This window comes from Dromiciops gliroides, chromosome 4, assembly GCF_019393635.1.
Source record: "Dromiciops gliroides isolate mDroGli1 chromosome 4, mDroGli1.pri, whole genome shotgun sequence".
Classification (NCBI taxonomy): domain Eukaryota; kingdom Metazoa; phylum Chordata; class Mammalia; order Microbiotheria; family Microbiotheriidae; genus Dromiciops; species Dromiciops gliroides.
Window position 1 is genome coordinate 456,787,237 of NC_057864.1, and position 72,089 is coordinate 456,859,325.

Here is a 72,089-nt window from a genome sequence, read left to right on the forward strand (position 1 = left end):
TATCAATAGCCTGGCATTCAAAACCCCTCAACACTTGAAATCCCTTCACTTTTAGAATCTTATCTCAAATTCCTCCTCTTTGGCAAATAATTGCTCCCCAAGCTCCTCCCTCCCACCCTCTCCCACCTCTGTAGCTTTACTCAGGGTGCTTTTCTCTATCTCAAATCCCCCTTTCCCTTGATCTCTCATTTATTTTTAAATATATATATATATATATATATGTGTGTGTGTGTGTGTGTGTAATACATCGCTTACAATTACATTAACATTTTAAACATTCATTTAAAATATTTACATTGTAAATTCTCTCCTTCTCTCACAACCCTCTCCTATCTTTTGAGAAGTCAAACAACATGATATTGCCTATACATGTGCAGTCATATGAAAAAACATTTCCATATGAGCCATGTTGCAGAAGGAAACACACACAAAAAACAAGAAAAATAAAGAAAATGAAAAAAGTCTGTTTCATTTTACACTCACAGTTCATCAGTTCTTTTCTTGAAGATGGATAGCATTTTTCATCATGAGTCCTTTGGAATAGTTTTGGATCATTGTTTTGATCACAGCAGCTAAGTTGTTCAAAGCTGACTGTCATTACAATATTGCTCTTACTGGTGCAGTGTGCTCCAGGTTCTGCTTACTTCATTATACAACAGTTCATATGAGATTTTTCAGTTTTTTTCTGAAACCATCTCACTCATCATTTTTATAGCACAGTAATACTACATCATAATAGTATACCATGGGGCAGCTAGGTGGCTAACTGGTTAAAGCACTGGCCCTGGATTCAGGAGGACCTGAGTTCAAATCTGGCCTCAGACACTTGACATTTACTAGTTGTATGACCCTGGGCAAGTCACTTAACCTTCATTGCCCTGCAAAAAAATAAAACAAACCAAAACAAAATAATAGTATACCACGACTTCCTCAGCCATTCCCTACATGATGGATATTCTCGCAATTTCCAGTTCTTTGTCACCACAAAAAGAGCTGCTTTAAGTGTTTTTGTACATATAGGTTTGTTTCCTTTTTAAAAGTCTCTTTGGGGTACAAGGATATTGCTGGGTCTAAGAGTATGCACAGTTTTTAGCCCTTTGAGCATAGTTACAAATTGTTTTCTTTTTTCTTTTTTTGATTCTAAAATTTATTTATTTAAAGTTTTGAGTTTCAAATTCTATCCCTCTCTCATTCCCTTCTTCTATACCTTCTCCTATCCCCAAGGTTGCAAGCAATGAGTACAGGTTATACATGCGCAATTATGTAAAACCTTAGCATATTAGTCATTTTACATAAAAAGTCTCAAGTAAAAAAAAGAGAAAGAACAAAATAGCATGCTTCAGTCTGTGTTTAATCAATATCAGTTCTTTCTCTGGAGGTGGATAATATGCTTTGTAAGGAATTGGTTGTGGTTTGGGGTTTCTGTGACCCCATCTTTGACTGGGATTGGAGGTCCTGGGCTTGCCTGTGCATGCTTGCTCATACCAGACACCCACATGCCTGCATGGGCCTGGCCAAATTATATAATGACAGGAAGCCTGGTGAGGGATGATCTTTGGTGTCCGGCAGCTGGGGAGCTAGCATTTGTAGAGTCACTTCTTATTTCTGTCAATCAGGGCTGCCAGCCAATTAGCTTGGGGCTGTGTGTGGTCAGCCCTTTGTCCTGTGAGAGAGGGGGCTTCTGGGAGAGAGAAGGGTGGAGAGAACACTGTGGTGTGAGTGGGAGAGGGAGAGAGATGTTGGAATGCTGAGCAGCTGATCCTCTTCAGAACAGCTGATTTCCAGGTGGTGGTGAGTTGTGGATTGTATATTTTTCCTTCCCCTATTCCCTTTTTCTTTCTCCCTAGTTCTATTAACCTTCCTTGCATTTTAAATTTGTTTCCATTAATATACCCTGTTTTGTTTTTTTTTAAAGAGGCTGTTAATCTCCTTTCTTACTCCAATATTACTGTGAGGCACCCAATTAACACTCCCTATATTAAATTTGGCCCTTAAAGCTCCATCATTAGTCCCTTGGGATTGTCTTGGATCATTGTATTGCTGAGAGTAGTTAAGTCATTCACAATTGCTCATAGAACAATAATGCTGTCGCTGTATACAATGTTCTCCTGATTCTGCTTAATTCACTATACATAAGTTCGTATGAGTCTTTCCATGTTTTTCTGAAATCATCCTGCTTGTCATTTCTTATAGCACAATAATATTCCATTATAATCATATACCACAGCTTGTTCAGTCTTTGCTCAACTGATGAACATTCCTTTGATTTCCAATCCTTAGCCACCACAAAGAGTTGCTATAAATATTTTTGTACAAATTTTCCCCTTTTCTCTTTTTTTACAATTACTATTGTTAACTGTTTCCCTCCATTCTATTCTCTTCCCCCATGATATTTATTATCTATCTTCTTTCACACTATCCCTCCTCAAAAGGGATTTGTTTCTGACTGCCCCCCTCCCCCAATCTGCCCTCCCTTCTTTTACTCCTCCTTATTTTCCCCCTTCCCCTCCTATTTTCCTACAGGGTTAGATAGATTACTCCACCCAATTGAATGTGTATGTTATTACCTCCTTGAGCCAATTCTGATGAGATTAAGGTCTTTGAGCCTATTCTGATGAGTGAAAGGTTCATTTACTGCCAAATTTAGATAGATTACTCCACCCAATTGGGTTTGTATGTTAATCCCTCCTTGAGCCAACTCTGATGAGATTAAGGTCCTTTAGCCTATTCTGAGGAGTGTAAGGTTCATTTGCCACCCTGCTCCTACCCCATCTCTTCCCCCACTCCATATGCCCTTTCCTGTTTCTTTCATGTGGGATTTCACCCCATTCAACTTTTCCCCTTCCCCCTTCCTCAGTGCATTCTTCCCACCCCTCAATTTTACCCTAAATATATCATCATGGGGTAGCTAGGTGACACAGTGGACAAAGAACCCACTCTGGGGGTGGAGCCAAGATGATGGAGAGAAGCCAGCAAGCTTCCTGAGCTCTCCTTCAGTTCCCTCAAAAAAAAAACCATTAAATCAAGCCTCTAAAAGGATTCTGAAACTACAGAACCTACATAAAGACAGAGAAACATAATCTTCCAACCTGAGATAATTTAGAAGACTTTAGGAAAGGTTGATCTCACTCAGGCAAAAAGGGAGTGCAGCACACCTCAGTGCAGTGCAGTGTGGAAGTGGTAGGAGCAAGTCAGCAGGAAGCTCTAGGCCACAGCCAAGCAACTGAGGCCCCTATATCCTGACTCAGCAAGCTGGTGGAACAGCAGGCCATTGCTGAGATCTACCAGCACCAGCTGAGAGGGCAGGCTGCCAGCTAGAAGACCACCCACAGGACAGGCGTGATCAGACATGGCCATCCCAGCATGCAGGAAGCAAGTGCAGGGAGCAAGTCTAGGGTGGTGATAAATCCATAATCCATAGAGGCCTCAGCATAGAAAGCTAGTGACATAGCCCCTATCCCCCAGAACAAGAAGTTTGAAACAGTGACCCTCAGGCCTCAGGAGCAGAACTCAACTTTTAAAAGAATAAGCTGTGGGGCAGCTAGATGGCGCAGTGGTTAAAGCGCTGGCCCTGGATTCAGGAGTACCTGAGTTCAAATCCAGCCTCAGACACTTAACACTTACTAGCTGTGTGGCCCTGGGCAAGTCACTTAACCTCCATTGCCCTGCAAAAAAAAAAAAAAAAAGAATAAGCTGCAAAATGAGTAAGAAACAATGAAAAAGCTCTTACCCTTGAGAGCTTCTGTGTTGACAGGAAAGAGACAAACACAAACTCAGATGAGGACAATACTATCAAACTGCCTACATGTGAAGCCTCAAGAGGGAACATGAATTGGTCTCAAGACCACAAAGCCTTCTTGGAAGAGCTTAAAAAGGATTTAGAAAATCAATCGAGAGATGTGGAAGAAAAAATGGGGAGAGAAATAAAAGCAGCACAAGAAAAGTATGATAAAAGAATCAGCAGCTTGGAAAAGGAATCACAAAAAATCAGCAGCTTGGTAAAGGAAGCAGAAAGAAATCAGCAGCTTGGAAAAGGAAGTAAAAAGATTGACTGAAGAAAACAATTCTTTAAAAAAAATCATTTGGCCAAATGGAAAAGGAGGTGCATAATCTGACTGAAGAAAACAATGCCTTAAAATTTGAATTGGACAGTTGGAAGCTAATGCCTCCATAAGACACCAGGAATCAGTCAAACAGAATAAAAAATAGAAGAAAATGTGAAATACCTCATTGGAAAGACAACTGACCTGCAAAAAAGATCCAGAAGAGACAATTTGAGAAGAATTGGACTGCCTGAAAGCCATGATCAGAAAAAAAAGTCTAGACACCATTTTCCAGGAAATTATCAAGGAGAATTACCATTATATTATAGAATCAAAGGATAAAATCATCATTGAAAAAACCCACCAATCACCTTCTGAAACAGACCCCAAAATGAAAATTCCAAGGAATATTGTAGCCAAATTCCAGAATTATCAGGTGAAGGAGAAAATACTCCAAGCAGCCAGAAAGAAGCAGTTTAAATATTATGGAGCCACAGTCAGGATTGCACAGGACCTGGCAGCTTCAACATTAAAGGATCACAAGGCTTGGAATATGATATTCCAGAAGGCAAAGGAGCTTGGATTGCAGCCAAGAATCTATTACCCACAGGGCAGCTAGGTGGTGCAGTGGATAGAGCACCAACCCTGGGTTCAGGAGAACCTGATTTCAAATCTGGCCTCAGAGACTTAACACTTACTAGCTGTGTGACCCCAGGCAAGTCACTTAACCCCAATTGCCTAACCAAAAAAAACCAAAAAACAAAAAACTATTACCCAGCAAAACTGATCATTCTCTTTCAGGGGAAAGGATGGACATTCAATGAAATAGAGGACTTTCAAGGTTTCCTGATGAAAAGACCAGAACTGAATAGAAAATTTGATCTTAACATACAAGACTCAAGAGAAGTTTAAAAAGGTAAACAGGGGAAAAAAGCTATTCAATATAGTTAAACTGTTTACATCCCTCTTGAGAACTGTGTATCTATTTGGGTAGACAGAAGGATTATACAGAGAGGGTATAAATATAATTTATCATTGATGTGATGATATAAAGAAAATCAAGGGGTTTAAAAAAGGAGTTTATGGGGAGAAGAGGAAAGGGGAGATGGAATGGGGTTAATTACATCATATGAAGAGGTGCAAAAAACCTATTACAATAGAGGAAAAGAAAGGAGGGATGAACATTGTTTCAACCTTACTCTCGTTAAATTCAATTCAAAGAGGGAATAACATATATGTTTATTTGGATCTACAAATTATTTTCAAGAATTGTAAGACTAGTTCGCAACTCCATCAACAGTACATCAGTGCCACAATTTTTTTTTCATCCCATTCAGCATTTGTCATTTTCCTTTTCTGTCATATTTTTCTTGGAAGCTTTGGATGTAGGAGCCCTGACATTGCTATCCTCTTCTGAGGGTGCAACTCAATCTTCCTCATCATTAAAGAAATTTTCTCTGAACCTCACATTTCTCTGTCTGCTCATCTTGCCTTTCTTTTGCTTGACTTTTAGCTTCTTAAAGTGGGGCACTATTTCCAGGCTGCAATGTCCCAAGCTTCAGGGGGTCCCAGGTAGTACAATTTAAGGAGGGACAGGTTCTTCACTCACCTTGCCTGTTCCCTGGTCTGTAGTTAACCCCAGGCCAACTTGCTAATTAACCAGACAGCAAAGCTTTGTGTGCTGTGGTTGTTAGCTCCAATGAGCCTGCGACCCTCCCACACCTGGGCCACTGCTACTCAAGCCTACTTCCTGGTTCCCAGCAGCAGTGAAAAACACAAATTCCACCTCGGCACCAGCAGAGACCCCTGTAATTTCCCCCTGCCAGCTGCTCAGCCCTCTCACCAGACTGTGAGCTTAGTTCCAGATGACACTGATGCTGTAGCTGATTCAGAGGCTCTGGGGGTCTCTTTCCCTGACTCAGCCTGCCTGAGACTGGATCTGCATCAGCATGACCATGGGGTTGGGCACCACTCCTGCCTCAGCAAAGCAGCCCCCTCTTACTGCCCTTCTAAGCTGTCTATGGCTGGAAAATGATCTCAGCACATTCTTTTGTGGGTTTTGCTGCTCCAGGAATTGTCCTATGGTATTATTTGGAGGGTTTTCAGAATGACCATGTTGTGAGTTCAAGAGCTTGCTGCCTTTCCTCCACCATCTTGGCTCCACCCTGGAAATCTACAAATTATTTTCAAGAATTGTAAGACTAGTTCGCAACTCCATCAACAGTACATCAGTGCCACAATTTTTTTTTCATCCCATTCAGCATTTGTCATTTTCCTTTTCTGTCATATTAGCCAATCTCATAGGTGTGAAGTGGTAGTGCAGAGTTGTTTTAATTTGCATTTCTCTAATCAATACTGATTTAGAGCATTTTAAAAGAATGTGACTCTTGTTAGCTTTTATTTCTTCTTCCAAAAAGGGCAGATCCGTATCCTTTGACAAGTTATCAACTAAGGAATGGCTCTTATTTTTCTTACAAATTTGACTCTGTTGCCTATATATTTGAGAAATGATATCTTTATTAGAGAAATGTTATATTTTCTCCCCAGTTTCCTGATTTTGTTCTAATTTTGACTACATTAATTTTCTGTAAACCCTTTTAAGTTTCATGTAAGCAAACTATACATTTTACTTCTTGTGATCCTCTCTATCTCGTTAGTTTGGTAATAAACTTTTCCCTTGTTTGTAGATGTGACAAGTAACATTTTTCCATGCTCCCCTAATTGATTTATGGTATCACTTTTTATGTCTAAATATTTTATCCATTTTGACCTTATTTTGGTATTCACTATGAGATGTTGGTCTATGCTGAGTATCTGTCTAACTGCTTTTTAATTTTCCCAGCAATTTCTATCAAAAGACGAGTTCTTACCCTCAAAGCTTGGATATTTGACTTTATGAAATACTAGATTACTAGGGTCATTTATTATCATGTATTGTTTGTCTAATCCATTCCACTCATCCACCACTCTGTTTCATAGCCAGTACCATATTGTTTTCATAATCACCACTTTGTAATATAGTTTGAAATCTGGTAGTCTTAGGCCTTTTTCCATAACTTTTTTTTCATTGATTCCCTTAATATTTTTGACCTTTTGTTCTTCCAAATGAATTTTGTTATGATTTTTTCTAGCTCTATTCAACAATTCTTTGGTAGAATGATTGGTATGGAACTGAATAAATAAATTAATTTAGGCAGAATTGTCATTTTTATTACATTGGCTCAGCCTGTCCATGAGCAATTAATATTTTTCCAATTGTTTAGTTCTGTCTTTATTTGTGTGAAAAATATTTTATAATTTTGTTCATGGATTTGCCTTGGCTAATAGACTAATAATCTCTTTCTGATGGATTTTGTTGGTAATGTATAAAATTGCTGATGGATTATGCACATTTGTTTTATTTGCTGCGACTATGCTAAGGTTGTTTCAACCAGTTTTTAATTAATTTTTCTAGTGTTCTTTTCTTTCCTTTTTCCCCAATTACATGTAAAGATATATATTTTTTTTAATTTCAAATTTTTCTCCCACTCTTCCTTCCCTCCCCATTGCTGAGGCCAGCAAGAAATCTCGTATAGGTTATACATTACAATCATGTTTAACGTATTTCTACATTAGTCATGTTGTAAGAGAAGAATCAGAACAAAAGGGAAAAATGCAAGAAAGAATAAACAAGGATAATAACAATAAAGAAAAAAAGTGAAAATAGCATGCTTTGATCCGCATTGAAACTCTATCGTCCTTTTTCTGAATGTGGAGAGTATTTTCCACCATAAGTCTTTTGGCATTGTCTTAGATCATTGTATTTTTTCTTTTTTAGATCATTGTATTTTTGAGAAGAGTTGAGTCTATCACAGTTGATCATCCCACAATCTTGTTGATACTGTGTACTCTTGGTTCTACTCATTTCACTCAGCATCAATTCATGTAAGTCTTTCCAGACTTTTCTGAAATCCATCTGCTTATCATTTCTTACAGCAGGAGAGTATTCCATTACATTCATATACCACAACTTGTTCAGCCATTCCCCAATTGATGGACATCCCCTGAATTTCCAATTCTTTGCTAACACACAAAAAAAAACCCAAATATAAATATTTTTGTACATGAATGATCTCTTTGGGATATAGACTTAGTAGTGGCTTTGCTGGGTCAAAGGACAAGCACAGTTTTAAAGACTTTTGGGCATAGTTCCAAATTGCTCTCCAGAATGGTTGGATCAGTTCACGGTTCCACCAACAGTGCATTAGTGTTCCAGTTTTCCCTCTTCTTCATCAATATTTACATTTTCCTTTTTTGTCATATTAGCCAATTGGATAGGCGTGAGATGGTACCTCAGGGTAGTTATAATCTGCATTTCTCTAATCAATAGTGATTGAAAACTTTTTTTTTTTAATATGGCTATAGCTTTAATTTTGTCATCCGAAAACTGCCTGTGCATATCCTTTGACCATTTCTCAATTGGGGAATGACTTGTATTCTTATATATTTTATTCAGTTCTCTATATATTTTAGATATGAGGCCTTTGTCAGAAACACTGTCCGTAAAAATTGTTTCCCAGCTTTCTGCTTTCCTTCTAATTTTGTTTGCATCAGTTTTGTTTGTGTAAAACTTTTCTAATTTAATGTATTCAAAATGATCCACTCTGCATTTCATAATGTTCTCTTTCTCATATTTGGTCATAAATCCTTCCTTTCTCCATACATCTGACAAGTAAACTACTCCTTCATTTTCTAATTTGCCTGTGGTATTATGTAGGGTTCTTTAACCATACTATCATATCATCTGCTAAGAGCAATAGTTTTGTTTCCTCATTGATAGTATTTCTAATAAAATATTGAAGAATGGTGGTGATAATGGACATCCTTGCTTCACCCCTGCATTTATTGCTATAATCATGATTGTTTTTCCTAGGGCATTGAGGGTTAAGTGACTTGCCCAGGATCACACAGCTAGGAAGGCCAGATTTGAACTCAGGTCCTCCTGAATTCAGGACAGGTGTTTATCCACTGTACCACCTAGCTGCCCCCTATAATCATGATTTTTATTTATTTATTTTTATTGATATGGTCAATTACAGTTTTCCTAACACTGAATCAGCCCTGCATTCCTAGTATAAAACCTACCTGGTCATAGTGTAGGATGTTTGTGATATATTGCTGTAATCTCCTTGCTAGTATTTAATTATTTTTGGCATCAATATCTATTAGGGAAATTGGTATATGGTTTTCTCTGTTTTTGTTCTCCCTAGTTTAGGTATCAAAACCATATTTGTGGGGGCAGCTAGGTGGCACAGTGGATAAAGCACCGGCCCTGGATTCAGGAGTACCTGAGTTCAAATCCGGCCCCAGACACTTGACACTTACTAGCTGTGTGACCCTGGGCAAGTCACTTAACCCCCATTGCCCTGCAAACAAACAAACAAACAAAAAACCAAAAACAAAAACCATATTTGTGTCACAAGAGAAATCTAACAAGATTCCTTCTTTACCTATTTATTAAATAGTTTATATAGTATTGAGATTAATTGTTCCTTAAATGTTTGGAAGAATTCACTTGTAAATATATTTATTCTTGGGGGCTTTCCCTTAGGGAGCTCAATTATGGAGTTCAATTTGTTTTTCTAAGATAGGGTTATTTATTCTGTTTCCTCTTTTGTTGATCTGGGCAATTTTTATGTTTGTAAACATTTAGACATTTCACTTAGATTGTCTGTTTTACTGACATACAATTGGGCAAAATAACTCCTAATAATTCCATTAATTTCATCTTCATTGTTGGTGTATTCACCCTTTTCATTTTTGATACAGATAATTTGGTTTCCTCCTTTCATTTAATAAAATTAACCAATGGTTTATCTATTTTATTTGTTGTTTCATAAAACTGACTTCTAGTTTTATTTATTAGTTCAATGGATTTTTTACCTTCAATTTTATTAACTTCTTTGATTTTCAGTATTTCCATTTTGGTGTTTAATTAGAGATTTTAAAATTTGTTCTTTTTCTAGTTGTTTTAAGTTGCATGCCAAATTCATTGATCTGTTCTTTCTTTTATTGATGTACACATCTAGAAACATACACTTCCCCCTATGTACTGCTTTGGCTGCATTCCACAGATTTTGGTAAGTTGTCTCATTGTTGTCATTCTTTTTTTTTTTTTTTTTTTTTTTTTTTTTTTTAGTGAGGCAATTGGGGTTAAGTGACTTGCCCAGGGTCACACAGCTAGTAAGTATTAAGTGTCTGAGGTTGGATTTGAACTCAGGTCCTCCTGATTGCAGGGCCGGTGCTCTATCCACTGCACCACCTAGCTGCCCTGTTGTCATTCTTTTTAATGAAATCATTGATTGATTCTATGATTTGTTCTTTGACCCACTCATTCTTTAGGATGAGATTATTTAATTTCTAATTAATTTTTAAATTATCTTTCCATGGCCCTATATTAAATGTAACTTTTATTGCATAATGATCTGAAAAAAGTACATTTAATACTTCTGCTTTCCTGCGTTTGTTTGTGAGGTTTTTATGCTCTAATACATGATCAATTTTTGTGAAGGTGAAATGTAGAGGTGAGAAAAAGTTATACTCCTCTTTGTTCCTATTCAATCTTCTACAGTGGTCTGTCATCTCTAACTTTTCTAAAAATTTATTCTTCTTAATAACTTTCTTTTGATTAGATTTATCTTGTTCTGAGAACACTTGTATAATTTTAATATTTCCATCTGTAATTCATTTAATTTTTCCTTTAAGAATTTGGATGCTGTACCATTTGATGCATATATGTTTAGTATTGCTATTACTTCATTGTCTATGGTGCCTTTTAGTAAGATATAATTCTACTGCTTATCTCTTTTAATTAGATCTATTTTTGCTTTTGCTTTGTCTGAGATCATGATTGCTACCCCTGCCCTTTTTTTTCCTATCTCAGCTGAAGTATAAGAGATTCTGCTCCAACCCCCTATTTTAACTCTGTATGTATCTCTCTGTTTAAAGTGTGTTTCCTGTAAGCAACATATTGTTGGATTCTGATTTCTAATCAATTCTGCTATCTCTTTCCATTTTTTTTGGTGGGGCAATGAGGGTTAAGTGACTTGCCCAGGGTCACAGAGCTAGTAAGTGTCAAGTGTCTGAGGTTGGATTTGAACTCAGATCCTCCTGACTCCAGGACCAGTGCTCTATCCACTGTCCCACCTAGCTGCCCCTCCTTCTATTTTTAGCATTCATTTCTTATTGCCTACAGGGAAGTAGTTTCTTTTCTTTTCTTTTTTCTTTTTTTTACAAGTGTTATCTCATTTTATTTTTAATTTTTTTTCAAGAGGCGCTTTGTTTTTTTATTTTATTTTTTTCCAATTACTTGTAAAGGTAGTTTTCAACATTCATTTTTATAAGATTTAGAGTAGGGAAGTAGTTTCTTTATCAGTGTGGTCAATTCCAGATCTAAATCATTCATTTCATCCTATCACTGAAAGGACCTCCCTTCCAAAGAAACTTTTCCCTTCCCAGACTCCTTTTAGTCATTCTCATCTAGATTTCTTGTCAATTTCCACAGACTCATGCTGTCTGTCTTTCCTGATGGCCCCTGATATAGGACCACAGTATTATAAATTTAGTAATAGAAGTATATTTAGAGATTATTGAACCCAAGTCTTGTCTTTTTTCTTTTTTTCTTTTTGGCTCAAGTGTACAATTTTAATATTACAGGAAACTCCCTATGAGGAAACTCCCCCACAGATATAGATTGACACCTGCTCTTGCATTCAGTCTGAGAATTGCCCAGGGCACTAAGAGGTTAAGTAGATTGATCAGTTGGTATGTGTTAGAGTCAGGGCTTGGACCCAAATTTTGCCTCTGAGACCAGTTCTCACCCTCAAACTAAAGGCTAAAATCTAAAGAAACTGAGGTCCAGAGAAGTCAGGTGAACAGTCCAACATTACTCAAAGAATAAGTAGGCAGTGTTGCGATTCAAATGTCCAGGTCATATGACCCCTGGCCATTCCACAGTGACTATACAGAGAGTCAAAGCACCCTGCTTCCCCTCCAAAACTCAGCATTTGGTGCTTTAGCTCCTCTTCCCTCCAGAGAGTTTTATATGTAAACTGTTTCAGATCAGGGAACCTGGGCATGTTTTTAATTCTTCTAGTGCCCATGCCAGAACTCTGCACATGGTGAGTCACTTTAGGGCAGCTGTGCTGGTACTTAATCTTTTTAATGGGAGGAAAGACGCTGGAGGAAATAGATGAGCAGAATTCCTAATATTATGGAACAACAAAGGAGACTTAAAACCTTCAGTCCTGGGGGCAAAGGGTCACTGATGAGAAGGAGCCTACAATACTGCCCTCCTCACTCTGCCACAAACATATGCACATATGTGTGGATGGTGACACATGGGTGGAAATGTACACACATGCATACATACCCTATGGCCATCTTCCCACCTCTGTGTCCCTTCTTCTCTATCTCCACTTCAAAAAAGCTTTAGCCCCTTTTAGAGATCAATTCAAGGATCATTTCCTGTTGGAAACCTTTCCTGATCTCTCTAGTTGCTGTCTAGATTGATTTGTATACATGTTGTCTCCTCCAATAGAACCTCAAGCTCTTTGGGAAGAGTCTGTCTCATTTTGATTGTTGTGTCTTCAGCAACCAGTACAGTGTCTGGCACACACTAGATGCTTAATAGATGCTTGTGGGTTCATTCTCTTCAGTGTTTCAAATATTGGAGTGTCTTGTATCTTTGGGATGGATTGTCAGTCAAATACAGAGAGCTAGAAGAGGCCACTAGAATACTGAAGATGCCCAGCTGTTAATACCTTCTCATCACCTCCAAATAGCCTTGCATTCATTGGATATATGTTTTGTAGACATTCATATGTAACTATTCTTCCTCTTCCAATGAGGTGAAATCTCTCCGAATGCAGGAATTGTTTCATCTTTGTGTACATTCAACTTCTAGTGAAGTGTGTGACTCAGAGGAAATTCTCAATATATGCTTGCTAATTAATTGGTGATCCAATAAGATGAAGAAAAAGGAGAATGAAAAGAGGAAGGGGAGAAAGATGGAGGAGAGGAGAAAGCAGCTTTCTTGGGTAGTCACTGCTTCCCACTGCTCCCCAACCCCGACGTGTTGTTTCCCACCACACCCACTTGTCAATAGTTAGAATCTAAGTGCACCACACATCTCTATAAGATCTTTATCTGGACCCTGCAGAGGGTGAGTTTTCCCCAGAACCTTACTCTCTTCGCAGGGAAAAGGAGTTTTCCATGTGGTCATTGCATCACAAATAACTTCCTTTCCTCTTGCAAGTCCCCCCACCTCTGCAGGGATGGGCAGGGAAAACCCCATGTGCTGGATTTAAATACCCCAGTCCTGGGGAGATGGGAAGCCAGCAGAACTTGAAGGTGCATCATCTTTAGAAGCCACAGCTCACTTCAAGATGCATCACATCTCCGTGGTCCTGCTATGTCTGCTGATTGTAACACTGGGGCCCCAAGATGGATTCAGCAGGAGTTGTAAGTATGAGGCTGATTACTTAGTTTCTCCCTGCTCCTATGCCACTGCTTAGAGAAGCAGAATGGACCCCTGTGTCTAGGACACTTCCCCAGAGAGCCTTGAGTTAATTCTCTCTGAAAAGAGGAAAGCCAGAGAGAAAGGGCACTTCTCAACTTGGGTTGGGGGTAGGTTGTGGGTAAGGGTCTATGACAAAGATAAGGTAGAATGAATCACTTCCTAGAGAATGGGGACCTTTTTGGCTCATTCTTCCTCTAGGCTGATAGACTTATAATTAAACCTGAAAAGAATGGTCTTAAATGTTATTGAGTCCAATTGTTTCATTTTACCCCAGAGGTTCCAGAGGGATTTGATGAACTGCTCCAGTTTGCAGTTTTGAAGTGATAGAAGGTCCCTTGCAGGGTTAGAACCTACATCTCCTCATTGCCTTTCCATGGCTACCTGCACAACAGTATGGCATCATCCCATTAGTGTAGGTGAGTGGGAAGGTTTCAGTCCAATACGTTGGGCAGGCAAACCCCTGAAGAGTCTGGCAGTTCTAAGCCCCTTGTCTCATCCAGAGAACACAGTTGATTTTCCTTAGGTACTTTCTCTTTTTCATTTCAACTTCTCTAAGAAGCTGATGATTTATGCCTCTGTAGTCCTGCTCAAACAATCCTCAAGCAGGGCACAATTTGGGAGATGCCCATATCACCCCAATGTAACCAGTGAGGTGAGCTGTTTCCTTGGCAAGAGATAAGGTACAGACTGTCTTCTGGTGTTTTCTTACAGTGGTTGACTCAAAGCCCACTTGCTGCTTTGACTTCATGAGGAGGAGCCTTCCACACCATCTCATCAAAACCCATAGTGTCACTAGCCCTTCCTGCCCCTACAAGGCTGTGCTGTAAGTTTCTTGTTCCAGATGTGGTTCCACAGTGATGGGGGCTCTGTAGATCTGTCTATGAGAAATGAAACTATCAATAAATAAGGGACAGCCAGGAGAATCTTAGGGAGGAAAACAACAACAACAACAACCATTTTAGCTGTTCAGGCACTAAGGGGTGCTCTTGGTTTAGAATCAATCCCTCTGACCTGGGGCTCAGTGGGATTAGAGCTCCAGATTAGGTACTGGAGGGAGGGGACTGGGTCCTCAGTTCCCTGCTCTGGAACATTTTTCATATAGGATTCTCTGAAGGGCAGAGGAGCCAGGAAAATAGGTAATGAGTTTTGTGGGAGAGAGGGAAATGCTTTGATCTTCTGAATAGCCTCTGTGAAGTAGCCAGAAGTCAGATGATGTGAAACAGGAAGTGTGATTCAGTGGTATTAGCTCAGGAGTCAGAGGAGCCCAGGGTTCCCCCACTGCATATTCTAGGGTGGGGGAGGGGCAGGCTACCACATTGGCTACTATTCTATTAAACACATGTGAGAGGCTACATCATTAACCTGGACTGAGTTGGGGAGGAATGGGAGGAAAAGAGGAAAAGATACAGATATAGGGGTGCTGAAGAGGTGAGGTTCCTATTTTATTGTCCAAGGATTAACTGTCTCCCATATATTCAACACTTTGGGGGATTTCATCTCAGGGCCCTGTTAGGAATAAAGCCTCTTTCTATTTGACTTTTCTTCTGATAATGGTCTTGGGAATTTCTCTTTGTCTCCATTCACAGGTTTACCCTGAAGAAGGGCAAAATATACTGTGCACATTATGAAGACAAATGGGTTCAGAAATACTTGAATAAAAGGAATACTGAAAATGATACTAGATCAATTTAAAGCCAAACTTGAGGTCCACTTCTAACCAGAAGATGATCCTGATTCCACCAGTTTTGATTGTGTGCCTCCTTCCTTTGTATATATTGCATATTTAATTGTCTTTGTCTCTGCTGTGAACCTAGTTAAAGTGTAAGCTCCTTGAGGAACTCCCCTTCCCCATTTTTGTCTTGTACCCCCAGCACCAATCACACTGTCTGGCACATAGCAGGGAATTGATGTGTGTTTGTTGACTTGAAGTCGAAATGGATTTCTAACAGAGGATGAAGATTATCTGGACAGTCAGAGACCTGTTTATCCTCTACTCCCTTACTGACAGCTTTGCCAATGGAGCTTGAACTAGGTCTCAATAAGCTATTTATCATATTTTATTTATTGACGGGTCTAAAACCTCTAATTTCTATAACCCGTCTTTTACTTGGACTCTACTTGGAAATGGAGGAGTAGTCTCAGTTGACCTCACAATGAGTGTCATGAGGCTACATAGGCTTGTTTGACTCGGAATAAACATAACTTATCTAACTTAGAGTGAAAACATGCTCTAACTCCAGCTCCTCTGTCTTTTGTGATTTGCATTGGTTCCTGGGCACGGTAATTATTAGAGCCTTAGGTAGAAAATCCCCATCTTCAGACAGGTACCCAATTCAGAAGGAGGGTCATCTGGGGTACACATAACCTGTGGGTACACTCCTCTTTATACTATGAGTATCAAATACTAGGGGGGCAGTTAGGTGGCGCAGTGGATAGAGCACTGGTCCTGGAGTCAGGAGGACCTGAGTTCAAAACCGTCCTCAGACACTTAACACTTACTAGCTGTGTGACCCTGGGCAAGTCACTTAACCCCAATTGCCTCACAAAAAATAAATAAATAATGAGCTAAAAAAAAATCAAATACTAGGGACAACATCATTATTCATTCTTCTAGCTTGACTTCATCCCTTCCAAATCAGCCTTGCAAACTCCTGTGGCAATCACAGACAGCACAATATCAGAGAATTCAAATTTTATGGGCCCTTAGTAAGTTTGGGGCAAATCATTTCCCTTCTCTGGGTCTTAGATTCTTCCCTTTTCAAAGGAGGGTTTGAGCTCAATTATCTCCCAGGTCCCTTTCAGTTCTAATATACAATGGGTAGATAAGTCTTCACTGTGTGATACTGACTGTCCAACATAATAGCTAGGTCCAATTCTGTTCTGCTCCACCAATCCTCCACAGAATCAGGGAAGGACCCCTGTAGGATTAGAATAATTTCAGGTCCTTCTTTACACCTTCCTTTCCCCTTAGGAGTAATCAAAATATCAAGAGCCCATACCCAAGATACTATACAGCATTTTCTTTGAGTGAAAAAAGGGGGGTATCTATTATCAGCTTTTCAGTGGACTCATGTCAAGTTGAATTATTTTGATGTAGTACCAAGGCCATGTCTCATGTCAGGGCTTCTAGACTCAAAGAACTTTATGGGTCAGGATATACTTAAAACCCTAACTCATAAGCCCCTCCTAATTTCTTTATTTTTACCAGAAAGTTAGAGGACACACTAATTCAAAACAAAGGACATTTAATCAAATAGCACAGCAAATATATATATTTTAAAAAGCTTCTCCTACTTCCCTATGGGAGGAAAACCACTTCTACAGGTAACCATATTATGAGTGTGGGAAAAGTACACATGCTGAGGTTACCTGTAACTTGGGAACATGCATAAACTACATGTTACTCAGAATTGCATAGAGATAGCACACTCTTGGGGAGAAATGTAGATAGGATTCCCATAGGGTTAGTATAACTCATGCTGCTGATGTTACAGAGCTGCTAATGTTTGCTGGTAATGTCACTGACTTGTTCTGTTTCTCTCTGTTGGGTACTGAATGCCTGAATGCTGACTCCCTAATCTCACTTGCATTGTCCCCTTCCTTGGTCTTCTGTTCTTTGACTGTGCTCTCTGCTACCATCTGATGGACTTTGGTTATCTGGTCTCTTTGGGTCTATCTGTTGCTCTTTGCCACCATCTACTGGACTGCAGTGGTTAGGAAAACCTCCCTGTGGCAGAAATAGCTACAAGTCCTAGCCAAGCAGCCAACTCATCTGAATACTCCAAGCTAAGATAAAATCTTTTCTTTCAATTGTCTTTCTCCTCATTGTTGGTTCTTAGTCTCCAGCCCCAGATAATTGTGTGAGTTGGGACTGGCGAATCCTTTCTAACTGCTGTCAAGTTCCTGATTGTGAATGGAAAATGCATTTCATGGACTTCTCTCTCCCAACTACCCTGCCACAAAATTCATAGGAGCTATTTAGTGAGCAGGGGTGCTGAAGTTCCCCTTGTAACTAAGATGTTCTTTGAATGACATGCCAATGAGCCCTAGGGAAAGCAGTCAGAGCTGTTGGCCTCTATAACTGGGCTAGGCTACGTTTCTTCATTTATTATGTGTGTGATCGTCTACTTGCACAGATTTTGAGGTTATACCTATAAAATTTTCCACAAGAATGTTTTCTCTCACCTCTTTCAAGTAACTAAGTAATGCACAAAGGCAATGTGGAACAGCGGAAAGAGCAGAATTCAGATCCAGATGACCTAGTATTGAATTCTAGTTCTGCCACTTAGTACCTGTATGACTTAGAAGAAATCACTTATTCTTCCTGGATATGTTTCCTCACTTGGGAGAGGGTTGGAATAGATGGCTTCTGAAGCCCCTTCCAGCCCCAAATCAATGAGTCTATAATCCTTAATGATACACAAGTGGAACATTTACAAACTCATCATTTACTAAGAAGGCTTCCTGATTGGCTGAGAGTGAGCCCAGGGTAAGAGGAATGAACCAATTCAGAGAGTAGAGGCAAATCCCCAGAGGAGCCATGTGGTTTTCCATTACAGAAGGTCCCATTAACAACTGGGCCCAAGAAGCAGTTAGAGGGGCAGCCTAGATGGAGACAGGATAGACAGAGCCAGGCCTTGGAAACTAGTCAAAGATTAGGTTACAAAACTTTGGTTCTGAATAGTTAAAAAATACTCTTAGCATACTATTTTTGAGAGCATACAGTTTCTTTTCCCTTGTAATGATTTAAATGAATAGATAATCTCATAGGCATGTGTGTCCCCTTCAGTGATGAAGATAACAACATATACATGCCTTCTTATTCTGCACAATTCTCTCTTTTTTTTTTTAGTGAGGCAATTGGGGTTAAGTGACTTGCCCAGGGTCACACAGCTAGTAAGTGTTAAGTATCTGAGGCTGGATTTGAACTCAGGTACTCCTGAAGCCAGGACCAGTGCTCTAGCCACTGCGCCACCTAGCTGCCCCTCTGCACAATACTTATTTGTGCTTTTCTCTAAGTTCATCACAGGATATCCACCCAATGTAGTGGGGTTCATCACTCTCTTGACACCACAAGGATACCAGCAGAACACACAGTCTGCTCATTGGTCCATCCACTAGAATTTAAGACTTTTGAAGACAGACTGTTTTTGCTTGTATCCCCAGTGCTTAACACAGTCTATAGCAGGGCTTCCACTTTTTCCATTTATGATCCCTTTTCTCCCAAGAAAGTTTTATGTGACTATCCAGGTATATAGGTTGCCAATTTTTTGTGACCTCCCACATTCAGTTATGTGACCCCATATGAGGTCATGACCCACAATTTAAGAAGCTGGGGTCTATTGTCAAATACTTGCTGCTAGGTGTACTGACTCCTTGTTATTGCTATATTAACAGCCCATTTTCTTTTTCCAATCATACATTTCTTGATGCATTTATTCACTATTTGTTATAAATCCTAATAATTGCAACCTTGTGGTATACATTGTATAGGGAAAAGTTTGGAAGGGAAAGACATAAGTTGGTGACACTATAGTAGCAAGAGAGAGTGACAATCATTCAATCAATCAATGAACAAGCATTTATTAAGTTCTTAGGAGTAAGAACTGAGCTTAGCATTGGGAATACAAAGAAAAAGTGACATAGTCCCTGCCCACAAAGAAAATTACATTCTGATGTAGGGGAGACAAGAATTATACTATACTATACTATACTATACTATACTATACTATACTATACTATACTATACTATACTATACTATACTATACTATACTATACTGTTATATTATGTTATGTTATGTTGTGTTGTGTTGTTATATATTATATGTCATGTCATGTCACAGCATATCATATCACATGATATCATCATATACACTGTAAGGATGCTATCTGTATGGGGCTAAAATTCTAGCTAGACTGTCTAAAAATCTAATGAGTGGTTGCCATAAATTATAAGCTTTAGCAAGAGTTTAGACTTTTAAGTATTTATTAAGGAGCATAAGAATTTGGTGAGGAGAGAGAAAGAGGCCAAGATTCCTTCATCTATCTATCTCAGGGAGCCAGCATCTCAGTTCCACTCAAACCAAGGTCCCAGTGAAAGAGAGCTCGATCTCCCCTTCTTCCTCCCAGAAGCCTCTCGTGAAACAGGAAACAGGGCTTTGCACACAGACACAGCTCCAAGCTAATTGGCTGATAGCTTTGATCTACAGTACCCATGCACAAACATCACTTCCTGATGCCAAAGCCACGGGGCTATATCCTCAGGCCAGAGCTCACAAAATGTTCCTCTCAACAGGGGGCATTATTCCAACTCTCACAACACTTATTATATATTATGTTATGTTACATTGCATTATATTAATTATGTTATATAATGTCATATCAAATCATCATTATAATATCATTATATCATTTCTTATTATATTGCATATATATAATGGTATGATTATGCAGAAAACACATTCAAAATTTAATATAGGGCTATTTAGGTAGGAAATGTTCTAGCCATTGGGTAGTGGCATGGGCAAGAACCAAAAAAAGCTTAATGAAGAATATGGTAATTGAGTTGGTTCTTCAAGGAAACCAGGGATTCTAAGAGGTAGAAAGAGGAGGGAATACATTCTAGGCATGGAGAGGAGAAATTGAGTAACGTTTGTGAGGAAGAGCAAGGATGTTGGATCACAGAGTTGTGTCTAAGAGAGGAGTAATATGTAAGAAGGCTGGAAAAGTTGATTGGGGTCCATTTATGAAAGGATTTTATGTTTGATCTGTTAATATGAATGTATAGGTCACCTGGAGTTGATGGAGGTGCCTTATCATTCAAGGGAGTTTTATGAAACCCTGGATTAATAGGATTAATAGGAACAAAATGCCCTTCAGTTAAATTCCAAACTGAACCCAGATGGTTAGCAGATTAGTCTCTACCTGGTGAATTCTTTTCCTCAGAATAGTAAGTTCCTATCTTATGGGAAAATTTGGATGTCCTCATCCTTGCCAAACCCTTTTTTGGAATCCTGTAATCTTATCATGGTGCTTTTTTATTTCCTCCATACTTGTTATAACTGAAATTGTTAAACTATTTTTGCTTCTGGGTTAAATTTATCATACAATTGAAGCTGATTACACTATGTAATCAACAGACAAAAAAACCCTTATATACCCTCAGATAGAGGGAGTCCCCTAGCTCCTTTAGAAAGGAGTCTTCAACATGATCATGCTTTTATTTCTTCTTGGGACAAAATAGATTGGTTTTATGTTTTCTTCTGTCTGTCTCTGATCTGGTTTATCCTGTAGGAGACATTGTGTTCTCTGATCTGGTTTTGTTCTGTGGGAGATATGTCTCTGTTCATTATTATTAATTTTTGTAGGAGTTATTATAAAATTTATTTCTCTGATCTGTTTATTATTTTTATAGGAGACAGGCAGATAAAAACTACATTTAATTTTCAACAGATCCTAGAGGGAACAGGGGGTCACTGGAGTTTATTGAGTACAAGATGGTGGCATGATAAGAGATGCATAAGAATAATCACTTTGGCAGCTGTGTAGAAAGTGGATTGAAATAGAGAAAGACTTGAGGCAGGAAACTAATTAATAGACTACTGCAGAGACCCAAGGGAGAAATGATGAGGGATTGAAATAAAGTGGTGGGTGTATAAGTGGAGAGAAGGGGGCATCTTCGAGAAATGCTTTGACGATTGAAATCATAAGATTTGGCAACTTCTTTGTCATGTGGAGTGAGTGAAAGTGGGGAGCTGAGAATGATGCTAAAGTTTTGAGCATGGATGACTGAAAGGATGGCGGTGCCTTTGGTAATAATAAGGGAGTTTGCAAGAGAGTTGAGTTTTGGGGGAAAAATAAGGAATTCTCTTTAGGAAATTTTGAGTTTGAGATGTTTCCAGACACCAGTATGAAATTTCCAATGGGCAGCTGCTGATACAGAACTGAAACTCAGGAGAAAGAACAAGACTAGACAAGAGATCTGGAAGTCATCTGCATAGAGATAGTTTTCACCTGCTTAATACCAACCATTATCACCACTGTAATCCCTGCTCTGGCTTTCCCTTCAAAGAGCTATCCGGTTTTGGCACAGTTTATTTGTGTGTAGCTAAACTTAATCTTTTTGATCTCCCTATTATAGCTCTAACTCCTCTATTGTGCTTCTAATTATGTGCTTTGTAGATACAAACAGGCTCGTTAACTGATTATATTCCTCAATGCCAAAATACTCTGGTTCTAATCTTGGTCTACCTCTAATAATTAAATCTCTATTAGCAAATTGTCTGGGAATAAAAGCTTCTTCCCCACCCCTTTCCTGCTTTAAATACTATAAACCCCCAAAAGTAGTCCTTGCTACTAAGGGAACTGGCAGAAGTCTGGATGTGCTCAGTATTGGGTTAGCAGGAGTTGAGGAGAAGGAGGAGGAGGAACAGGGAGAGGAGGAAGTGGTAGCAGGAGCCCTGGGATACTACTATATTGTTATGTTTAGCTGTTCCATGTCCATTAGTCTTTTTTTCAATCTTAATAGTATTTTATTTTTCCAGTTACATGTAAAGATAGTTTTCAACATTCATTTTTATAAGATTTTGAGTTCCATTTTTTTCTCCCTCCCTCCCTTCCCTCCCCACTCTGCAAGACAGTGACCAATTTAATATAGGTTATACATGTACAATAACATTAAACATATTTCCTTATAAGTTATGTTGTGAAAGAAGAATCAGAACAAAATGGAAAAACCTCAAGAAAGAGACCCCCCCCAAATGAAAATAATATGGTTCACTCTGCATTCAGATTCCACAGTTCTTTTTCTGGACATGGATAGCATTTCCATAATGAGTCCCTTGGAATTGTCTTGAATCATTGCATTGCTGAGAAGAGCTAAGTCTATCAGAGCTGATCATCACACAAAGTTGCTGTTACTGTGTACAATGTTCTCCTGGTTCTGCTTACTGCACCAATCTACTAAAGTCTTTCCAGGTTTTTCTGAAATCTAATTGCTCATCCTTTCTTTCTAATAGCACAATGGTATTCCATTGCATTTATATACCACAATTTGTTCAGCCATTCCCCAATTGATGGGCATCCACTCAATTTCCAATTCTTTGCCACCACAAAAAGAGCTGCTATAATTATTTTTGTACATGTTGGTTCTTTTCCCTTTTTAATGATCTCTTTGGGATACAGACCTAGTAGTGGTATTGATGGGTCAAAGGGTATGCAGTTTTATAGCCCTTTGCTCTCCAGAATGCTTGGATCAGTTCATAACTCTACCAACAATGTACTAGTATTCCACTTTTCCCACATCTCTAACATTTATCATTTTCCTTTTATTGTCATATTAGCCAATCTGATAGATATGAGGTGGTACCTCAGAATTGTTTTAATTTGCATTTCTCTAATCAATAGTGATTTAGAACATTTTCTCATATGGCAATAGATAGCTTTGATTTCTTCACCTGAAAACTGCCTGTTCGTGTCTTTTGACCATTTCTCAATTGGGGAATACATGTCCATTAGTCTTATCTAAAAACCAGTCTAAGAATCTTAAATTTTATTAAAAGAAGCATCACTTTCAGGAGTAAAGAGGCGAGTCCTGCTGAAGAAACTTTGGGCTGTTTAGAACATTTCTGGAGTACTGGGCTCATTTCTAGTAATGATGGTTTAGTAATGTTGCTGATATGTTAAAGAGGGTCTGGAGAAGGACAATAAGAAAAATGAGTAGATGACACAAAGAGCTAGTGAAGAAACTGGGGGCAGCTCAGTGGAGTAATGGATAGAGCACTTGGCCTAGAGTCCAGTCTCAGGTAGCTTCCTAAATTTGTGATCCTGGGCAAGATGCTTGACCTCTGTCAGTCTCAGTTTCCTTAACTATAGAATGAGCATAATAACAGCACTTACATCCCAGGATTATTTTGAGGGTCCTATGAAATATTTTTAAGTATTTAGCACAGTGCCTGGCACATAGTAGATGCTTAATAAATGTTTATTCTCTGTTTAGCTCAAGGAGCACAGGATAGCTGTCTTTGGGCACTTCCAGGTATATCTGTTTGGTCTCTGGGGCAGAACCTTGAGCAGTGGGTGGAAGTTACAGGGAGGCAGTTTAGGCTTGATATCAAGGGAAAATATCAACTGCAGCATGATAAAAACTATGCAAATATGGCATTAAAAGGAAATTTGGGAGGCTTTTGACCTGATTAATGAGGTAAAACTTAGTGCAAAGAGAATTAAAAGGAGTTTATTAAAATAAGCAAGGTAGCAACAAGTTGACAAGCTGATCACTAGAGATCAACAAGGGATTCAAGATGTAACCAGCTTTTATGAGTAACTTTTGTAATGAGATTAAAACAATTCAGAGAGGTCCACATCAGCAAAAGAGGCAGCTAGATGGTGCAGTGGATAGAGCACTGACCCTGGAGTCAGGAGGACTTGAGTTCAAATTTAAAAAAAAATTATTTTTATTTTTTGGTTATTATTTTTTGTATTGAATAGAATTTTATTTTCCAAAATATATGTAAAAACAAATTTTAACATCAATTTTTTAAAACTTTGTGTTCCAACTTCTCTTCCTTCCTCTATTCTTACTCCCCACCCACAAGAACTCAAGCAATTCAAAATAAGTTATACATGAATAGTCATGGAAAACATTCCCACATTAGCTAGGTTGTGAGAGAAAACAGTAAAAAAAAACCCCACAAAACTTCAGATTAAGGAATTGTCAAAGAGGAAAAAAAAATTTTAAAAATGTGTTTCCATCTGTTTTCAGATACTATCAGTTCTTTCTCTGTAGATGGGTTGCAATTTTCATAAGTCCTTCAGGGTTATATTGGATCATTGCCTTACTGAAAATAACCTACTTTGCTGGGCTATTATGAAGAAAATTCTCTGTCAAGTTTAAGGTACTATATACAGGTTATGATGAACAGGATACTATCAGAAAAACCTGGAAACACCTATATGAAGTGAAGCAGAGTGAAATGTACTGTATGTAAAATAACAGCAATAGTGTAAGATGATCTGCTGGGAAGCATATGGTTATTTTCAGCATGTGGCTATTTTGAGTTCAAATTCAACCTCAGTCACTTAATAGCTGTGTAATACTGAACAAGTCACTTAACCCCAATTGCCTTAAAAAACCATCTGGGGCCATCTCCAGTTGTCCTGATATATATACATATACATATACATATACATATACATATACATATACATATACATATACACATACACATACACATACACATACACATACACATACACATACACATACACATACACATACATATACATATACATATACATATACATATACATATACATATACACATACACATACACATACACATACATATACATATATGTATATACACATATATACATATATATCTCTTGCCACTGCACCCAACTATCTCTGGTGGCCTTGCATAGCCCTCACTTAAATCAAGATCACTGCAAGTCATCCCTGATGTCATGGTCCTCTTTGAGAATGAGGGACAAACAACAACATCAGAAAAAGGTGTGGACCATTACATCTCAGCTTCTCCTTGAGGTACCAAGTATATGACAGGTGGCTACATGATTGAAAGTTGGTAATTCAAAAACTGTAGACTGGGTGATGCCTCTCCCCACAATGATTGACAAATAGGTCTGGAAACAGTGAGTCAAGAGTCAGTGTAACTTTCAATGATGGAACTAGTTGCCTTAGGAGGTAGTGAATTATCTTTCACTTTATTTTTTTTCTCCAGGTTAGGCCCTTTTAATGTGTTATAAGACAGGGTGCTGAAAGAAGTGCCATTAGAAAACATTTGCCTTTTTTATTTATAGTCAAAATCTGGTGTAAAAATAAAATAAAAAAACTATTGCAGATATTTGTGGGGGGAAATGATTTTTTATATATGGAGTATAGTGTAATATATTTAAGACAACTCATAGACAAAAAGGTTAGCCCCCATATCTGTCACCCATCTCTGCAAAAAGCATATATGGTACATCCATCCAGTCAAAACCAGTACAATCTCTCCCTCAAGGTTTTTCCCAGAAGACCTTTGACCTTCATGTTTGTCTTGGAATGCCCTCAGAAGACACTGCCAATGATTAGATGATAGGATAAAACTCCTGGAGTATATTCAAGTAGCAGAAGAAAAGAAAAATGGAGGAGAAGGGGGCAGCTATGTGGTGCAGTGGATAAAGCACCGGCCCTGGATTCAGGAGGACCTGGATTCAAATCCTGTCTCAGACACTTGATACTTACTAGCTGTGTGACCCTGGGCAAGTCACTTAACCCTCATTGCCCTGCAAAATTTTTAATAAAAAATGGAGGAGAAGCTATTCAAACTTCATTTTCTTTTCTTGTTAGCTTGTTGTTTCCTCCTCCTCAGCCTCCTCAGAAACCACCCAACCTCCAAAATTTCCTCAGCCTCTGACAGCAAAGGCCCCTTGGGTTCTTATACTACTTCCTCTGCCACCATCATGACCACTACTATAGCCTCCAAAGATATTGGACTTGACCCAGTTCAGACTTACTTTGTTTCCATCAATCTTACTATCTTCTCCGGCCTCTTTCACAGCTTTAAGTATTTTCTGAGTTGAATTCTACAAAACCAAACTCTTTATATCAAAGTTTCTTAAACTATACGTAGTGACCCCATTTGAGGTCATGTAACTGAATGTGGGGGTCACAAATAATTTGGCAACAGTAAAAGGTTATTAAAACCTGTTTTATATAACTATGTACCTGGAGTTGCATAAAAATTTCTTGGGGAAAAGGAGTTGTGATCAGAAAAAATTTAAGAAGCCCTGCACTACCATTTGGAACTATAGCCAAAGGACTATAAAACCATGCATGCTCTCCAACCTAGCAATAACACTACCAGGTTGGTACCCTAAAAGAGATTTTTAAAAAGTTGAATTCAAAATTGGGGTGATACCCATAAATTGGGGAATGGCTGAACAAATTGTGGGATGAGATTAGGATGGAACCCTATTGCGCTTTAAGAAATGATGAGCGAGATGCTATCAGAAGGACTTATGAAAAATGCACTCCATCTACAAAGAAAGAACTGATGGTATCTGAATACAGATTGAAGTAAAAAAATTTGTTAGTTCTAATATGGAAACGTTTTGCATGATTGCGCATGTATAACTTATATTGAATTGCTTGAGTTTTTAAGGAGGGGTGGGAAGGGAGAGAGGAAGAGAATTGGGAACACAAAGTTTTAAAAAATCAATGTGAAAATTTATTTTTACATGCGGCTTGGGGAAAATTCTAAATAAAAAAATTTAATTTAATGTAAAAAAGCCCTGCTCTAGACCACCCTATGTCCCTGTTTGTGACCACCCTGGCACCAACAGAGCCATGAAAAGAATCTTTCAGTGTTTCTTCTGTCATGTCTTCAGACAGACCTTTAATGAGCAAAGGACCAGCTCCTTGTTGCCACATCATTTATATTCTATCCCCTTAGCTCCTGCTCAAAAGCTCTGCCTTCAATTTCTTTTTTTAATGTTTAAATTTTTTTTTAAATTCTGCCTTCAATTTCTATATTGTTATAAGAATTCAAAGTTTCTTTTGCATCTTCCACAGAAGCAAAATAATGAATAGATACCTTCTAGCTCAGCCTTGGTCCCTGTGGGACAAACTGACCAATGTTTCCTTCTCAAATACTTGCTGCAAACTTTTTGCAGTGGCACTGAAGGTCTGCTGGCTTGCTGTTATTCCCACTCCAGAAATTATTCTTCATGCCTCCTCACTTCTCTTCACCTTGACTTTTCTCCTCTGTGTAGTCCAGAACTTGGATTTGACCATCAATCCCAGTTCATTATTTCTCTTTCAGGGCCTTGTCTATATCTGCTTTTGTCTTAAATTGAACATGGGTAATTCATTTGGATGTCCATCCTTGGTGTAGACGAGTCTAACCTCCAAAGCATCTTTAAACCCTTCCTTGAGTTCCCCCTGAATTACTTTATAAGGCACATTATTGATGAAGAGCACCCTTAAATCTCAATATTTTTTTTTGTGTTTACTCTTGCCTCTTCCAGTTTCACCACTGAGTGCTGGAGTCTTTCCTGTGTCTTCAGTTCAGCCAGACTTCTTGGTGGCATCAATACAGATGTCCTCATCTCTAAGGTCCTTTTTTCAAAGACCTTTACATCACTTTTTAGCTCAGATGTGCTTTTGTTGAAGTTCAGGTTACCAGTGAAAAGATTTCAATTTGTCAATGCTTCAGCTGCCAATTTCTGTTTCTTAGATTTGGGGTCTGTTTGCCCATTTCCTTTCTCCTTTTCTCTGGTGCTTCTTTGATGGGCACCTGCTCTTCTACCTCTTCCTTTTCTTCATTTTCATATCCCTTCTCATGATCTGATTCCTTGGCTTTTGCAGCCAAGGGAAGCTTTTGTAGAAGTATCCTTCCCTTTGATAGGAATCTATAGATTCTTCTTCAAAGTCCTCATTTTCTTTATCATCATCACTTTCACCTTCTTCCTCATCCTCAGAGTCATATTTTGCTGAAGCTGCTCCCATTTTGGTGGCTCTGGGTGGTTCTTCTTCATCCTCCTCATCTTCACTGTGTTCTTCATATTTATTGTCCTCTTTCTTAGCTTTCTTTCATTTTGGCAATTGTAATGATTGGAATGACGCTACCTGCTGGAGACTTACTGTAGAAAAGCTGCGCCATGAGGCGAAAGTCTCTGAGGGCAAGACCATGGGTCTTTTCTTTGGCATCAGGAAGTGACGTTTGCAGGTGGGAGGAAGAAGGGGGAGCCAGGTGCTCTGTCTCTCTTTTCCTGGGGACGCTGGTGGAGAAGGGAACTAGAAATGTGCTCTCCCTTTAATAGATAGGAATCTAGGCCTTTTCTTCTCTCTTTACCAAATTCTTATTCTCCTTAATAAATGCTTAAAAGTCTAACTTTTGCTAAAGCTTATGATTTATTGGTGACCACTCATTAGATATTTTAGATAGACTAGCTAGAATTTTAGCCCTTAACACAATCCTTGGCATTCTTCCTGCCTGGCCACCCTTTTCTTGGGGAAGCTGCTTCTTTAGCTGGAGTGGCTCCCTTCTTGCCCAATGTGATGGCAGCTTTGGCTGAGTTATCCACTTTCTTGGCAAGGACCATGGCTACTTTCTTACAATAAGTCATAAAGGCTTTCTTGTTGGACAAAGGCTTTTCCATCTGATGATATTTTCTTTGCTGGTGAAGCCACAGCCTCCTTACTCTTCCTCTTAGGGACCACAACCTCTTTTCCATTGCTTTCTTCTTCATATTCTTACATGTCCTCATCCTCACTGTCTTCTTTCTCCTTTGAGAAAGGAGCCATTTTCTTTGGCTCATTTTTTTTCTTTCTTTTTTTTTGTAAGGCAATTGGGGTTAAGTGACTTGCCCAGGGTCACACAGCTAGTCAGTGTCAATTATCTGAGGCCAGATTTGAACTCAGGTAATCCTGAATCCAGGGCCAGTGCTCTATCCACTGCACCACCTAGCTGCCCCTCTTTGGCTCATTTTGATTTTTCACTTCACTGTGCTGATAATTTATGTGTGAGTAGGTGGTGTAGGGTGCAGATTCTACATCAGAGACCCAGGAAACATCAGTGGCAGAGGAGAATGTCGGGGGAGACCCCAGAAAGTCTTTCCTGATGGAGACTGAGACATCTCTCTCACTAAAGTTTAGATTAGATGTCCTCTGACATCCTTCCAGTTCTAGAGCTTTGAACATAGGAAACATCAAGCTTATACCCTTCTACTAAATTTGACTTTTCCTGGTCATCTTGGATGCTAGTGATTCTTCCCAGCTCCCACCCCAATTTTCTTGAATTCATTTTGACATGGTATAGTAGATTAGGAGATAGCTTCAGAGTCAAAAAGTCCTGGGTTTTAGTCTTGACTCAGGCAGAAACTGGCTATGGGATTCAACACAAGTCACTTAACTTTAGTGTCCATGGCAACTCTTTTAGACTACTAATTGCAGAGAAGGTGCCAACCTGCATTGGTGGGGGGAGGATCCTCATCTGGAAGTTCCTTATAGCAATTAAATAACAGGCCCAGTGCCTAGAACTGTTATATTTTGTGTGTATTTACATGTTTAGCACATGTAGGTTCTGGACATCTCTTCAAAAACTCCATTTTCATTGACAGCTTACCTCGCTAGAGCTTGACTTCTTGCTCACCCCTCAGAATTCTTGGGGTATCCTTGAGAGACTGGGTAGGGGTTAACTTTTTAAGGCTTCCTAACCTTCCACTGGTGTGTTTCCCTCCTGACGGTTAATAGATATCAATAAGTTATCCAGACTCAATGAGCTTTTAGAAAACAGTATTTACTAAGGTGGGATAGTTGGAACATTTTGTAGAAAAATATTTCTGCCCTGAAAAGATTCTGACACACTCTCCAAGTACCTACAGTATCTGGAGAAAGTGAGCTCAAGCTTGAGAGCACATGGAACAAATATGGTCACTCACTCACAGATTCTGAATGGCCTTTTTTTTTGCTTAAGATGTTTCCTTTAGTTACGGTCTATTTCTTCTGCTGGATTTCTTGTCCAGCCTTGAATTTGCCATTCCTCATAACATCTAGTCTATTCTCAGCTCCCAATAAAGACACTGCCACTAGCCATTATTTTCACAGGGATTCTGTTGGAATACCAGGGAAAAGTCCTAATCCTTTAACCTTCTGAAGTTTAAACATCCTCGTCTGGCCAAGGTAGGAGGGGAGGTGAGGAAGGAAACTGATCTTTTGGTCTCTCCTCCTCCCCAAGCATCACCTTCTCAGGGGCTTGGCTAGAGGCTTACACCATTAAGGTTCAGAATTCTTAATTCCATACTAACAAGTCCCACAGGGTATTACTATTAAATCCCTCAAACAACAGATTTCTGGCTGATAGGCAGGAGACAACCAGTCTTTATTCAGACCTAGTTCACGTTTCTGATTGATTCAATAGATATGTGTCTTCACCCAAAAAGAGAGACAAGGATACATAGGGCAGAGTGTGTGACCCTGAGTTCCTCAATCTTTCCATATGGCGACCTTTTGCCTTCCTCTCTAGCAAGTAAGCCCTTAGAGGGAAGATGTTGCTTTATTCTGATCTTTGTATTGCTACCACTTAGCACAGAACCTGGAACATGGTAGGTTCTTTATAAATGCTTGTTTACTGACGTATAACTTGTCTTATATGCCAAAGAGAGGTTTGTTGTTTTTTTTCCAGGTATATGCACCATTCAAGACTTTTTCAACTCTGAAATTCTGTGATTCTGTGTTGTTTCCAACAGGAATAGAAATTCTCCTGGCTTCTAATTCTTCTCTAGTCCTAGAAACATCTAACATAGCAGTGGGCACACAGAAGAGACATATTGTCACTAAATAAATGAATGAGGTTTTCCTCCTAGTAGCTAAAATGAGATGATGGTTTGACTTGGCTACAATTACTTGCAGATAGTGGAGTTCTTAACACACATCTTTTTGAGTGAGTACAAATTGGGCATCTGAGGACTTGGAAAGAAGATGCCATAAGTAATTCTGTGGGTAAAGGTTACAGGGCATTGGGATAGTGACTTCCCCAAGGACACTGGAGTAACTTGGAGAGAGAAGAGGTGTAAGGTCTTTTCTAGGATTTAGCAGATTCTTTGATTCAAAAAACCTTAAAGCGTTTGTAAGCCTTTCTTGTATCAAGCATTTGGGGAAAGTTGTCTGCCAATTGTGCCCTGCTAGGTCTCTCCTTGTGGCCTGATTTGGGTATGCAAACATTTGGAAGAGAAAACAGAATACTGAGGGCAAATGGGTGCCAGGATACCACCTGGGGGGGGCCTTGACTCCTTTCAACTTCCCATCCCTTGGGTAGTTTATCATCAGTAGCTTTATAATCAGTTCCATCAACTCCCCCAGCCAATTAATAAGACTTATTGGGGGTGGGGGGAGATAGGTGGCACAGTGGATAAAGTACTGGCCTTGGATTCAGGAGCACCTGAGTTCAAATCCAGCCTCAGACACTTGACACTTACTATCTGTGTGACCCTGGGCAAGTGACTTAACCCTCATTGCCCCTCCCCCCCAAAAGACTCTATGGGCTTATTTTGCTGGGTCTGGTTCTCTTGTTCTTGCTACCTCATCCTCCCACTCCCACCTCCAAATGCCCTGAGATCATTATACTAAGTAAAAAGATTCAACCCCATAGATTTATTAGACTGGGGGCAGCTAAGTGGTGCACTGGATAGAGCACCGGCCTTGGATTCAGGAGCACCTGAGTTCAAATCTAGCCTCAGACACTTAACACTTACTAGCTGTGTGACCCTGGGTAAGTCACTTAACCCCAGTTGCCTCACCAAAAAAACAACAACAACGAAAAGATTTATTAGACTGACAAGAGTAATGGATTTGGAATCAGGGGACCTGGCTTCTTATCTCAGCTTAGTCCCTTACAGCATATGTGACCTTGGGGAAGTCATTTCTCACCTTTGGATCATCATTTCTTCATCTGTAAAGTATCTCCTAGATTTAAATCTATAATTTTATCCTGACACTTCGTTCCTGAGATTCTTTCAGATAGAGTCAGCAATCTAATCTCTATAGATAATCCTATAGATAAGGATTGCACTTGTAATCTCATTGGTCTAGGGAATCTTAAATGAGGATGGTCCCTCCACTAATGGTTGGGAGCTTGCCTGCAACTTATAGAGAGTGGCACTGAATCAGACCTGATGCTTTTTAAAGTCCCTTACAGTTCTAAATCTATCATGCTATAACTCTGAGGGATTAAGGGATTTCCCATGGTTGGGTCTTCCCTGCTCCAAGGCCATTCATAATCCATGATTCCATACTGCCTCTATTGATAAAGATAAAGATAATGCATGTTCACAAAGTTACCCCATTTTTTTCTGCAGGGATACTTTCTGATAGAAAAGCTACCCTAAACAGATGGAGCTCATAGAAAGATCACAAGGGATGTCCAAGGCCATCTAGTCCAATGCAGAACCACCTTGTGATTATTTGACCTATTCTTAGGTGATGGATCCTGAGTCTGTGTGGGGAAGGAGAAAAAGAGGAGTGATTGGAACACTCTGAACTCCAAAGGCCCCCTGAGGGACCCTTGTTTGGGGAGATGTGATTTCCATGTGCTGCAGCCCTCAAGTAAAATATCATTAAGAACATGTGGTTTAGCACTTAGCACTACCCTACGTTTGCAAACATGCCTTTCCTCAGGGCCACATGTAGCTCCCCTTACACTGAGGACCAGGTCTGTGTGTGTGTGTGTGTGTGTGTATGATTGTTTGCGCATATTCATGCATATACACATGCATATGTGATAGAATGGAAAGAATTACTCAATCAGATCCAAAAGATGGGGGTAATGGATAAATTTAGGGGACAGGGAAGCCTCTTCCTGACCAAAATTTTACATCCTTTCATTCATCTTCTGAATTCAAGTACCATATCTCCAACTCTACCCACTGGGCATTTGCATTCAGATGTCCCATAGGTACCTCAAAATTAATGTGTTGAAGACAAAGCACCTCATCATCTCCCTGAGCCCCCCCCTTCTTCCTAACACTCATTTCTTTTGAGTACACCACCATTCTTCCAGTCACCAAGCTTATGAATAACAAATCGCTCTTGACTCTTCAGTCTCTCTCATTCCACATCGTCAAATCTTCTTGTTTACATTTCCTTCACATTTCTCACATCTGTACCTTTCTCTCTACTCACACTATGGCCACTTTAGTTTAGATCTTATTACCTCTGGATTACCGGAATACTTGGTCTAATTGGTCTCTCTGCCTCAAGTCTTTTTCATCTCCAACCAAATCTCCAAACATGTGTAGAGATTATAAAAACCACAAATGTGCTATTTATAAACAAACAAACAAAAACTTAGCACAGTACCTGGCAACAGTAGGCACTATATAAATGTTTATTCTCCCTACTCCCCTTCCCATAGTTTCCATAATGATATTCTTACATTGCAGGTTGTAACGCGTAAAAGTAAATGAGTGGTCACCTCATTCCTGTTCCCAGTGTGGGGAAAGCTAGCTAGGATTTACTTATAAATTTTAAGCTTCAGCAACATTTTAGGCATTAAGCATTTATTAAACTATTTTAAAGGTTAGCAAAGAGAAAACATGTGTCTCTGAAAGAATAGGAAAGCCTAGCTAAGATCTATGAGAGAGAGAGGAGAAAAAGCTGCCTCCACCTTTCAGACCCATGCTACCAAGAGGAAGTTCCTGAGTCTCTTCAAGCACAAGCTCCCTGCGGGTCAGGAAGAACAGGCGGTCCCCACACACTGCTCCAAGCTAATTGGCTGATAGCATTCAAGTCCATTGATTGACATGACTTGAAGATGGTCTATAAACTGAACGTTTTGATGTCAGAGTAAAATCCTCTGGAGGAAACAAGGCTTTGTGAGTTAACTTCAAGATGTTGGATTGACCTTAGAAAGGTCAACCCGTGCTCTCTAAGGGGGGGGGGGTGAGGTGGTGGCTGGTAATAATATTCTCACAAGGTCTAGCCATGTCACTTATACTCAAGAAGTTTCAGTGGATCCCATTGCCTTTAGGATAAATAAAAACACTTTTTTTGTCACAAACATCTGTCAAATTCTGTCTCAAGCTTATCTTTCCAGGCTGATCATATATTTTGTATGTAATACACATACATGTCATGCATTCTACCCTTCAGTAAAATTGGTTTAGTTGTTGGTATCCATATATAACCTTCTCACACTTCCGTGTCTTTGCTTTGTTTTGTTTTTTGTTTTTTGCTGGGCAATGAGGGTTAAGTGACTTGCCCTGGGTCACACAGCTAGTAAGTGTCAAGTGTCTGAGGCTGGATTTGAACTCGGGTCCTCCTGAATCCAGTGCTGGTGCTTTATCCACTGAGCCACCTAGCTGCCCCACACCTCCATGTCCACAGGATGACTACCTACTTCATGCAAAAAATGGTTTCTTTCAACTCCATTTATTGGTACCCTGGGCTGCTTCTAAGGCTCAGCTCAAGGACTATTTCTTTCAAAAGACCTTGCATTTACCTACTGGTAAACATGCCACATTTTAATGTGTGTATCCCTGAATAGGAACATGATAAATGCTCACTAATTACTGATTTTTGATTGATCTCCTTCCTCTCAGCTTTGGAAGAGCAAATTCTAAAACCAATAGCCCATTTACTACAACATAGTAAACTGAATTAATTTAAGTCTGACCTTCAGGTAGCTCAGAAATGAGAATTTCCTAGAATAATTAAATAATTCAAATACTTGATGAAAAACTGCCCCCTGTTTCAGTAAACAGGGTACAGGATCCTGAGGGCATAACAAAATTTCACAACCAATTGGAACAAAACTCTTGTCTGTCATCATTTCACTTTATGGCTTTTGAATTTTTTTTTCACCAGGTCTAAGGATGGATTTCTTAATAATTTTGTATAATGGATCCCTTTGACAATACAATTCTTATCCTGGTCATAGTTGGGCTGCCCTGAAACTGAGACAGGTACAATCAAGCCAAAATGCCACCAATACACTTCGTCATTCCTCTAGTGCCTGCTCTTCCTTCCACCTCTTGACCGTAGCACCCTCCCACACTGAGTGATTTATTCTCTCCATACATATATACACAAGAAAATGCAATTGCCAGGTTTTCCAAACAAAACTGTATTTTCTATGGCAATTTAGTCATCATATTGAAGCATCTTTTTCATAGTAACATTTTCCCAGAAGATTCAAAAATCATTCAAACAAATTCTTGACATTTTCTCTTGAGGTCAGGAGGAGAATTTCCCCCATTTTGAAGTGAAAAAGCTAAGGCCCATAGAGATTAAATGACTTTTGAAGGGTTGGTTACCAAAAATAAAATAAAATAAAGGCATAAATATTTATGGCACATTAAATTAAACAATAATAATCTAAATAAGAATAAACATATTTAAATTATAGTAGATGTATCAGAGAGAAGCTTTGGAAGACTGGAGGGAAATAATTCTTCAGTCGTGCTTTGGTGAGAAGTGAGGTCAGGGTAAGAGGAAGTGGTTTCAGTCTTCATTGGCTTCATGGTCTTGGCTTTCATATTGTCTAGATTCTTCATTAAATCTTGGACCCACTGATCCTTTGGATTAGCACAAATGTTGAGTCCACGTTTGGTCACCAAGCTGTGGAGGAAATAGACTTTATAAGAACCTTTGTTGAATGTCTTTGATTATTTAGCCAATGTGGCTAAATAAACCTATTCTCCACTCCAAACTTGACCCTCTCCAAAATTGGAATAGGAGAAGTAGGTGCATCAGGAGCTACTTTCAGGAGAATATGATGCCCAATACTTGTGGTGTTATCCTGGCTCTTGGGATAGTTTATAGAGATATCCCTACATTTAGGGAATAGATTAAGATAGTATCAGTAGTAATCTGAAGTATTTACATCTTGAGCTAGAGCAGATGGTTGGGGATTGAAGGAAAGAACCAAGCAAAGTATAGAGACCTATATACTGCATCTCTTTGTCTGTCCTCTTTTTCCACCAGCAATTCACTGCCAACTTACATGTCATCTCATTCCTACTGTGGATCCAAGAATCTTTTCTTGTTCTTGCCTGCCTTATTTGAAATAAATAAGTTACAGAGCTGTCTTTTTGGAGGTCCTTATATGAAATGATAGAATTATAGAATGACTTGCCAACTGTCACACAGAACATAAGCATCAGAGCTGGAATTTTAACCCAGCTCATCTGATTTCATTGCCAATATTCTATCAATCATTCGCATATGGCTGATCTTTACAAAAGAACACCAAACCAAGAGTCAAGAGAATGGGTTCTGCCACCAAATGACTGTGAACCTTTGGATAAGTCATTTACCTGCCATAGTTCTCATTATTCTCATCTATAAAATGAGCAGATTGGACTAGAGAGTTATCCTATGTATGCCTTTCCAATTCTTACATTCTGCAGTTCGAATATTCTGCTCTTGCCTTGTATTTGCTAATGTCAATAGTTCTGATATTGTTCCACATTCCATTTTTATCAATAGAATCAATTACATGGTATAGTCCCCTAACTAGTTCCTATGTGCAACCAAATTACTAAGTCAGCTCCATTTTCACTTCCCCAAGTGCCAAAGACTGATTCAATTCCTGCTGTTTACATTCCTTTCTCCCCTTGTATGTAGTCAGTGTCATATTGCATTAACTTACATCACCGCTTCCTTGGAGCACATGCTGCTGGTGGTTTTGTAGTTGACTAGGAGTTTCAAGGGTATCTTCTTACTGGTAAATTCAAAGCAGCAATTTTGCGGAGTAGAGACTGCATCTGAATCAATGAAGACAATATTTGTAAAGCATTTAGCACAGCATCTGGGACATGGTGGGCGATGGATACATATTTCTTCCCTCTCTCCCTCCCCTTAGAACAAAGCCCATGAGAAATGTTTAGGATGCTTTAATTTTTCCCCTTAAAGGTGAGTTATTCAAGAAAGGGAATCCAAGAGAAGGGTAGGCACAAAGATAATAACACTTCATTTCAAAATTCTCAGCCCTGACTCCCTTCTCCCCCTGCTTCAGGTCCAAGGACAAGAGTGAGTCCCAAGGAAGGGCTGAGGATGCTACCCTAAAGATGTAGGTGGGACATGATTCATGTCCTAGCTCATTTTTTTGCTGTTGCTCCACTTATGAAACGGAGAGGCTTCATATTAATTCCACCTCATTTCTACATGACGAGTTTCTGCAGTGCATTTAGGAGGCATAAGGTGAGTTGAGCTTTGTAGAGTCAGAACTTTGGAATTCAGTTATATGTCCCATATTATCAGAGACAGCTAGGTTGCATGGAGAATAGAGCCCTGGCCTTGGAGTCAGGAAGATGTGAATTCAAATCCAGCCTCCCCAAACTCACTAACTGTGTAAACCTGGTCAAGTCATTTGACCTCTATCTACCTCAGTTTCCTCAATTGAAAAATGGGGATAGGGGCAGCTAGGTTGTGTAGTGGATAAAGCACTGGTCCTGGAATCAGGAGGACCTGAATTCAAATCCAGCCTCAGGCACTTGAAACTTACTAGTTGTGTGATCCTGGGCAAGTCACTTAACCCTCATTGTCCCATAAAATAATGGAGATAATTCTACTTCCTGCTTCCTTGGGTTGTTATGAGATTCAAATGGAATATTTATGAAGCTTTTATTACAATGCCTCATACATAGTAGGCAATGAATAAGTGTGTGTTCCCTTCTTCTTCCCCTGTAGCAATTTAAAAAAACAGTTAATTTAATGTCAAGATCAAATTCTGGATTTCCGTGCAATATTTTGCAAAAGTTCCTAGAACTCAGCTCTAGAATTGCCCTTTGCATATATCAGAGGATTTATCTTTGAGAGAGTCACCCATTGCTTGTAGGGGATACTAGGGTGGAAGCCATGCTCAGTTTAAGATGGTTTGATAGGAAAAACTTTGGATAGGGAGTTAGGGGTCTTGAGGTTTAGTTCAAACTCCACCATTTACTAGCTGTTTCCTTTAGCAAGTCATTTTAAATGGCTCTGTTAAAAAAAAAGATTCCATGATGTCTAAGGTCCCTTATGATATTTAATGAAAACAAGATGAGGGCATGTATCTTATGGGTCCCTGGAAGAGAAGGGAAGGAGGGAAGGCAAAGGATACTTACCTGGTGAGGCATAGACTTGATAGATGAAATAAGCAGTGAGGAGGACCATGGACAGGACAGCTCCAGAGATCTTCATGGTACTGTCAGGAAGGAAGAAGGCTTTTGGATTATGTTCAACAGCTTCTAAGCTTCTGTCTGCCTTACTGATCATTTGTCTCTCTTTTCCTCCCTTTTAAAGGGAGAAGGAAATAAGGGGGAGCATCACTGGAGTCGTCAACGGGTGAAGAGTCTCCTAAATCTGCTGAGCACACAGTATGGATTTGGGGACTTCGCCAGGAAGTGAGAGAGGGAAGCTGTGGTTTTGAGTTATGCATGATTTCCAAGTTGGGCCTGAGATGTTAAGGTCATGGATGGAAAGAGCCCTACCCAAGATGACTCCAGGAAGTGAGCTGCCACAGCTATTCTGTGAGGCCCAACTTTTTCTAAAATCAAACATCTTCCTCAGAAAAGGAAGAAAGCAAGGAGACCAAGGTCAGAAAGGGGTCTGTAGAGATTTGAGGATCTTTCTGCTTCTGCCCTATGTCAGAGCAGAAGTTAGAAGCTTCTGGGTAAGGGAATAAAGGAGACCTTACTTGGGAAGGACTCTGGACTCTGCTAAAATAACTCCCAGTTCTTTAGGTTAGCCAGGTTAATGGATGATAGTGAGACAGTAGAAGAGATAGGTGACCTTCTCCGCTCAGATGCCTCTCTCCAAGAAATAGCTGGGAAGATGCGAAGGAGATTCTACAGTGGCATGCACAGGGTCCACCACACTAACAATGCCTTGAATATGTTTTCATTGCTATCCCTGATATGCTACATGCTCTTTCACACCTGCACGGTTTTGCTTAAGCTAATTTCTCTTCCTAGGATCCTTCTCTTCAATTATTTTTCTATTAACACCCTAACAGCCTTGACATTTAAGTCCCATTTTCCCCATATAGAAAATTGTAGTCAAACTTAAAAAATATAATTCTGAGAAAGAGTCCATAGGCTTTGCTGGGCTTCTTTTTTTCTTTTCTTTTTTCTTTTTTTTTTTTTTTTGGTGAGGCAATTGGGGTTAAGTGACTTGCCCAGGGTCACACAGCCAGTAAGTGTTAAGTGTCTGAGGCCGGATTTGAACTCAGGTCCTCCTGACTCCAGGGCTGGTGCTCTATCCACTGCACCATCTAGCTGCCCCCTTCACTGGGCTTCTAAAGGGTTCCAGGACACAAAAAAGCATAAGAATACTTGTTCTATGTTTCTCTCTTGATGATCTCATCCATTCTTATGACTTCAGTTTTTACCTTTATATAGATAATGCATACAGGCTTATATCAAGCCCTCAGTTTCTCTCCAGAGCTCCAGGCCCATATTTCCAATAACCTATTGGCCATATCCAACTAGATGTTCCCCTGGCATTTAAAACACAGAATATGACAAACTAAACTAATCTCCAACCCCCTTTCATAAATTCCCTGCTTCTAACTTCTTTATTTCTGTTGATAGCATCCCATCCTTCTGGTTACCGTGCTTAGAACTTCAAAGTTCCCTGACATTTACTCATCCCTGACATTTAAGCAGTCCTTTCCATTCTGCCACAATAATCCATCTTGCATAATCCCTTTTTTTGATCCTGATGCAACCACCTTATTTCCTGCCCCCATCTTCTTTTTACCTTGCCTTCTCATTAGTCTCCTTGTGTTCAGTAAATTTCCTTTAATTTATTTTTCCCACTTTTGCCCAAATTCTGTCTCTCATCATGTCACTTGAAAGTGTTCAGTGGCTTCCCAATCCTTATTGAATAAAATATCAATAGTGGCTATCATTCAATAGCCTCCTCTGTCCGGCTGTAATGTACATTTCTCATATTATAGAATCACAGATTACAGATTTGGGGCTCTCCTAGTCCTACCTATGTCCAATTTATAGAACAATCATATAAGATTCAGAGATTGTAAGTGACTTTTCAAGATCCCATGGGAAGTTAGTAAGAGAACTGGGATTTCAACCCAGGTCATCTGATTCCATATTCAACACCATTTTCATAGAGCCACATTGCCTCACTAACAGGATACCCAGTTGGACAGCTCCCCACCCTCAATTCTCCTTCTATTTTCTTACAGCACTTTGTCTTGTTTAGGAGACAGTATTATATAATATGAAGAACACTGAATATAGAGGCAGTGTTAGACAAGAGAAATTTTAAGGTCCTTTGCAGCTTTGACTTTCTATGTTTTTTTGTTTTGTTTTGTTTTGTTTTTATGGTGGATTTCATTGAAGAGAATTTCTGTTTCTGTTTTTGGAAGTACCATAACAAAGACATACTCCAAGTCATGTGAAATGAGTAGAGGCCACTCTTGGCTCTCACTTGATGAGTTTAAAAAATATATATATTGTTATCATCATCTTCAGAAGCTGCAACAGCATGATTAATTGCTGACTGATAACTCCTAGAAGTGTCTGCGGTTTCAGCTGCCCTCTCTATTGGTGCTGGGATATATTCTCAAGTGTTCATCAAACCTCACTGCCACTGCCACAGTTTTCTCATTTCCACCTCATGGAAAGGACCACCACCTCACTATATTTTCATTTCTCTTGCATTCAGTAAAACAATGCTTGATTGCTTTCCAGGTAAGTTTCTGTGGGATATAGTCCAATAGTTGATGGCCGCCATTTTATACAGCGGTACAATTTGCTGCTGGGAAGATATATTAATGGAAGGAATAAAAACCATTTTTCTAATGTAGCTTCACATGTTGCAGAGTTTGGGGAATTTGAAATTAATCCGTGGCCTTAAGGAGTTCCTTCTAATCTTGATATTTCCTTAGGACTTAGAGCTCCTGTGGAGAGGAATAATGAGTTTTTTTAAAGCTTTATTGATATCTTTTGTTCTTACATCAATTAAATTTTACCCATGTCTCTTTTGCTTTCCCTTGTCCATCTGAGAGCCTTTCCTCATAACAAAGAATGTTTTTGAAAGAAAAAGAAGAGAATTAAGATAATTAAAATCAATCAATACCTTTAAAACAGTGACACTATATACATATGTTCTACATCTGTGGAACCCCTGTTACTGCAAAGGAGGTGAGAGAGGTATATTCTCATATCTCTTCCCCAGGGCCAAATTTTTTCTTTGTAAGTTTGTGATATTTAAAAAAAATAATTTTGTGGTCGGCTTCTTACTTTTACATAGTTGTAGTCAGTATATATATATATAGTTTTCTTGTCTCTACTTCTTTTTCTTTTCTTTTTCTCTGTTTTTCTACTTCTCTCTGCATCACTTCATGTAGGTCTTCCCATGTTTCACTGTATTCATCAAATTTGTTGTTTCTTACAGTATATTAATATATGATAATTTGTTCAGTCTTTTCCCTATAAATGGCAGGTCTTTACTACCATATGAAATGCTGTTGGGTTTCTAAGTGGCAATTCAGTGGATAGAGTGCTGGGCCTAAAGTCAGGAAGATTTATTTCCTGAATTCAAATTTAGCCTTAGATACTTAGATGTTCTGGGTGAATCACTTAACGCTGTTAACCTCAGTTTCCTCATCTGTAAAATGAGATGGAGAAGGAAATGGCAAACTGGTCTAGTATCTTTGCCAAGAACTGCTCCTCCCCAAAAAAACCCCACAACTCAAGAAGAATTGGACATGATTGGAACAATTAAACAACAAAAAATGCTGCATAAATATTTTGGTGTGTAATATATTTGGTATTTTGATCAGTGACCTGCACTGATAAGCTGAGCAGTGGAGACTTTGGGTCAAAGAACATGGATATTTATTTGCATAATTCCAAACAGTTTTAAAAAATAGTTGTATTAATTTTCAGTTTCACCAACAATGCACCAGTAGTATGCATAAATGCCCACTAACACCTGCAATATTGACTATTTCTATCTTTTGTGTTCTTTGCCATTTTCCCCTATTGTGGGGCAAAACCATAAGGTAGTTTTGATTTGCATTTCTCCTAAAGGATCATTCTTCCATATAGTTGTTAATAGTTTGCAATTATTATTTTGAGAACTGTTCATATCTTTTGACACATTTATTAGGGAACAGTTCTTTGGGTACGTGCCAATGTCTGTGTGGATCTGTGTTTTTGTCTGCCTTATTGTCTGTCTCTCTGTCTCTTTATCTTCTCCATCTTGCTTTCTGTCTCTGAGAGAAGAAATAGTTAAAAATCCTTTTTATGAACTCTGCTAGATTTTCTCTGCGACAGTGGAGAACATGAATAGTGAACATATCCTATCTGTTGTATGCCTAGTTTAATATTAATGATGAGAATCATCAAATAAAATTATCTCTGTTGTCATATCTTTCATTTAACTTTGTATAATTTTGACATGTGCTTGTCACACAGTCGAAGAAAGAATTTAAGGTAGATTTTTCCCCTACTGACCTGACTTGTGTGTGTGTGTGTGTGTGTGTGTGTGTGTGTATTTAATAGTTATAAGACAAGAAAGCCAGTGGATTTGTATTCTTTACATGTTTTAATCATCATGTGTTAGAAGTGATGTGACCCTTGGGGGTCACATATCACTTGTGAAAATAAATCTGTTCCCTTTTGTTCCCTTTATTAAAACTGCCTTTAATCCATTTTTTATTATTTTCATAAAATTTGCATATATGGGGGAAAGCAGGCAAAAACTGGTTAGTTCATGTTCTCATGGACCCTTCTCCTTGGGAGGTGGGCATTATTGTTAAGATCCAAGAAGGTTTTTTCTATATTTTTGGTTATTTTCATTGAATCAACAACTTCAGTAAAACAAAATTTTTTTTAAATCTCATAAAATTACAAACCTTTAAAAATATGTCAATACCCAGTAGGAAGAGATAGAAAGAGAAACTAAGTGATCTAAGGGAGTTAAGGGATCAAGACACACACAGAACCTATAGAAGTATAAGCATAAAATGCTGTATTGACATAAAGGAAGACAAATAATTGGAGAAATATTCACTCTTCATGGTTAGGCTGTTCTTATTCTTATTACTTCTACTACTACTATTACTGTTGTTGCTGTGGTTGTTGTTGTTGTTACCAGAACTGTGATTTCATTGGTATAATGATTTCCTGATGAGCAACTTCTATGGAAGCCACAGCTTCCTTAGAATATATAGTCTTGGGGACAGCTAGGTGGCACAGTGGATAAAGCACTAGCCCTGGATTCAGAAGGATCTGAGTTCAAATCCAGTTTCAGACACTTGACACTCACTAGCTGTATGACCTTGGAAAAGTGACTTAACCCTCATTGCCCCACAAAAAAGCAAAAACAAACAAACAAAAACCCCACCAAGAATATATAGTCTTAGTGAGTTGCCCATAGCACTAAAAAGTTAGCTAAATTTCCCAGACACGTATAGTCAGTAAATACCAGAGCTGTGAACTGAAGTTTTCCTTACTTTCTTGTCAGCACTCTATTCACTGAAACACACTGCCTCGCTTTGAATGACAATGATTCTATCTAAATTAATTTAATTCATATCTAAACATTAAGTTGGTGCAGTGGTTAAAACACTGGATCTGTAGGGGCAGCTAGGTGACACAGTGGATAAAGCACCAGCCCTGGATTCAGGAAGATCTGAGTTCAAATCTGGCCTCAGACACTTGACACTTACTAGCTGTGTGACCCTGGGCAAGTCACTTAGCCCTCATTTCCCTACAAAAACAAAAAACAAAAAACAAAACAAAAACAAAAACAAAAAACCCACTGGATCTGAAGTCAGAAAGATCTGACTTCAAATCTGGCCTTAGATACCTACTAGCTTTATAATCTTGGACCTTAACTTCTATCTGCTTCAGTTTCCTTACCTGTAAAATGGAAATAATAATAATAATAACACCCACTTTCCAGGGTAGTTATATGATTCAAATGAGATAATATTTGTAAAATGCTTTGCAAACCTTAAAGCACTAAATAAATTCCAGTTTTTGTTATTATTATTAACTATACATGCCAGGCAAACTGCCAAAGGATTAATTTCTAGGATAAGAAAAACTAATCTGAAAAGCAAAAAATCAAGAATTTCAAGTGAAATTATAGGTAAATGAAGGAACCAAGGAGGAGGTAGCACTATTACAACTTTATCCAAACTATTTGATACTGGTTTAAAAACAAAAAACAAAAGAGAACAGAAAAGCATATCAATGGAACAGTGGATAAGCAGGACACAGACTATGAACTACTGGGGAAAAGACTCCTTATTCGATAATAATTTCTGAGAAAATTGAAAAACAATTTGGCAGCAATTAGGTTTAGAGGGCGATCTTATGCTTCATGCTTCAGTAAGTTCTGAATGGACATGGTACCTATAGATACAAGATCAAAATAGAAAAAGAGGGAGAAAGGAAGTACCTTTTATAACTAAAGGTATAAGAAAAATTCAAAATCAAAGAATAGATCATTAAGGACAAATATGACAATTTTTATTATAAAATATTACAAAGCTCCTGCACAAATAAAAGCAATGAAATTAGATTTTTAAGTGGATAATTATTGACTAGTGTGGGGAAAATGTTGAATCAAGTATCTGTGAAAAAACATGCTATCAAATGTATAGAAGGAATTCATTCAAATATATGTCCAAGGGCAATTCCCCAGTCAATAAATAGAGAAAGGAAATTTAAAAATAGCTTACAAAAGAAGACATATGAACCATCAACAATCATGTCAAAGAATGCTACAAATTACTACTAGTGAAAGGAATAAAAATTAAAAATTAAAAACAACTCTGAGTTTTTGCCTCATACCTCCAAAACTAGAAAATATGACAAAGGAGAGAAACAGTATTAGAAGAAATAGTATTAGAAGGTTTGTGGGAAGACAGGCTTGTAGAGGCTTGAAGATATAACAGCCAATTCTCAATTATTTTTGTATTTCTCATCAGCTCAACTAAGCAAACCCCTATTAAAAGTCTAATATGCATACATAATTGAGCTAGGCACAGAAGACACAAAATAATAATAGCTATCATTTATGTTACTAATATTAATAAAATTATAATAAATAATATATTAATAACAGTGCTTTGAGGTTTATGAAGTTTTTCACAAATACTATCTCATTTGATGCTGCCAACCATCCTGGGAGCTGGGTGATATACTAATTCCCATTTTTACTAGTGAGGAAACTGAGGCAAACAGAGGGGGAAGTGACTTGCTGAGGGTCACACAGCTGGTAAGTGTCTGAGGCCAGATTGGAACTCAGGTCTTCCCAACTCCAGGTCAATTTGTGCAAAGAACTTATATTATCCTGGGTAATATCCCTTTTCCATGCTTAATTATAATGAATGTTCCATGCCAAATTGACCTTATTCCAGAACCAATCTGTGGAGCCTTGGCTCTCTATCACTGTGAGGCTTTGAAAGCTGACAAAATAGGTAAGTCAAAGGCTTTTCTGGAAAGGAGTAATTAAAAGATAAAACATAGAGATGTTATCTGATTTTTACTCTCCATTTGGGGTTTTTAAGAATGTCCTTAAAACAAACAAAATATTAAAAAAAACCCCAAAACTTCTCTAACCAGACAGCTTGGCATGTTGCTTGCATTTCTCATAATAGTCACAGGAAGCTGGGAAAGTCCATGGACCACAGCAACACCATGCATAAAAATAAGTTGTGTAATCCAGCTGGAGAATGCCTGCATCTTATAGAAATGAGAAATTCTTTTTTTTTTTTTTTTTTTTTTTAGTGAGGCAATTGGGGTTAAGTGACTTGCCCAGGGTCACACAGCTAGTAAGTGTTAAGTGTCTGAGGCCGGATTTGAACTCAGGTACTCCTGACTCCAGGGCTGGTGCTCTATCCACTGCGCCACCTAGCTGCACCCCCCCTTTTTTTTTTTTAGTGAGAAATGAGAAATTCTTACAGCAGCAGGTGGTACAAGTCAACCTTCTCAAATCTGAAAGTAAGCAAGGAAAGTGAAACTGAACCAGGCTGTACTAGGCATAAGGCCATTCAATTCTTAGCCCTACATGACTGACAGGTAGATTTATCAATTCATTTCCCACCATTCATCCCAATATTTATTATAGAGAGAACAATGATTCTAGTGAGAAGTAGACAGGGGTGGGCTGGAGCCAACTGTTGCTGGCCCTTGGATTATTCAACATCAGTGTGAGCACTTAGCCCTTAGAAAGCAAAAGCTACAGAACAGCATGTGATTCCTGGTATGGTCAATTTTCTAGAATTAAGAAAGTAATGGAGAAAATATGAATAATACCGATTAACTTAAAAGTGTGTCTTGTGTTTCTGGAAGGTTGATTGTTAAACATTTACCAGCATACTTTTGGATATAGGGCAAAGGTTGATAGCTCTACCAGGCCTTTTTTAATTTGACCCTTTTCAACTGTAGCACCATCTTGATTCAAAATCAATTTGCATGGCAACCAGGGGGAAAGATGGAAGTTTGTTCACAGTATCTTTGCATTTTTGCAAAGTGGAATTCTTAGGCTCATTTTAGAGGACTCGTGTCCAACTCAAGGATGAGATAGGAGTTAAAGGAATTTTTATATCATAACTCATAAAAAAGTTTGCCATTGATAGTCATTTGCTCAATCTTGTTTAAGTGTGAACATACTGGTTTTGGGGGGGTCCCATGCTGACTTTGTCAGTTTGTGCATGATCCATTCAATGGAAGTGCTGAGTTAATGCCCCAACACTTAAAAAACAAAAAATATTGATAGCCATTGGCCCAATCCTGTTATACTCTGAGGATTTGCAATGTCTCTGAGGTATGTCCTATCTATGACTAAAATGGCACCTCCTTAGCTGAAAGGATGATAATTTTCCATAGTGAACTCCTTGCTTGCTCTCTATTTCCAGGTGGCAACTTCTTCCTCATACTTGAGTTGTACATCCTTGTTAGATGTCCTTCTGTTTACAAAAGGACCTTGAATTTTATCTCTATTTTTATTCAATAAGAGATTTAGTGATTAGCCTCTGAGTATGTTTGTTCTCTAATCTCTTCAGGGATGCTAGAATATTGTTGAGATGCATGGAGTTTGCAGATTACTAATGGGGCTTTGTATGCTTCCTATAAAAGTTTAATAAGTATTTTATATTATCCCAACTCATTCACTGCTCCACCCAATTGTTATTTTTTAGCAAGAGCCTCTTAACCTGGAATCTGTGAACTTTAAAAAAAATCATCATATTGTTGTTGAGTCATTTCAGTTGTGTCAAATGCTCCATGACCCCATTTTGAGTTTTCTTGGTAAAGATATTAGAGTGGTCTACCATTTCCTTCTCTAGATCATTTGACAGATGAGGAAACTGAGACATACAGGGATAAGTGACTTACGTAGGGTCACACAGCTACTAAGTGTTTAAGACCAGATTTGAACTCAGGTCCTTTTGACTTCAAGGCCAGACCTCTATCCTCTGTACCACCTAGCTGTCCCATTTGATAACCAACTGGAATTGACACTCACTAGCTCTGAGTTTGCTTTGCAACCCTATTAATTTTATTGTATGTCTTTAGAACATTGCCTTAGACAGGCATCCATAGGCTTGGCCAGACTACCAAAGGAAGGTATGACACACGCACAAAATTAAGAACCACCGCTCGATTGCTTTATTTGCAATATTATCAGGCCCACCAAATAGAAAGAATCCTTGGCTAGACCTTGATTCTTACAACAGCACAGTAAAATTTCAATATCCAACAGTAATATAGGAACAACTAATAATACATAAGCACACAATGAACAAAACCATGTAATTGCAGAGCAGCAGCATTATCTTACTCATTAGGATGAATTCAGACTGTCATATAAAATGTATCTTCCTGTATCTGTGGTATTAAATGAGGAAATTAACACAATTTTAATGTTCAATAAAATGTAACAGGTCATTTCATAAGGGGATTCCCAACAGGCAAAACATAATTAACAAGAGAATGTTTCTTAAAAAATTTCAAGGGTTTTTTAATTTAAGGGAAATTATATAATTTTGAAAATACCTGTGAGTTCTCCTTAAGTATCTTTGAAAAAATGCACAAAATCAATTCTTGACAAAGGTCCCCAACATTTAACCACTGAGTCACTGATAACCACTTGTTCAATCCAGTTATACTCTGAGGATCTAGGTCCAGATGTCCTCAACAAGAATAGGGAAGTAGGAGGAGGGAGGGGTACAGAGGGAAAGACACTGAATTCTGTTTTGTGCATATTGAATTTGAAATGATTATGGAGCATTCCAGTAGAGATGTCCAGCAAGCATTTGGAGATCTGGGGCCAGAACTTTTGAGATCAATGAAAGCTAGAGATAAGAGTTAATAGAATATCTTTCTTTTCACTTACTTAACTTTGTTGCTTTGAACTAATGTGTCATCTGGTTTGCCTGATTTAAAAAAATAAACATATTGGTAGGGATTTATGCTCTAATTTTAAGTCATTGTTGGTCTGTAAAATGCAACAACAGTTGAACAGCATTATGGGGGACCTATATGTGAAGGGAACCATTGATATTACACATATGTAGAACCTTTAGAATTCTGAAACTACCCACCCTACATACAGTATAATCATAGGAAATACAGTGGGAAGAGCAATGCATGTGGAATCAAAGGATCTGGTTTCTAATTTTAGATCTACTACATTTTTCTACTATGACCTTGAGTAATTCACTTCCCTGATTTGGACTCTAGTTTACTCATCTTTAACCTAAGAAAGTCTGGCTACATAATCTCTAACTCCCCTTCTAGTTCCTAATATATTAACCAGAATTCTTGAAAGCTTTTCTTTCTAATTCTGTCTCACCCACACTCCCCTCCAGATTTAGTCATAAAAGAGAAAACTGCTCCTTTCTTCTTTTTTCCTTCCTCCCTTCATTGTTCTTTCCTTCCCTCCCTCATGATTATCAGTAATGGTTGGGTATCTAACATAGATGAAGGAAAAATATTTGCTTTGTTGATTTACAATATCTGTTCTTCCATTAAGAAGAAAGTAACCTGCAAGTGCCAGGTATATTTGAAATGGTTTCAGTCTGATATTTTGCACTTATTTAATCATGGTCTTACAAATATCCCCTCTTCCCACTTTAAGCCCTCAGATAAGATAGGGATTTTTGGTGTTAAATGGAAAACCACTTAAAGAAGGCATCTCAAAGAGTAAGAAGAAATCGCTCATTAAAAATTGAATATTGACTAATAGCATGATGGACTTTTTCTTCACATGGGTGAAATGAGGCAAAGAAAAGTTGTGGATTAGAACTTTTAAAATGGTAAACTTATACTCTAATTTTAAAGTAGTGAGCTGTTATATTACTATAACTAACAGGGGGAGGAGATAGCAAGAGGTTCTTGGAGTGGTCCTTACTTTTTTGATGAAGTCCTGTGACTAGTTTAAAAAAAGCCTTGACTAAAAGAAAAAAAGGAAGATAGATATGGAAAAATAGTACAGGCAATTGTTATTTATTTATTTTTTTAGTGAGGCAATTGGGGTTAAGTGACTTGCCCAGGGTCACACAGCTAGTAAGTGTTAAGTGTCTGAGGCCGGATTTGAACTCAGGTACTCCTGACTCCAGGGCCAGTGCTCTATCCACTGCGCCACCTAGCTGTCCCAGGCAATTGTTATTGATGTGGCAAAAAAGAGTGCTGAAGACTTGGATACAAATCCTGACTCTACTACTTTTTTCCCCTTTGTGATCATAAGTAAGTCACTTAACTTCTCTGATCCTAGGGGACTGGACTATATAGCTTTTCCAGTTCCTTCCAGTTTTAAACCCATGATCCTATGAACTTTGGAACCTTTAATTTGTAGTAGGAAATTTTGTACAACACTTGCTAATTTATAGCAACTAAATCAGAAGGCACTCCTAACTGGGTTTTTAAAATTTGAAGAACTCTAAATACCAGAGAGGGTCCAAGGCTGAACTAATGTGTTTTGAACTAATACATTCATGACTCTTCAAATACTCAGCATTTCCTATGCTTCATAAATATTTGTTGTGATTAGAAGATGATCCCCAACCTTACTGAGAAAAAATCACCCAATAGAGAGTAGTACTAGTGACTTAGTTGACAGTTCTGGTTTCTTATTGAGAGTTTGATTCCTTAGAAGAATTATCTGAAATCTCCTTCCTACCTCATGAAAGGGAAAAAATGAAATCATGATATAGAATTAAGCACAAATTCTTGGGGCTGTACAAAACTGGGATAGTTTGCTTTAGGAGTGGTTGGCCTCTCATGGGAGGTCTTCCAGCACAGGATGGATATTCATTGTCCATTTACCCATTTTGTTATAGAGGCATGTCTTTTCCCATTTGTGCTGACTCAGATGACCACTCTGGTCCCTTTTTGACCCTGAAACTCAATGTTCCCATAGTCTAGCATTATTTGTAGAGAACATGTAATAGTCATTTGCCAGTACTTTCAAATTCTGTTCTCCTATCATTTGCTTGGTTTGCACCTTGAATTTCATCTAGCTTGAAGGGATGGCAGGTGGAAAGAAATTGACTTAGGAAGCAGGATCATTGCAAACTTTTGAAAGCTAAGAGGGGTCAATGAAAAACATGCTCTAGCCCTATACATTTGCTTAGATTTTAATGATGAAGTAACTCTTTAGGGAAAAGTTCTCTAAAAAGTAAATGAGAGACCAGCTGGAAGTTATGAAAAGGGAAATGACCAGAATATTTAGATTGGATTAGATATTATTGGATATTGTCAAGTACAACTCCAATATAAATATACTTACTTTTCCCTATGTAAATAAAAAAATAAAAACAAATAAAATTCAAGCCAAAGTAGACAAAATTAAGACTAATAGGGCAAATTTTAAACTTAGCGAATGAAGCTCAAAATAAAGCATTGTTTGAGTTTGCATATGACTGTGGGCATGATGTCTCCCTGTTATCAATCAACATAGGATCATGACACAGCTGAATTGTAGATTGATGTTGCTACTTGCTACATTTAATGTGAAATGGGTAAACAATCTGTGTCAGAGTTAAATATACCTTAATATATCTTATATTTTTCAATAACATTCATTTTGACAAATGCAATATAGTATCTTGGTTTCCAAATCTATTGCAACTTTTAAAAAGCTAAAGTAACTTGAGAAGATCTATAATCATTTAAATTTAACTGTCCCAAAATTAAATTTTCTCTTTTTAGGGAGGTAACATGTTTCCTCAAGACTCTTCTGTGATTGCAGTTGGTTATTGTGTTGATCTGAATTACTAAGTCTTTCACAATTGTTTGTCTTTACAATATTGCTATTATATAAATTGTTCTCATGGGTTTAATCGCTTTGCTTTGCATCAGTTTGTACAAGTTTTATTGGATTTGTCTGAAATTGTTTTTTATCATTTCTTATAATCCAATAGGATTTCATCACACTTATAAACCATAACTCGTTTGGTCATTCCCCAATTGATGGACACTCCATCAGTTTTCAATTCATTGGCACCACAATAAAAGGTGCTGTAAATATTTTTGTACAGTTAGGTCCTCTTCCCCTTTGCTCAGATTAAAATACATGCATGATTTGATAGTTTTTTGGGAATAATTCTAAATTGCTTTACAGAATGATTAGACCAGCTCACAGTTTCACTAACAGTACATTAATACCCCTTCCACCCTTTGCCTATCATCTTTCCAGAATTTGTCATTTTTCTTTTTTTGGTCATCTCTGCCATACTGATAATTGTAACTTGGCACCTCAGAGGTATTTTGATTTGTATTTCTTTAATTATTTAAAGCATTTTTTTCATATGACTATTGATAGATTTCTTCCTCTGAAAACCATTCACATCCCTTGATAATTTATCAATTGTGGAATGGCTCTTATTCTTATAAATTTACATAATTTTCCTATATTTCTTAGAAATGAAAACTTTATTAGAGATTTCTCACTCCCCAGCAGTTACTTGTTTCTTTTCTTATTGACAGTGCATTGGTACAAAAACTTTAAAATTTATGTAATCAAAAATTTCAATTTTGCTTTTTGTGAACCCTTCTATCTCTTATTTACCTATGAACTCTTCCCCTATCCATAGAGTTGACAGTTAATTTCTTCCATGATTCTCTGATTTGCTTATGATGTTTATGTGTAAATAATGAACTAATTTGGAGCTTTTATAAAGGTGTGAGGTGTTGGTTTATACCAATTTTCTTCCAGGTTGTCTTCCACTTTTCCCAACAGTTTTTATTTGTTTATTTGTTTTTGCCAAATAGTGACTTCTTTCCTCAGTGGCTGAGATTTTTGGGGTTAATCAAACACTTGATTACTATACTGCTTTGCTTCTATCTATTGTATACCTAATCTGTTCTACTAATCAACCTCTCAAAATTTCTTATCCAGTACCAGATTGTTTTAGAAGAGGCAGAGTAACTAGGGATCAAATTGCTAATATTCACTGGATTGTAAAGAAAGCAAGAGAATTCTAGAAAAATATATACTTTTACTTCATTGACTTCAATGTCATTTACTGCATTGACTACACTAAAGCATTTAACTGTGCAGATAACAATAAAATGTGGCAAGCCCTCATAGAGATAGTAGTACCAGATCATCTTTACTTGTCTTCTGAAGAACTTGTATATGGGCCAAGAAGGAACAGTTAGAACTGAACAGAGAACAACAGATTGGTTTAAGATTTGAAAAGGGATATGACAAGGCTATATGTTGTCACCTTATTTATTTAATTTAGATACAGATTACATCATGAAAAATGCCAAACTGGATGAATCAAAAGCCATAATTAAGGCTGCTAGGACAAATATAAACAATCTCACATATGTAGATAGTACCACTGTAATGGCAGAAAGTGAAGAAGAATTAAGAAGTTTCTTTGTGGGGGCAGCTAGGTGGCACAGTGGACAAAGCACTGGCCCTGGATTCAGGAGGACCTGAGTTCAAATCCGGCCTCAGAAACTTGACACTTACTAGCTGTGTGACCCTGGGCAAGTCACTTAACCCCCACTGCCTTGCAAAAAAAAAAAAAAAAAGAAGAAGAAGCTTCTTGATGGGGGTGAAAGAGGAGAGTGTAAAAGCTGTCTTGAAGCTTAACCAAAAAAAAGAAAAATATCTTGGAAACTGGTTCCATCATTCCTAGCAAATCGGGGGCAGAAGAAATGGAAGCAGTATCAGATTCTATATTCTTGGGCTCACGGAGCATTATAGATGGTGATTGCTTTCATAAAATTAAAAAAAAATGCTTGCTCCTTGGAAAGAAAGCTATAGCAAATCTGGATAGCCTATTAAAAAGCAGAAATATCATCTTGCCAAAAAAGGTCCATATAGTCAAAGCTATGGTTTTTCCATTAGCAAAGTGTGCTGTGAGAACTGGAGTATAAGAGAAACTGAGCATTTCAGTATCTACACTTTTAAACTGTGGTGCTGGAGAAGACTTTTGAGAGTCCCTTAGAGAGCAAAGAGATCAAATCAATCAATACTTAAAGAATTAACTCATACATTTCATTGGAAGGTCAAATACTAAAGCTGAATCTTAAATACTTTGGCCACATAATAAGAAGCCAAGACTTATTGGGAAACACCCTGATGTTGGGAGGAATTGAAAGCAAATGGAGAAAAGGGAGAATAGAGGAAGAAATGGTTGCATGCTGTCATGGAAGAAATGAACGTGAGCTTGGACAGACTTTGGGAGACGGTGAAGCAGAGGAGGGTCTGATATGCTATGGTCCTTGGAGTGGCAAAGAGTCAGATATGACTGAACAACTGAACAAAAAACAAATTGCTTTGAGGATTATGGTTTTGTAGCAAAATTTGAGATCTGCTACTACTGCCTTCCTTCTTTTTAACTTTATTATCATTAATTACCTAGATATCTTTATTTTTTTAAAAAGTGAAAAAATAGTTCTTCATAATGGATCTATAACTAGGTTGAAAAGGGAGGTAATCCATAGAACACTGACCTAGTGCAAGCATAGTCAAAGGAGATTATTAGTGTAAATACAAAACCACAAAGTTAGAACCCTAAAGCCAGGAAATATATCATTGGAATTTACAAATACTAGTACTGATGGAGATGGTTTGTCTTTTATGAATGTTTTTATTGACAATATTATGAAACCTATTAAATTAAGTTGTCATATTAAACATATACATTGGTAGAGTATGATAGTAAGAGAAAATTTTCCAGAGAAAATTTTATGGCTTTCATAAGCAAAAACAAGCTTGAAAGTCTGTAACATCAAGAGTATCTCTTGCACAGTATTTGGTCCATTACAGAATTGCTAAGTATTTTTAAAATGCTCATTTAATAGGAAAAATATTAGTTCTATTATACATACATATATATATATATATATGTGTGTGTGTCTGTGTGGTTAAAACATGCTTGGTTAAGCATATAGAAAGCAGTTTTCAAGAGTTCCATTTGAAGGCAATATGTTGGGATAGAAAATTACCCATATGTGAATTGATCTGATTAACCAAAAAACAAAAAAAACATTCTATATGACATTGAAAGTTGATGAAACAAATTTAGCTAAAGATGCTTATTTGATCACATCAAAACAACATGTTATAGGAACTCAATTGATGGCAATGCCACACCAAGGTAAATTTGAATATGATTTGTAGATTTCAAAAGTGAAAATGAAAATTATATAAGTCCAAAAATTGTATTGGAATCAATAGTGATGGAACATCATGATTGCATGATGAAACATAGACTTTTAAGCCTTGGTTTAAAATATGTGTCTCCCTCCCCCACATCAACATTGAATTTAGATAGATTGAAGTCCTCATATATAATCACTTGTATCAAGAAATTTGAGTGGAAAGCTAACATGCAGTTTGTTAATTGTTAAAAAAAAGAGTACTAATATTAAAAAAACAGCTTTTCATTAAAAAGGAAAAAGGCTCTTTAAAAACCTGTGTAACATGGGGGCAGAGAATAGGGCATTTTTCATATTCTTTTGAAATATCATCACTTTTTCATGCAAAAAGTACTTCAGATGGTATTTGAGCTTAAAAAAACCTACCATTTTTCTTAATGATAATAATGAAGTTGAAGCAAGCTCATTATGTCATGAAAATTTCCCTCTAAAATTTGCCTATTGGTACTTTGGAAAAACTTAATTCTCGAAATAAATCTTGAGTGCAAGATCCTCAATTTTCTTCTCTGACCTAGAAATGCAAAGCACATAAATTTAAGGTGATTATATTTCTGAAAAAAAAATGGAGCTATGAATATTATTTGAATATTTATTCAATTGAATCTTTGATCTCATCCCTTTGGAAGTTCCCTCACAACCCATTAATGCCTTTCCATTCAGTTCAACACTCACCCTTGTCCTCCCATAAATACACCATAGGAGTCCCACCTATCATACTAGAGGTCTACTTCAATTTCTCTTGACATTGGGAGGGTACAAGTGGAGCACTCAAGCTATCCATCTGTTATTGCTTATCCTTGCTAGGCAGGTAGGTGGTACAGTGGATAAAGCACTGGCCTTGGATTCAGTAGGACATGAGTCCAAATCCTCAGATGCTCGATGCTGGGCAAGTCATTTAACCACAACTACCTTAAACATCCAAGGCTATCTCCTATCATCCTGATGTATATCTTGCCACTGGACCCAGATGGCTCTGGAAAAGAGAGTGAGGTTGGTGACTTTGTATGGCTATCCCTCACTTAAATCTGATTCACTGCAAGTCATGACATCACCTCCTGATGTCATGGTACTCTTCAAGAATGAAGGACAAACAACAACACTGACTTACTCTTGACACATGATTATCTGGTCTTCTTTTCTTATTACACCTTTCACTTGAAGACATTTTTAACTTCTATTCTTTTTTTTAAAGTGAGGCAATTGGGGTTAAGTGACTTGCCCAGGGTCACATAGCTAGTAAGTGTCAAGTATCTGAGGCCGAATTTGAACTCAGGTCCTCCTGAATCCAGGGCCAGTGCTCTATCCATTGCACCACCTAGGTGCCCCCAACTTCTATTCTTCTTCAAAGTTCCTCATTAGTTATATGTTGCTTCCTACTCACACCAACTTCATACCTTTCCATTGCCCCATGTGGTATTCACTTTTCATTTTTCTGAACTTGTATTCCATGTATTTCTACCATATAACAATTAAAATGTTGTTATGAAAAAAGACAGACCTCCAAAGAATAGGTAAGTAAAGGCTTTGTCTCCCACTTCTTTGTAGAGATGGGGAACTATGGGTGTGGAAAACTTAATATAATGGAATTTATGTTTTTTTTCTATTTTTTGGTTTTGCCAAACTTTCCTCCTTCTTTAAAAAAAAAACTTTATTATAAGGGATATAAAGTAGTGATAAACAACCAACCTTGAAGCTTGGAGACCTGGTTCAATTTCTACCTCTCTGTGACAATGTGTACAAAGCTAGGTCTGAGATTCAGGAAGACATGAGTTCAAATGTGACCTCAGACACTTACTATCTGTATTACCCTAGCTGGGCAAGTCACCTAACCCTGTTGGCCTCAGTTTCCTCATCCATAAAATGATCTGGAGAAGGAAATGGCAAACCACTGTAGTATCTTTGCCAAAACAGAAAACCAAAACAAAACCAAAAAACAAAACAAATGGGGTCATGACTGAATGGGGACACCACTGAAACAACTGAACACCAACAACAATCAGTGTTTGAGATAATTATGACTATAATCTGCAAATCAATGACTAATCTTCACCACTAGGATTTTCTACATCCATGAACTTCCCATACCAATGAAATCAAAGGTCTATTCCTCCTCCTCACCTCTCTGGTGGTAGGTAGATGGAACAATGAATAGAAAACTGGATCTTGAATCAGAAAGACATGAATAAATATGTAGCCTCAGATACATACTTTCTATGTGATGCTGAGCGAGTTGTTTAATCTTTGTCTCAGTTCCCTTTTATAAATTTTTTAAAATGATTTCATTTTAAATTTATAGAATAAAAGAAGCATTTCCCTAATGTGGTATAATAAAAAAGATTATCACACATGGAACTGCAGATCTATTGTATACTGGTTATTCCTTTTAAATATTTAATAATGTTATCATGTAAATTTCTTTTTCTCCTCTTTTCTTCTTCCCTCCTCCTCCCACTCTAGAGATGGCTACCATTAGAGACAAATATGTATGTATGTATGTATATATATATATATATATACATATGTAAAATCATTCTATGCATACTTCTAGTTATCAGTTCTTTCTCTGGATGTACAATGGGGATGATAACAACACCTGCTTCTCAGGGTTGGTGTGAGAATAAAATGAAATAATATTTGTAAAGTGCTTTAAAAACCAGTGCTATCCAAATGCTTGCTATTATCATTACTATTATATGGGATGGCTCTCTGAGATAAGTAGAGGTGAGAGTTGAACTAAGAAATGTAGATTATATAAAAAATTCACCGATAAGAATTCATAATTTTAAAAGATGGACCTTTCTTTCTATAGAAAGTTTGGGGTTATTAAAGTAACTTTGGAACTCATACCTATACATAATGTGTAAGTCAGTGTGGACATAAACAATAGCTATTAATCTTTTTTTTTTTTTTTTTTTTGGCAAGGCAATGGGAGTTAAGTGACTTGCCCAGGGTCACACAGCTAGTAAATGTCAAGTGTCTGAGTCCAGATTTGAACTCAGGTCCTCCTGAATCCAGGGCTGGTGCATTATTCACTTGTGACACCTAGCTGCCCCCAGGCTATTACTTTTAATCCTGATTCTCCCTCCCCTTGAATAGATCATCCTTCCTTTTATTGACCATGCTTAACCATCTTGATCATCCTAGCTGTATGATAGCAGAATTAGCACTTGTCGGAAGACATTATCCTGGTTCTACTATTTGTCCTGTTTGGCCTTTGATAGGGCATCAACTCATTGAAATTTTGCCTCTGTGGAATGAGTGGGTTTGTCTAGACGATGTTTCAGGTGTCTTCCATCTCGGTATCCTAGAGACATATAATAGCACAGCATAAAGAGCTTCAAATTTAGATTCAGAGGACCTGAGTTTGAATCCTAGCTCTCCAGCACACTGTGTGACCTTGAGCAATTCACTTCTTCAGCAAATGACTCAGTTTCTAAATCTGGAAAATGAGAGGGTTGGCCTTGATGATTTATTAAGAGCTTTTATAGCACTAAACCTTTTGTTTCTGACCCTGAAACAACATCCTCCCTTCCTTCTTCCCACCTCCACTTCCAGATTTCTTTTTTAAAGATAAAACCACTTCCTTCCTTCCTGGGTATGAGTAATGTTGGAGTTTTCACTCACACAAGGGACAAGCAGTTGCTTTGCTGAATTACAGTTTCTGTTCTTTATAGTTAGAAAGTAAATCTGCAGATACAATGGATGTTTGAAGTGGTTTCAGCCTGAAATTTTGTATTTACCCAATAATGTTTTTTTCTAAATATGCCCCCTTCAAGCACTAGTAGAAGTTGGAGAGTATTACAATTGACTAGAAAACAATAGAAATGAATTCTCCAATAGTGTAAGGAAACTATCAAAGACAGTGAACGTTGACTAATGGAATCTTTCCCCTTTTCTTAGTGGATTGGAATAGGTAAATGTATTCTTTATTGTTTTCAATTGTCAAAAATATTATTGATACCTTTTATTTATATATTACCTTCATTTCCCAATACAGGTTGTCCCAAAAGTCTTAGTTCCATTTTAAAGTTATTTTAATTATTAAAGTTTATGATATCATGTATATCCTTCCCTCTATTCCAACCAGAGAGTCATCACTTATAATAATGAATTTTTTAAATAAAGAAAGAGGAGCAACTGTTCAGTAAAATCAATCAACATATTGATAGAGACTGACAATATATAGCGTTCTATTTCCATAGTGATTAACTTCCTTGAAGAAATCAGGATTCATTTTCCTATCTCTTACCTAAGATTGAACTTGGTCATTACCATCACACAGGGTTCAGCTTTGACTTTGATTTGCTCTTTCAATTTATGTTATTGAATTCATTGTGTATATCATTTTTCTGACTGTTGGTTATGATTTGCTTTCTATGCTTTTCTATATTCTTTTATATTCACCAATTCCAATGGTGCCATAATATTTATGCAATGGATATTCCACTGCTCAGAACATGTTCGAGAGATCCTACTTGCTACCAACCCATGTAAGGTGTTAGTGAGCCAGCTTCTGAAAGCAAAGGATGACTTTAATGGAGGGCCCTTCCTTTAGTCCAGGGAATTCACATCATTCTGTGACTGTTTCCTGACCACTTACTTAATGGTGAAGGAAAGCCTTTTAACTGGTCACTGAACTAGAACTGAGAGTGCATATAAAATGCTCTAATAGAGAAACTCAATCTCACTTTCCTGGTAATGATTGAGGGAATAGATGTTATAAGCCTCCAGGTTGTGAGAGGGGCCTCAAGACCTTTTTTCTCCACTAGTGATGACAAGTGCCCATGGATATATGGCCTTGCTGTTTCTTCTGTCCCTGTTGTGCTTATTCTCTCCTGTCACTTAGTCAATCAATAAACATTTTAAATGCCTACTATGTCCCAGGCACTGTGCTAAGTATTGGCAATACAAATATAAAAAGTATTGGCAATACAAATACAAAAAAGAGAAAGAGTTCCTGTCCTCAATGAGCTTACAATCTAATGGGGGCATGGAGAAGACAATACATAAAATGAAGCTGAAGAGGGAGGGATGGAGGAAAAGGGAAGGTAACTGGTATGGAAGGGATGACAGAGAAGTCCAGAAGAACGCAGCCTGCTAAGAAATGAAGAGATGGCCAGCCTGGTTAATTTCCCCTAACAGAAACTGAGTTCCTTGAGGATACAGGCTGTTTTCTTCTTGTCTTATATCCTTATCATCTAACATAGTCCCTAGCATATAATAGGGTGCTTAATAAATGTTTGTTAACTAACTTCTGGTCACTCTTGACAAGCAATGTAGAAGCTATAGTCAGTGACCCTTGCCCTTTGAGGTGGTTAGAAAACGTTTTTTTTTTTTAAATCTAATAAAAGGAGAAGGAAACTTCTCAATTTATTTTTTTCCTGGTGGGTTTGAAATCTCCAGTCAAGCCTTTGGCAAAACTCTGAAGTCACCATCCTGGTGACCAACTTTATAAGATAGCTGAAATATCCTCTATGTTCACACATGATCAGTGATGAGGTAGATGGAAATTTATGAATGGGCAGAAGTGAGAAAGATAAATGGAGAACTGTAAAAATAAGATCCAGAAAAAAAAGAGGATTCTGGCCATTCTCTGAAAAGGGAAGAAGAGATATGTGTTCCCCTGAGGCAATAGAGATAGGAAGGATTGGTTTGCACCAAACCTAGGTCAAAATCAACTCTAGTACTTTGCACCAAACCTAGGTCAAAATCAACTCTAGTACTTTCTATTTGTAATGGGTCTAATCTTTAGACAGCTTTTCCAGACATTAAGCCTAAATCTGCCTCTCTGAAACTTCTTCTCATTGCACAGTGGCTGGCACATAAGTGCTTAATGAATATTTATCCATCCATCCATCCACCCACCCACCCACCCATCTATCCATCCATCCATCCATCCATCTATCTATCTATCTATCTATCTATCTATCTATCTATCTATCTATCTATCTATCCATCATCTATCTATACAAAAATCTATCTACCTATCTACTTCTAGTCATGCCCACTGGTACCAAAAAAATACAAGTCAAGTTTGTCTTGTGAAGATAGCCTTTCGGATACTTAAGACAGTTATTATGCCCTGCTCCCATTTTCTTGCCTATACCCTAGTTCACTAGTTTGTCAGTCCCTGTCCTAAAATGCAGCTTTTTAAAACTGAACACAATGCTCTACACAATATATGTGCACACAAACATACACATATATGTTCTTTCTCTGTGTCTTTCTCTCTATACATGCTTATATGTATGCATGTTTATGTATGAATATATGTATACATATAATGCACATGTGTATGCATACACGCATACATCATCTGGATTGTATCTCCCACTGTAGAACAGGAGGACTATCAGCTATCTTATTTGGGGAACTATATCTCTCAATGCAGCCTAAGAGATCACTCACATATTTGCCTGGGACATCATATTATTGACTCATGTTGAGTTTATAATCCACTAAAACCTCCACATCTTTCCCACGTGACCCACTATCTAGATTTAAGTTCCCCATATTATAATTTCAAAGTTTATCTTTTTGGAACTTAAATGAAAGACTTTATCTTAGCAACTTGGGGTTTTACAAAACTTCCCTGCCTACATTCAGCAAACCATTTGTGCTAACTCATCACTTGGCATCTTTGGGGATAACAAAGTTCCTGGCTATTTCCAGCTGGCCACGTGGAACAAGTTGCTAAAGGGATTGCACTATGAGACGAGGAGACAACTCTTTCATTAGCCAATGAGTAGGAAGAACCATGGATGCAGGTATCTTTGAAGGGAGTCATCCCCTCTTAGTTATCTCTTCCTGGCTGCCAAGTGAGTGAAGGCTATTTATCTATCCTTGGAGGTGTAGGGTAGGATGGGGGAAAGGTAACTGCTTTTCCCCTGTCCAAAGCCCAGTGATTAATATGGTGTCTAGATTAGGCAATTGTCTAGGTGAGCTTGACTCTGGACATCAGGGTCTTTGGATGACTTTACTATTTGATGTTCCTTTCCCAAGAAAAGGTAACTAAACATCAATATCAGGTTGGAGCTGTCGTGGCTAAGAAGTAATCTTGTTATTTCAAAAGTCCAAAGCTTCTGGATCCCATGTTTGGAGATGACTGGAGTCAGGGGTTATTTCTTCATTGGAGAAGATGACTACCAATAAGAGGCTGAGTCTAACCCCTACCCTGGCTTTTCAGATGACAGAGATCTGGGATTGTTTGGACAGCACAAATCAGAGGAGGAATTTATAATACCTCTTCAGCAGTCTCATAAATTGCTTCATGTCCTATTGTTTAAATTTCATCCTCCCAGAATAGTATAACAATAATTATTATTGAGTTGTGCTTTTAACGTTTTCCATTAAGTATTTCTTTTATCCATATGGAATACATATCTTTCTTATGCCTAATTTTCATGGTGTGTTGAGTACTACCGCTCCCTTTGCTCTCCAGAGACTAGACATGAATAACAATTTAAGCTTTCAGTAATTTTCCATGTAATTTCCAAAGATATTTCCCCACATATTTGGAGATATAATAAGCCAGAATGTGAGAAAAGCATCAACATCTTTCATTAGTGGCCAGGCTTCCCCAGGACTGGACCCATTTGCCAAATTTGTTCTAAATTAGAGTGGCTCCTTAGTGGAAAGGGTGCAACAATCCAGCCACCCTTGACTCAGCACTGGTTCCAGTAGTTAGATCCCTATTAAATGTCATCTTAAATTTGGTCACATATTTTCGCTTTTAGAGAACTTTCTAGATCCAGACTTTGTCATCCAAGGCAATGTGGTACAATGGATAAAACAATGAATTAGAAGTCAGATAATATGGGTTCAATTCTCACTTGTGCCATTTACTACCTGTATGATCTTGGGCAAACTACTTACCTTTTCTGAGCCTCTGTTCCCTCATCTACAAAATGAGGGGCTTGACCTAGGTGAACTCTAAGGTCCCCTCCAGCTCAGGCTTCTAGTCAGAGATGCTCCTTTGTATTGTAGCCCTCAGCATGTGTGGAAAGTTTTAGAAAACTGACACATCCTGAGATTCATATCAAAATTGAGACTTAAACATCAGAGCATTAAGCAGTTTTCAGGCTTGCTCAATACAAGTTTTATATTTCACCTCAGCTTTGCATTGTCCACCCATTTCCCTGACAGTTCCATGTATCTTCCTGTACAGTCCAGGTGCTATTAATTGCTTCCTTTAGAGGAATGCTCAACCAAAGCCAAAGTTACAGTTTTTATAATCTCATAGCTACTTCACCCATTCAGGAACAACACATAGTTTCCACTGATGATAAAGGTCATTTCCTACCAAATGGAAACTCAGATAGGTTAAGGGGTTTGTGTAAGACTACAAAATAAATCCAGGGCTGAAAGCCAGGTCTTTTGGTTTCTGGTCTAGACAACTAAGCACCTGCACACATACCACCTGTCTTTATTCTTTCAGACTCTTTTAGGTTCCAGTAAATAGGGAAGAAACACTTAAGAGCAGGGCCAATTCTTTGCAACTGTGGATTCTCCCCACCAGCTGTGAGACTAACCAAAGGAACTGTTTTGGCATCTGATGTTTTTTCCTTGCATGCAACATTTTGCAAGGGGTGGGGGTTATTGCACAGTAGGAACTAGATCAGCTTTTGCTTTTTCCAATCCAATCATGCCATTACCCTTCCTAACATGATTCTCTTCTCTTGCTTAGACAGATAACTCAGCTTAGTTTTGTGGTAAGCAAGGAAAATTAGCATCATTGACTCTCCCTTCCTCTGCATCCCCATTCCCAGCTCTCTTCTTTCTGTCTCCCTCTCTCTTTCTCTCCCACTTCTCTCCCTTTTTTTCTCCCTCCCTCTCTCTCCCCCTTCTCTCTTCCTCCTTTTCTCTCTTCCTCTTCCTCCCATCCCACAGTCTTCTGCCAAGTAATTTACAAATCCAACTAAAACATTATGATATTTTTAGTCCATTAACTTGCCCTATGGGTTTCCATTCAGGGAAAGAACTGGGACTTCTTAGGATTGAACCTTGCAATGTAGGCTTTAGTTGATGACTTTGGTGCTATTTCATTGCATGACTTCAGGCAAGTCTCTCTGCCTTTCTATGAATCCCTTATACTGTGAGAACAATAGGTGCCACTTCCTTGGAGACAGAAGGGATGAACTGGTCTGAAAAGTAATTCGAAGTTTCAGTCCTTAAATGAACCTGTGATTTTACACACATGTAGTCATTCCCCTTAAGCAGAGAAAATTACAATGCTTTCTCAGCATGTGTGTGTTTTTTTTTATTCATGTCTTTCTACACACCCCCCATACCCACACTCACATCTGTGCCCTGCCCATACCTACATGCACCATGGTCATTTCCAAAATCAATAATGCTAGAGGCTGGATAGGCAGGTGGTCAGGGACCAGGATGTGAAACGAGAGTCTAAGCATTCTGCCAGAAGATGGAAGAGAAGATGAGAATAGTGGAAATGGAAGATGCTGGCATTTAAGTAAAGTGAAATAGACTGCTAGCTAGAGGGTCAGAAAGCATTCTCCCCTCTAATCAAAGCAGTTAGGGAGAGAGAGAAGGGCCCCACCCTTTACTGGGTGACAGCCACTTTCTGAATTCAAAACATGTGGTGAGCCACATTCAAAGCCTCAGGAGGTTTACCACGGGATAGGCCATGGCTGGGAGAGGGAGTTGAGAAACGGAAGTGGTGAGTGTGAAGAATGATTGATACACAGACACACTGCTAGCTCTTACAGGTGTCTGATACCTTCAGATTGGGGTGAGGATACTTGATTTGACAGCTACTTACATGAAATCTTTCTGAACCAGCTCACTTTCCCTCCTGCTTTCCTTTCACTGCTAATTTTTGGGTCAGAATGCCTTTGTGGAGATAAACCAGATGCATATGGAAGGATGCTGGGCTAGAGTTAATTGTATAGTAGGGAGACTGTCATTATTCACCAGAAAAAAAGAAATTTTCCATTCTTCAATTGATGCTATGGAGGAAAAGGAGAGTACAGTTTTAGAAGAATAGAAACATCCTGCTTTGGTGTCATAGGATTTTAGATGTAGAGTTAGAAGCAAACTTAGAGGTCATCTTGTCCAAACTCTTCATTTTGCAATGAGAAACTAAGGTCCAGAGAAATCAAGTGACCTTCCCAAGGTCAAATGGGTAATAAGTACCAGAAATGGGATTCAAAAACAGGACTTCTGATTTCACATCCAGCATACTTTTGCCATACTATATTGCCTGTTCATTGCCCTTAGGACCCTTAATTAATCCACTTACAAGGAAATCCCCCAAGTATAAAGCCCAAATGAAGTTCTACAGATCCACTTTCTCCTGTGGAATTGTGAGAGTATCTAAAACAATTGGACTCCTATCCTAGCATGTGATTAGTGTAGAGGTTTCTGGGATCGGAGCCATCCTTCTAGGACTTCTTCAGCCAGAAGAATTCTCTTTGCCTCCTTCTGGGAATTTCCAACAGAGATACAATCTGGGAATTCCCATTCCCTTCTCTTCAATCTCTTTCTCCCCCATCCCTACCCCAAGGGGAGAAATAGTGTCTTCTATGTCATCTGACTCAAAGAAAAGGTGAGAAGAAGGTCCCAGAGGAAATATGCTTCTCTGATTGCTCCCTTCTCCTCAGATGTTATACCTAAAACATAACTCTCTAAATGAAAAAATATCCATCACTTACAAAGGAAAATTTTAGCATGTGGATTACAAATATGAGACCATCTGAAATAAGATAACATGAAGAAATTAAAGAAACAATTGGTACTACTGCTAGATTTATATCCCAAAGACATCATCCAAAAGAGAAAAAGACCAATTTTTACGGAGGGTCTTTTTCTTTTTTGGTGGGGCAATGAGGGTTAAGTAACTTGTCCAGGGTCACACAGCTAGTAAGTGTCAAGTATCTGAGGCCGGATTTAAACTCAGGTCCTCCTGAATCTAAGGCCAGGGCTTTATCCATTGTGCCACTTAGACGCCCACAAGACCTATTTTTACAAAAATAGTAGTAACTCTTTTTGTGGTGGCTAAGAATTGGAAATCAAAGGATCGTCCATCAATTGGGGAATGGCTAAGCAAGCTGTGGTATATGATGGTGATGGAATGTTATTGTGCTATGATAAATGACAAGCAGGATGATTTCAAAAAGGCCTGGAAAGACTTGTATGAACTGATGTATAGTGAAGTGAGCAGAACCAGGAGAATATTGTGCACAGTGACAGCAATATTGTTTGATGAAGAACTATGAATGACTTCACTGTTCTCAGCAATACAATGATCCAAGACATTCCCAAAGGACTAATGATGAAGGAGACTATCCACCTCTGAAGAAAGAACTAATATTGATGGAACACAACTGAAGCATGCTATTTTTCACTTTCTTTCTTTTTTCTTTTATTTGCATTTTTTTGAACAAAATGACTAATATAGTAATATTTTACATAATTGTAAATGCATAACCTATACCTCATTGCTTACTGCCTCAGAAAGGGGGAAAGGGGAGGGAGAGAAGGAGGGATAAAATTTGGAACTCAAAACTTTAAATAAAAATGGTTATTATTTAAAAAAATGAAAGAGTTGGAAAGTATTCCTGTGTGACCTGTGACAAGTCATGTAGTTGCGTGTGTGTGTGTGTGTGTGTGTGTTTTGGATCGTCTTGCCTCCTTCTCCCCCTCCCCCAGGGCATTAGCTTAGATTTGATTAAATTTAACAAATATGGTGGGAAGAAGATTGTTTCCAGCATCAGAATACCTAGATTCAGATCTTATCTCTGATACTACCTGTGTGACCCTCTGTCAGTTCCCCTGCCTTTAGTTTCCCCAGCTATAAGCAGAATTGTAAAGAGATGGCATTCAAGCTGTGCCAGCTGTGTGCAGAACAAATGTTAATTCACACCACAAAGTATGCTGACATATAGCATACCCTCCCCTCACTTCTAAGGGTTCAGTATCTTTCTCAGAATGTTGAACCAATAAGAAGGGAAGAGATCTCCAGGGGAAGAGAGAAAGAAGAAAAAAAGAGTAGAGGGTCAACATTAGAACTATAGAGAACACCTCAAATGAGAGGAAAGAAGAGAGAAAGGAGCCATGGAAAGAGAAAAAAGAGTGGTCAGAGAGATAGAGGGGGCATCAAAAGAATGGGGAAACAAGTTTCTAGGAGTAGATGTTCAGCAATCTCTGGTACTGTAGAAAAGACAAGGGAGATGAGGATTTTGTATTTGACCCATGAAGTCATTGATGACTTTGGAAGAAGTTGGAGTTGGCAATGGAGTTGTTAAGAAGAGAGAGAGTCAATCAGATTGCAAGATGTAGGGAAGTAAATGAGTTGTCAGAAAGTAAAATCAATGTGTATACTCCTTTGGGACATTTTTTTCAATGCAAAGAAAGAAAAGATCAGTAGTTCAAATGGATCAATGCATAGAGTGTTAGACTTAGAGTTAGGAAGACCTGAGTTCAAATCCCACCTCAGACACTTCTTAGCTGTGTGCCTCTGGACAAACCACTTAACCTTTGCCTGCCTCAGTTTCATTTTTTATAAAATGGGGATAGTAATAGTTGTTGTGAAGATCAAATGAAATAACACATGCAAAGTGCTTTGCAAACCATAAAATAGGATTTAAATGCTATCTTATAATTTGAGTAATTATAATTATATCATATTAAATATAATCACATGAAATCTGTTAAAACTATATTTTATATAACATATTACAATATTATATATTGTTATAACAGTTAGCCTTTAAATACCATTTTCTTATTTGAATGATGGTGATTATAATATAAAAATGGTATAATCATATAGCATAATATTTTATTTCAGGTAATGCCACATTTTATTATATATAGTATATTATATGATATGTTACAATATAATAATAATAAGGCATAGGCAAGGTTTGTTTAAGTATTAGGTAAACTGTAGCATGTTTTTAGTTTCAGTGGAAGGAACCAATAGAGAGGGAATGATTGAAGATAAGGGCAGGAAGCATGTTTTATGTAAACTGGCACAGTGTCTCATGCCTCAGGAACTTAAGCAAATGTTTATCAAAAGGGAAATGCAAGAGGAAAGGAATGGAGTGGATAGAGTAGGGTCCCAGAGCACACTGAGAGCATAGAATCAAGAGCATGGGCTAATAGCTTTGGCAAGAAGAAGGGAAATTACTTGTTCCTCTGAGGCAGGAGAGAAGGTTGGATTAAAAAAATGAATTGGAAATTGCAATGAGGAACAAGGAATATGCTGACCCCTCTACCTCTATTTGGAAGCTGACAGGGATAGGAGGAGAATTCTCTTATTTAAAGATGTTGGGTGGTGGAGGAAGGACTGGTGTCATCATGAGGAAGCTAGATTTGGTAAAGACAGGCACTTGAAAGTCTGAGAGCAGAAAAAGTCAACAATTTGGGGAAATTCTGCTCATACTATTAGCTAGAAAGGGGGTGTAAATCTTAAGAAACTGATACCTAGGGGCAGCTAGGTGGCACAGTAGATAAAGCACGGGCCTTGGATTCAGGAGCACCTGAGTTCAAATCTGACCTCAGACACTTGACACTTACTAGCTGTGTGACTTTGGGCAAGTCACTTAACCCTCATTGCCCCACAAATAAAAGAGGCTGATACCTAAGCACACTGGAAGATAGCAAGGAAGAGTGGGTGGTATATCATCTAGTAGTACTCTAGAATCATAGATCCAGTACAGGAAGAGACCTTAGGGGCCTCCTAGTCCAACCACTTCAATTAACAGATGAAGAAACTGAGGCCTGAGGAGGATAAATAACTTACCTAGATTGACCCCAGTAGTTGGCATAAGAGTTGGTAATCAAATACAGTTCCTCTGACTTTCATTTCATTAGAAAACAACAACAATAACAACAGATTTTCACATTTATTCGCTTAAACAAAAATAAAATGAATGTCTTGGGAACAATTTTAAGGTCCAAAAATATGCCAAATTTATTTTAAGGCTTCCAATAGTTGATAGAGCATCTCCTTGCTACCTCCTTCAGTCTTCTCCATGGACCACAGTGATACAGTCCAAAGTGTGGTTTACACAGGAGGTTTTGAATACCATTTTATCTGTTCTTCCCCTAGTCATTCCCTTTCATGCCTGGATGCCCATGAGACTTCTGACATGGGCAATCAAAACCATTTTGGTCCTAACATTTCAGGAAGCAAAAGACATGTTTCCTTTTTTCCCTTTAGGAGTAGTGGGGTGGTACTTGACTAATTAACATAAAGTAATTCCCCCTAAATATTGTAACAATAGAACAATATTTGCTCTAAGAAAGGGCCAAGATTCAAGCCCTGCAATAGCCAGAGAGAAGGCTACCTATCTGTTGGAAATCAAGGAAATTCTGGATGCTGATAGCACTTTCATGTGGGCCAAGTGAGGCTTTGAGGGTGGAAGTCTTCCCAAATTATGTCTGATCTCAACAAGTCAAAAGGAAAAGGTCAAGTTTGTCATGGGTGGCCAAGGATTCCTTCTTTACCCTCTGATTCAACATTAATACCAGCCCCCACTTCCCCAAGCACTCAAGTACATCAGTCCCATGATCTATACTTGGTAAAGTATCTCTGACAAGGCAGGAATGACACCAATGGACAGAAAAAGTCAGATTCACAGACACATGATAATAAGTCCTTCCATCTATTCTATGAAATCTTATAAATTAATTTTAAAAGATACCCACACTTCTACTCTACACCTCAATCTATGTTAGAATGTCTCCAAAGGGTATTAAAAGAATTAAATAAGAAAAATAGGTGTCCCAATGGTAGATTGGTTGGGGTTTTTTGTTTGTTTTAAAGAAATTTTTACTTATGCATTTTTAACATCACCATAGATTTCCCTAACATCCTTTCCTCTCTTCCTTCTATAGAACCATCCCATATAGCAAATAAGATATTAAGACAAAAAGAAGAGGGAAATAATCAGTATAATTGATCATTATATAAAAAAAGTGAAAGCATTTGTGGACCTCTCACCTCTATAAAGGGAAGAGATGGGAGTGTCTCATCTTATTTCTTCTTCTGAGTCATGCTTGTTCTTTATAATTTTGCATTGTTGAATTTTATTTGGGGGGTGGGTTAAGAAAGTAACAATAAGGGAGGGTAAAGGGACTATACTAGTGTATAGAAAGGAGGAAGAATGAAATGGAACTTAAGATGTGTGTGAGAACACACATAAACAGAATAGTGTAGTAATACATTAAACTCAATAAGAAAAAAGATGGAGATAGAGAGAAGAGGGATTAAGGAGTAAGAATCACAACCTGACTAATGTGGAAATGTTTTGTATGACTATACATGTATAACTTATATTGAATTGCTTAAGTTTTTAAGGAGGGGGTTGGGAAGAAGGGAGGAAGAGAATTTGGAATACAAAGTTTTAAAAATCGATGTTAAAATTTGTTTTTACATGTAATTTGGGAAAAAGTAAAATTCTAAGATATAATTTAAAGAAGGAGTAAGAGGAGTATTGAGCAGAGATGGTCCTCAGCAAAATAAACTTCTCAATCCTGAAGGAATGAAGTTAAAAGGAAAAACAAAAGAAAATCAAAGAACTAAAATCTAAGTGGGGCATCTACCAAATAGGGAATGACTAAAAAACCTACCATATGAATATGCAGAAATATTTTTGAATTGTAAGAAATGACAGAAGAGAATCCTGGGTAGTATTAACTAATGCAGAGTGAAATGAACAGAACCAGAAGAACAATCTTGATAAAGACTGCCTTGAAAGACTTAAATTTCTATGATCAATGCAATGACCAACCCTGCCCCTAGAGGGCCTATGGAATCAGGATGAAATCAGAGATTTTAATTTTTGGACAAGGCTGCTATATGGATTCATTTTGATTTTTACAAAATGCTTGTTTGTTATAAGAGTTTCTCTCTTTTCTCTGTTTCTATTTATCTCTTTCTGTCCCCTCCCTTCCCCTATTCCTCTCCTCCCTTCTCTTCACCCCCCTCCCCTTATAGTCAATATGTGTAGAATTTGAACTCAGGTCTTCCTTGATCTGCAGCTATTTCTGAACCCACTCTGATACACCCTTCTCTTCAAAAGTGATAAAGAAGATTTAAAATGCTTTAAATGGTTTTAAACAGTTTTGAGAAAATGCCTTTTTTATTTTAGATTACAGTGTGGCATTTAAGCCAGGAAGATGTGTTTGAAGCGAACTAAGATATTTCCCACCTGTATGACCCAGAGCAAGTTATTTTGTCTCTCTGAGAATATTTCTTCATCTGTAAAATGAATTTAACAATAACCTCTAACTCCCTGGGTTTTTGCAAGAATCAAATAATACATTATATATAAAGTGCTTTGCAAATCTTAAAGAGCTACACCAACAGGAGCTGCTGCTGTTAACTGTTATCTTTGTTTTTATAGTTATTTGTATCCCTGTCTCCTCCCCAACTATATTGTAATATCCTTGAGGGTAGTAATTATCCATTCTTTTCATCTTTGTATACCCAGCATGCAACATTGTACCTTATAATAATGGTTTAATATTCTTTGGATCAAATGGAATTGGATTGGCCTTGGGCCTGTTCCTTCCCCTCTCTGGGCCTCAGGTTCCTCATCTGTACAATGGAGGGAGTGTGCAAGACATTCACTATAGTCTCAAAGGTAATATAATTCTATGAATTACAAGTAAACCCAAGCAGATTCCAGACATGAAGCTACAAGTCCTGACTTCCAGGTTACATTCCATCCATCAAGCCTGCTGACTGTATATCTATGATCTACTCAATAGCTTAGTTAAGTATGAAGGGCTTGTTGCCAGTGGATGACTGGCATATGGATTTTTCAATACTAGTGATTTTCATTGGCCATCTGTTAATTCATAGAGGAGTTGTGACTGGTGTTGATAAAGGGAAAATCCATGTTGAGGGAATTATAGATATGTACAGTATTTATTGTCTCATAGGATCTTTAACTTAGAGGTGGAAGGGACCTTAGAGGCCTTTAAGTTCAGCCTCTTCTGACTGGATAGATTAGGAAACAAAAGATTAAGTGGCCTGCCCAGGGTCACTTAGCTAGTTTCCCAGATGGGATTTGAAACTAAGACTTTCTGACTCCAAGTCCAATGCTCTATTCATCACACCACACTGCCTCCTCTGATGGGTCATTCTGCCAAGACACTGTGTTAAGTACTAGAGATACAAATAAAAGGTAAAATGGTTCCTGCTCTCCAAGGGTTTACACTCTACTCATGAAAATCATGAAGATAGAACACACACACACACAAACACACATGCACACACACACATATATGAAGGTAGAACATATATGTTTTGTCTTCATGTATATCATGAGTAGAATGTAAATATCTATTTATCTATCTA

At 38.1% G+C, this 72,089-nt stretch overlaps 2 protein-coding genes and 1 pseudogene across 2 annotated transcripts; 1 reads left to right on the plus strand and 2 right to left on the minus strand.

Moving 5' to 3' along the window:
- The first annotated feature begins 13,427 nt into the window (after positions 1-13,427).
- On the plus strand, positions 13,428-15,294 carry LOC122755270 (C-C motif chemokine 13-like). The gene is made up of 3 exons (XM_044003590.1): positions 13,428-13,544; positions 14,314-14,425; positions 15,189-15,294. Exons 1-3 carry the CDS (start codon positions 13,469-13,471, stop codon positions 15,292-15,294), a joined length of 294 nt encoding a protein of 97 aa, XP_043859525.1. The 5' UTR covers positions 13,428-13,468.
- Positions 15,295-25,928: 10,634 nt separating this feature from the next.
- LOC122755271 lies at positions 25,929-34,482 on the minus strand (annotated as a pseudogene).
- Positions 34,483-35,245: 763 nt separating this feature from the next.
- On the minus strand, positions 35,246-38,360 carry LOC122726208 (C-C motif chemokine 13-like). Its single transcript, XM_043963803.1, has 3 exons — positions 38,210-38,360; positions 36,757-36,871; positions 35,246-35,723 (listed from the first exon to the last, which is right to left on the minus strand). Exons 1-3 carry the CDS (start codon positions 38,358-38,360, stop codon positions 35,501-35,503), a joined length of 489 nt encoding a protein of 162 aa, XP_043819738.1. The 3' UTR covers positions 35,246-35,500.
- Between the last annotated feature and the right edge of the window lie 33,729 nt (positions 38,361-72,089).

What these genes read in the sequence shown, in the direction of transcription:
- LOC122755270 (XM_044003590.1), top strand. Translation starts at nt 13,469, where the DNA reads ATGCATCACATCTCCGTGGTCCTGCTATGTCTGCTGATTGTAACACTG. An exon ending in AGATGGATTCAGCAGGAGTT is followed by an intron (nt 13,545 to 14,313) that starts GTAAGTATGAGG and finishes GTTTTCTTACAG; the next exon opens with TGGTTGACTCAAAGCCCACT. An exon ending in TGCCCCTACAAGGCTGTGCT is followed by an intron (nt 14,426 to 15,188) that starts GTAAGTTTCTTG and finishes CTCCATTCACAG; the next exon opens with GTTTACCCTGAAGAAGGGCA.
- LOC122726208 (XM_043963803.1), bottom strand. Translation starts at nt 38,360, where the DNA reads ATGATCAGTAAGGCAGACAGAAGCTTAGAAGCTGTTGAACATAATCCA. An exon ending in TCAAGTCTATGCCTCACCAG is followed by an intron (nt 36,872 to 38,209) that starts GTAAGTATCCTT and finishes TCATTGATTCAG; the next exon opens with ATGCAGTCTCTACTCCGCAA. An exon ending in TGCTCCAAGGAAGCGGTGAT is followed by an intron (nt 35,724 to 36,756) that starts GTAAGTTAATGC and finishes TTTCCTCCACAG; the next exon opens with CTTGGTGACCAAACGTGGAC.